General features: G+C 38.9%; 3 protein-coding genes and 1 long non-coding RNA gene across 6 annotated transcripts in view; 2 read left to right on the top strand and 2 right to left on the bottom strand.

Annotated features, from left to right (window-relative positions):
• Window positions 1-10,340, bottom strand: part of ipo9 (importin 9) — a 17,676-nt gene extending 7,336 nt beyond the window's left edge. The window contains exons 1-19 of the mRNA XM_030730240.1: window positions 10,051-10,340; window positions 8,261-8,322; window positions 8,008-8,094; window positions 6,897-7,098; window positions 6,364-6,452; window positions 6,170-6,256; window positions 5,856-5,975; window positions 5,435-5,535; window positions 4,933-4,991; window positions 4,674-4,825; window positions 4,415-4,513; window positions 3,638-3,744; window positions 3,398-3,537; window positions 2,945-3,107; window positions 2,161-2,387; window positions 1,836-1,984; window positions 1,350-1,478; window positions 904-1,179; window positions 614-780 (exon numbers count right to left, since the gene is read on the bottom strand). Coding sequence (XP_030586100.1) covers window positions 614-780; window positions 904-1,179; window positions 1,350-1,478; window positions 1,836-1,984; window positions 2,161-2,387; window positions 2,945-3,107; window positions 3,398-3,537; window positions 3,638-3,744; window positions 4,415-4,513; window positions 4,674-4,825; window positions 4,933-4,991; window positions 5,435-5,535; window positions 5,856-5,975; window positions 6,170-6,256; window positions 6,364-6,452; window positions 6,897-7,098; window positions 8,008-8,094; window positions 8,261-8,322; window positions 10,051-10,210 — 2,576 coding nt within the window. The 5' untranslated portion in view covers window positions 10,211-10,340. The remainder of the gene's footprint in view (window positions 1-613; window positions 781-903; window positions 1,180-1,349; window positions 1,479-1,835; window positions 1,985-2,160; window positions 2,388-2,944; window positions 3,108-3,397; window positions 3,538-3,637; window positions 3,745-4,414; window positions 4,514-4,673; window positions 4,826-4,932; window positions 4,992-5,434; window positions 5,536-5,855; window positions 5,976-6,169; window positions 6,257-6,363; window positions 6,453-6,896; window positions 7,099-8,007; window positions 8,095-8,260; window positions 8,323-10,050) is intronic.
• A 4,311-nt stretch (window positions 10,341-14,651) lies between these two features.
• On the bottom strand, window positions 14,652-56,146 carry LOC115780266 (guanine nucleotide-binding protein G(s) subunit alpha-like). Of its 3 annotated transcripts, XM_030729363.1 has the most exons (13): window positions 55,869-56,146; window positions 54,368-54,506; window positions 52,597-52,669; window positions 46,319-46,373; window positions 45,338-45,457; window positions 39,129-39,226; window positions 21,943-21,997; window positions 20,805-20,878; window positions 20,479-20,537; window positions 20,164-20,284; window positions 18,064-18,194; window positions 17,702-17,781; window positions 14,652-17,040 (listed from the first exon to the last, which is right to left on the bottom strand). In XM_030729363.1, the coding sequence occupies exons 2-13, from the start codon at window positions 54,504-54,506 to the stop codon at window positions 16,894-16,896; spliced, it is 1,152 nt and encodes a 383-aa protein (XP_030585223.1). In that variant the 5' UTR covers window positions 55,869-56,146; the 3' UTR covers window positions 14,652-16,893. The 3 variants fall into 3 exon arrangements, with proteins under 3 accessions (XP_030585223.1, XP_030585222.1, XP_030585224.1); XM_030729362.1 differs by having other exon boundaries at window positions 54,368-56,145; XM_030729364.1 differs by having other exon boundaries at window positions 17,714-17,781; window positions 54,368-56,142.
• LOC115780267 (uncharacterized) lies at window positions 55,924-57,882 on the top strand. The gene is made up of 3 exons (XR_004019968.1): window positions 55,924-55,958; window positions 57,522-57,575; window positions 57,822-57,882. It is a non-coding gene; the product is annotated as an uncharacterized LOC115780267 (long non-coding RNA).
• Window positions 57,883-63,725: 5,843 nt separating this feature from the next.
• tubb1 (tubulin, beta 1 class VI) lies at window positions 63,726-68,239 on the top strand. The gene is made up of 4 exons (XM_030729421.1): window positions 63,726-63,840; window positions 65,702-65,810; window positions 65,939-66,049; window positions 66,716-68,239. Exons 1-4 carry the CDS (start codon window positions 63,784-63,786, stop codon window positions 67,858-67,860), a joined length of 1,422 nt encoding a protein of 473 aa, XP_030585281.1. The 5' UTR covers window positions 63,726-63,783; the 3' UTR covers window positions 67,861-68,239.
• The last annotated feature ends 841 nt before the right edge of the window (window positions 68,240-69,080 follow it).

The raw sequence follows: 69,080 nt of genomic DNA, 5'->3' as shown, positions 1-69,080 counted from the left end.
GGCTGCTGGGTCAATGCCTTTAACCTGCACTCTTTATACTGGCCACTAGGTGGTGAGTCCTCTGGTTTGTTAAAGACATCTAATTGTATAGAAGAACAGCATAGCACGACTGAGCAGGTACCAACGCAAGGCTGTTTTGGATTCATAATTGGGGGGGGGCCATCGCTCTTGAGTTATGGTCAATGTCAAAGTTTTTGTGGAACAAACGCCTCCGACGCCTCCAGTGCCAAGGCTATGACAATACCTCTGCTCTTTATTCAAAACCAAGCTAAAAAAAAAAAGTTTCAAGTCTTATTTAATACAACACAGTGCTCATTTCTTAAGATATGGTCCTCACTGGACAAAGTTGGGGTTTTACCCTTGTGATGAGGTTCTTTGTCAGACCCGCCTTTCACTCATCACACTCTGACAACAGCAAGATGTTGACAGCCAGAACTCTGAGCTGAAGGTTTCAATATCCAGTGGATGACAACACAGTGCCCATGGCTGTCTTTTACATAGTGTGATGTACAAAGGGAAGTGTGCCATTATTAGCTATAAGTTACTGATGATGTTGTTCCTTTTAGACTTCCTTTCGCTGTAGGTCAAAGTAAAATTGTTGAAGTTTTCTTACCTGACTTTCCCCTCGTACTGCCCGTAGAAAAGATGCTGCCTGCTCATCCACTCGGTCATGACAAACTCCAGGGCAGGTTTCCCTGTCGGTCCAGGCAGACTGCACAAAAATTCCAGCAGAGGTTCCAGCTGAGAGTGAACCAGGTGGGCAAACACCATGATCAGAGACTAAAGAGGAAGATGCACGAGAAAACAGGAGGCGGTTGAGATAATGGCATCTACTGGAGTTCAATCATTATTAATTCAGCCTGTTTCCTATCTGCAAAGCCATCTACCATCTTTCCTTCCTACCTGCATGACACTCAGAGTCTCGGCTTGCTGCATCTTGCTCAGAATCGCTCGGAGGATCTGATCCAGCTGCTCACCAAGCTCAGTTCCAGCCCGAGAGATCAGAGTGGACACCAGCCTGCCCACGAAGGCAGCAGTGAACTCAGACGTCCGTGGATCCAGCAGCTGGTTGACCACCTGCATGACATACCAGAGGCCACTGTTCCCCTGCTCATCCCTCCACTGGGCAATCTGCTCAAGGGCCATGGAGACATACGCCCGCAGACACTCACCGCCATTCTGGAGAGAAAACCAAAGCAATCAAAATGTTACACACTACTTATTACATAGTTCAAGTGATCACTTCATATCAGTGTTTAATAATTACTTTGTGATGTGAGGTCAGCTTGCTCCTGTCAAGACAAAAAACAAATAAGCCCAGCTGAAATAAAAGGCTTTGTTGTGTTTACCTGCATTATCGCATTGTCATCAGTGCGTAAGGTGCACTGTGCCACCACAGGAAACGCCTGGCACACCAACATCTCCGACAGGGGGGGTTTGGTGTTTCTCACAACTGTGGTCAGGATGTCTATGGACGTCTGTGGACAGAACAGCAGACAGAGGAACAGAGTCAGAGCCTTTTCTGGATCTCTGGGAAAACGGATGATTTTAATACAGCTAAAGAATCAAAAGCTATGCTCAGAAATCGTCTCAGCCCAACACAATGTGAAGTATTATATTTCATGAGGGAAAAAGAAAAATGCATAAAAAAAAACAAACCCATACACAACTTCTTATATACTTTTTCTTGGCAAGTGTTATTGTTTAATAATTTAAAATAAGTGATTTTGGACTAACAAAAATAAACAATAATAATTTAAAAAAACAGTTTGACCGACACTTTATTGTGCTACCTAATTCTCCGGACAGCTTTCTTCATGGCACCTGGTACTTACAGCACATAGTCCAGTGGGGATCTTGTCATGGGGAGCCTGCATGATGCTGATAAGCGTGGGGATGAGACGCATCTGCATGGGGCCCTGGCAGCCCTCGATTTGTGCCAGTTCCTTAAAGATGTCTTGAGCTAGGGATGCCACCACAGGGTCTAAGGACATGTGGAGACAAATCTAATCATTGTGTCTGTATATCTTATCACAACATCTTCTTTTCCAAAATCGCTTGGAAAAAGTGCTACACCTTTTTTGGAGATTGCTAAGTTTAACATGTAAAAGGAACGTAGCACAAGCAGAGAATATGTGAATCAAGGAGCTGAATCGGTACCGTTGTTATATTTAAGGAAAATAGCGATGGTGAGGGGGCAGATTTTATTCTCGGCGCTGGTGGTGAAGGCCTGGTCAACTGTGCAAACGATGCACAGTGTCTCCATGACGAGCGTGAGCACCTCAGAGCTGAACTGGGCAGCCAGTTGAACTAGTCCTTCTAGGATGCTGGGGAGGAAAGGCTGAAGGACATGTGTGCTTTCTGACAGCTTCAGCTGATCACAGTACCTGGAGAAAGACACGAGCCATTGAACACGTAGCATTATCTGATATTCTTTTGGCTTGATTATCACGAAGTGATCTGATAAAACTACTGGAATTTAAAATGTGCATTTAGCAGTTCAGTTAAGAACAAATGTTTGATCTCATTTGCTTTTGTGTAAATGCTTTAAAAGACACTTTTCATTTCTTTTACTAATTTATTTGTGGCCGGGTAACTTCTGTTGTCCATAAGGTGGCAAAGGAGAGGAAGATGGCTGGAAGTAGACCTTTAGAGGTGCTAAAGAAAGAAATCTTTTGTTGCATTCAGGCAGGACCAGGATAGTGGTTTCCCTTCTGTTTCCAGTTTTTGCACAAATATGAGATACTTGCCTTCTTTTTTCTAAATGTATAACTGAGAATATCTAGTTCCCTTATGTAACAGACTACAGCCTAAACTATGGACCAAGACAAAATTGTTTGATGACAACATTAAATTTAAAAAAAAAGAAAAAAAAAAAAAAAAAAAAAAAGATGATTTTGTTTTGGTGGTAACTCAGTTACAATTAAAAATATATCAAGCTCACCCCCAGATGGCCCTGACTGCGGAGATGCGGACGGAGGGTGGCTGGCTGTCATGGAGGCCGCTGACGGTGGCCTGGAGAAACTGCTGGATGAGCTCAGGAGACATGGCCGCTGTGAAGCGACTGGCTGCCCACAGAGCACGGCCGAGGAGGAACGGAGATGCCGCTGGGAAAGGGAAAAAACACAAGCAAGACAAAGTGAGGAACAGAAACAGTGAAGTAAATCATTTTCATGTATTGTAATTTTACAGGGTTTTTTTGCTTAAAAAACACAAACAAAAAAAAAAAAAACACGTTAAAACACCTCAAATACTATAATTCTATGAAAGTCATTTTACACTTTGTGGGGGAATTGTTAGATCACTTGAGATGAAAGATACAACATAGGACATTCCACACCTTTGGTGACAAAAAAAATTTTTTTTTTTGTCCCAATTTTCTGCTGACTTGACCCACCTGCCAGGTTGAGATCAGCCAGGATAACACCAGCCAAAAAACCGTGCATGTCAAACTGGATGCGGCCATTTTTCACGTTCTCTGTGATGATGGTCTTGACTGAACCGAGGGCCAACATACAGGCCTCATGGATCTTCCACCTGATTTATAGAAAAGCAACATAAGACAGTGTGAGGGACAAAAAGTAAAAGAATGAAAGACAGAATACAAATGAGTGTGGCTGTGGCAGTATCTCCTCACCAGTGCTCATTGCCACTGTTTTTAGCCTGCTCTGCCTCCTGGAGGTGTCTGGTTGCAGCTGCTGCCAGCGCTGCTGCGCTCTCATTCTGAAACTCTGCAGCAACAGCCTGCAAACAGAGGTCAAAGGTTACGGTAATTATACACCTGCTCAGAGTGAACCCCAAGCTGAAAAGCGAGATCATGAGTGAGTGCTACTTTTACACCACAACAAATTTCAGCAAGTTGGCTATTTTTTGACTCCATCTGCCTGCACAGAACTGGCCTTCTATATCATAACACTGCATGGAAACGCACACAGTGTATAGTAAAACAGTTTCCAGTTCTTTCAGAGGACTAAGGAAGCAGCTTTAAAATCTTCCTCCGGTGTCTGTGGAGGTTGCATGTGCAGGGTGTAGGAGAAGAAAAAACAGAGCCAAGGGGATTTGTTTCTCTCAGTCTAAATACAGCTGCCTGGCAGACACGAACATCCTCCTGTCCTCTGCTTGACAAACTTAAATAAGTTCAGCTTCTTGTACTAAATTAGTCACCAGGAACATGCACTGAATAAATGGTTGGCAGCATAAGAAGAGAACGTCGGATCCAGCTCTGACCAACCGAGTGACAATGAGAACAGGTGGAGCAGTAGGAGAAACTAACTTCCCAAGGGCTCTGTTGTTGGCAATTAAGGCATTCAGTGTATGCTGCAGCCTCTTAGTACTTGGGCAGCTAAATCCTTTGGACCTAATCATCATTTTATCTACGCAGTGACAGTGAACAGCTACAAATTTTTTATCTCACCAGCAGCAGGTCCTGAGCAGAGATTCTGACAGAGTAGGAGAACGTGTCGTCGTCTTCGTCCTCTACAAACTGCTGAGGGTTAGCTGTCCACACTTTGATCTAATGAAACAACACAGCAAACAATAAGGCCTAAAAGCACCAAACAGCTACAAATATACAACCAGGACTTAGACTTTTATTTGTACAGCTCACTGTACTTCCAACTATGCATGCACCTTTCCAACAGTTAGATCTACCAGATTTTGCAGTTATTTCTCACCTGGTCCTCAGTGATCTGCATGTACAAGATGATGTAATAAATGAGTTCAGGCAGCGCCTTCTTCACTGTGCTCTTAAACTTGTTGTTTTCCAGCAGCGTGTGGACAAACTCGAAGATGCTGAACACCAAATTCTCAAAGCCCAAAACCTCACCTGCAAAAAAATTAAAATAAAATAACATTTAAAAATCAACAAATTGAGAGACAAAAATTAATGACAGATTAATAACAGTGTAACAAAATAAGACTAATTCTGCTCACCATCTGAGTCTACTGGGTCATCTACTTCCTCTGTGTAGTTGACTTCTGTTCTCACATAAGTGAGCATCTGGTTAAGGAGTAATTCACTCAACAACTAAAAAAAAGTCTCCTACAGCATGTTTCTGTCATCAGTGGATGTAAATAATATTATCTATTAGATGAAAATAAACAGCTTATTTGTGAAGTCCTTCGCCTTTTCACAACCCACTGCTTTGCAATCCTTCTCTAAACATGTTTAAGTGTTTTGATCCTGCTGAGTAAGCAGGTGATTTCCATACATCAGAAACTGTGGCGATGATGTGGATAAGTGGTTTAGAGAAACTGTTAAGCAAACAAAAAGAGCAGAAGCCACAGTAAATGTCATTTGGCTGTCTGCAAAATGCTCAAAAGGAAGTCAAACCTCTAAGTAAGAAGTGTTCTTTCACCCCCAAAATGAATACGTTTGTAATACACACTGGCAGCAGGGAAAGGGTTAACACACAGATGGCATTGTAAAGGATATAAAGCTGCGCTTTCAGTCAGTGTATTCCATACAATGGGTAAAATCTGCTGCATGGAGGACACCATAGGTTTAGGGAAGTTCTTTACCAATGCTGTCACTGCCTGCGAGAGGAAGAAGAGAAAACATGGATTTAAAACCACAAAGTAGCTGAAAACAAAGGAAAACTACAAGCATTTCTCTTGCTGAATAAATTTGAGTGCCAACTCTTGCAGGTCATAATCAAGACCTTTTTTGGACCAATAAATAAACAAACAAACAAACAAATAAAAACAACAACAATAAGAAAAACAATCTGTGGACAAAGCTTTTCCCAAACTTTGTTTAGATCGGTCCTCCACAGCTTAACAAAGAGACATTCATAATTCCAGAGGGCCATGCTAAGCAACTACTTGTTGAGCCTTTGTATCACAGAGCCTCTTACCTTGAGGACTTCCATCTTGAGGCCACTATCAGACGTCGGCCCATCAGGCATCTGAAGGGCTTGAACAAACGCTTCTGTGAACTGCTGCACCACGGGGAATATCAACGCCTTGGCTGCTCCCTAAACACAAATCAACAGTTATTAAAAAACAACAGTGACCCAAAGCTATACTGTCACTTTTATGAAGACAAAAAGGTGATGCATGAGCAGAAATCCTTTTTGAAATCAACAACCCAAAACTGAATCCTTCTCCAAAACAAAAGTTGAACACGCTCCATTGTTTGATTAGAAAATCATCTCTGACTGCGCCTCACCTTCTCAAGCTCTTCAATAGCACAGATCAGGTTGGCACAGGTAGTGAATATCTCCACTGCTCTGGAGCGGGTACGAATACTGTAAACCTGCAACAGTTAAAAACAGTTAAGTGGGTCTTTAAAGTTCTATATCATTCAAATGAAATGCACAATCATTAAATCATTATTGTCAGTAACAGAAGAATTAGGAGTACCTCTGCCATGGTAAAGATCTTGTACATCTCAGGTAAGATGACTGGAGCCACCAGCGGCATCTGTGTGTCTGTCACCTCTCGAGTAAACTCTGCATACAAAAAGGTTGTTACGTAAACAAAAGACTTTCAAAATTAAAAAAAAAAAGTGTTTTCTAAAGTTAATCTTCAAGAGGATTAGTTCAACCTTAATTTATTTTGGTGTCAGAATAAAATAATGGTGCAACAAGTAAAAAGGAGGAAAGGGATTGCACTTATATTTAGTCGTGCATGTGCATAAATTATGGATCTTTACTATTTGTCATTGCTGATCCATCCAATGCGTGGAAGTGAATTTAAAGGTCACTTAACTGTAGTCCAAGTTAAAAAATAAACAAACTAGCAAGCATACTGAAATTCCTTCTAGCTGTTCCTAAGATCACACTCACAGTGACCTTAACCTTTGACCTCCAAAACAGATTTAATTCTTTTGCCAAATCTGAAGAAATTCCCTGCAGGAATTCAAGACATTGTTTTATTTATAGCTTACTGCATACCCGTGAGCACCCTCATGGCCCCGTGCACGGCATTGACGTCTCCACTGACCAGCATCTCCATCAGGAGGGTGAAGAGCTGTGGCCACGCCTCAGGCCAGTCCCAGTGGGCGATGGCTGACACGGCGTACGCAACACTGGACCGGACTTTGCTGATGGACTCCCGCAAGCCGCTCGGCAGCAGCTCCCTAATGGCAGCTTTCGCCTGGAGGGGAACAACAGGAATCCGACTATATTTGGCTTCAATCCTTCAAAAGGTCAAATAGAAATTCTGTCCAATAAGACACCGGAAAGATGAAACTTCCTCCACAAAGCATCCAGATCCCTCAACTTTTTGCACATCATTTTAATTTAAATTAATAAAACTGTAATGTTACCCATTAATCTCAACTCAAAACATGACAAAGTAAAAACTGAAATCTCTGATTTCAGCATTTTTTTATTTTTATTTTTATTTTTTTAAATCAGCCTTTGCAAACCATGGAAAGTTTTTCTCATTCTTCCAAGCAGATCTCCACAGGTTTCATCAAATTTGAACTATATGCAGTGAACTGCTATATTCAGATGTGTTTTGGCTCTTTTCAGACACGGATTACACAACACTAATCAATCCTTTAAAGTGTTGGGCATCATTAGAGTTGGAGAATCTGCTTCACTGTCCAACTGTTTTCCTCTGAGATTGGGTGCCTATCCATCATTACACAGAGTTCAGACTTGTAGCCTGTTTTAAGCGATACATTAATCTAAGGATGGATACCAAAACCTGTTATTAAACAGGGCAAATTAATTGCAGAAAAACACACCCTAGCATGCTCCTAATGCCCTTTAAATGTAACTTGGCAAACACCAAGCACACTGTTATGTGTCTTTAACTGAGACTGGCTTCCATCAAGCTGCTCTGAAGTATTACTGAGATTATTTTAGTCAGACCTGCTTTGGCTTTTAATAAAGTTGCAAATAGGTCTAAAACATGTTTTCACTGTCATTATAGAGTGAGACTAGAGTGATGGAAAAAATTACAATTCTATCAATTCAATTCTAAATCGGCAACATAATTAAATGCGTAGAAGATGCGTAGAACAATTTTCCTCATTAAGGATAAAGAAGAGTTTACCTGATCTGTTGTTTCAGGAGGCCTGAACTTCTCTGACTGGGAACACCAGTGAGTCTCCACATACTGCTTCAGGATGACCGATGCCAACTGCAAACACAGCCAACCAAACAGTCAGCAGCCTGATATTTGTTACAACGTACATGATTAACATAAAAACCAGAAAAAGAAATTGGATGATGATGAGGAACAACATAAAAAGTGGTGTTTGCTGCGAACATCTGCATTTTTTCCCTTCAGTTTCTTTTTTGCTCACCTGACGAATGGCAAGTGCTCCTTGAGGATCAACTGTGAGTTCTGCCAGGTGGACACCAAACTCTAAAATGTGAACAAATCAACAAGGAGGACAGAATATAAAATAAATATATTAGCTACAGTATGCAATATTTTATATATATATATATATATATATATATATATATATATATATATATATATATATATATATACATACACAAACATTGTTAGTTTTTACTATGGTATTATAGTCTTTTAAAATATGAAAACATGCAGACAGCAGCTGCCAGGTGTCACTGTGTACCATTAAGTGAGACACACCACACAAGCAGAGGTTAAAAAAAAAAAATTACAAAAAAAATAAAAATTAAATCTTTTCAGCTGGATTTAAATATGACAAATGCCCAAGTATTTTTATGTGAATAATAAAACAAGTGACAACACTGATAAAATTTGGTTAAAAGCTAGAAACAGTGCACACAACTACAGAGCAAACATTAGTCTGAACCTGGCATGCAGAGTGCCAAAGATATCAGACATGGGGGGGTGACATCAGGCGCCAGAAGACAATGTTAGTGCTGACAATCCTATAGAGCGGCTGCCTTAGAGCGGGGCCAGCGGAAAGGATCGGCCTTGCTGTGATGCTGCAGTATAGCCAACATCAATGTGCACAATTAGCCTTTTGCCAGCAGCACCAGGATTGAAGGTCAAACAATAGAAAGTCTAGTAGTGTGTGCCACACCCACTGGCTACAGTATCCATTTGTCATATTTTTATTAAAATTGAAAGAGTGTTCTGTTAGAGAAGTAGAAGATATTTTCTCCCAAAAAAAGGGAGAAATATTCAGCTCTTTATTTGCCTACCAGACAGTCTTTCACTGTTTAAAACTGTTCCGACAAATGAAGCATGAAGTAACACCAAGACCATTTTCAGGTTCTTAATCAGGCTGTCTAACATTTTTAAGGATTGTAAACATTACATTTCCCCCCTTTCTCTATTATCTTCCTACATTTAAGCCTTGGAAAACAGCACGGATTGTAGTCATATGTGTTTCCCCTATTCAATTCCTGCTGGTGCTGATGGTGCAGGAAGTTGGAAGTCTTGGAGAAGGAGAGAAGCCCCTGCCCCCAGGGAGACGTCTTCGCGGGAAAAAAAAAAATCTGTCAGTAGGGCGTTCAATGGTTGCCATAGAGACTGCACAATTAATGAGTCAATTAATGTTGCTCATACAGCGACACTGAGGCTGTACAGGCGATCGAACAGCGGTTGGTTCGGGCGTGAATGTTACTGCTTCAAAAAACGTCGCAATAGCACGCTATTCTTGTCTAGTTTTTTTTTTTTTTTTTTTTTAAACTGAGGCATAAGTCTAAACCAGAGTCGGTCCCGCTGCCGTGCTGCTGAGGCCGGGGTCCATATACTTCCCATGTGCTTAATGAAACTTAGTAGCTAGGCTGGAGCTAATGATTACTCTTACACATCTGGCTGCCGCCAGCCCAAAGCGATCAGTCTGAACAAAGCAACCGAACAACCTTAAGCCCCGAGAACGGATTTTTTTTATTTATTTTTTTAATCGCCACTCACGTCTGGCAATGTGGCCTAACGTTAGCTCTAGGGAGCCAGGACAGTCACCCGGCTAACGTTTTGACTGCTAGCTTACTCACAAAGTTAGCTACAATAAAAGCTGCCGTCAGCTGTTCGCGTGCTGGGTGCGAAGAAGAGGCCCCTGCGCTGTCAGTAAGTGACAATACTTGGTGGCTATAGGAATCGTTAACTTCTCAAAGTGGCGTTCGGAGCCTGGCTACCACTCACCCTCTGTCACTTCCAACACTTTTATCTGCTCCTCCGCGGCGGCGCGCACTTCTTGGACCGGTGACAGGATAGCCGTCAGCGTCTCGATCAGAGCCTCTTTGAGTCCCTGCTGAACGGACCCGGCAGCCGAACCGGGCCGAGCATTACCCGCCGCACTCATGCCTGCTGTGTTTTCACTTGCAGCCCGCTACGGTCAGTGCACCAGCAGCAGTACCACCACCACTCGGGGAGGAGCGAGGAGCCACGGCCACAGAGACGAAGCGCGCCAATGCATGGAAACGCGGAGGCGGGGTTTTTGCGACGGGAAGTATGTTTTGTCTATGTTAAGCCCACGTGTTTTTTTTTTCTCCCTTTGTTTTTGTTTTTAAATTTCAGCGCCCTCTGGTGGAGCGGAGGGAATTTATGACTACGGTTACTTAAATTGTTTTAAATTGACTGTCAGAAATTTAAGAGACCACACATTTCCCTGTTATAAAGGCACTGGTGGATAAATAAATTATTCAATTGTTAGAGCTCAGTAGACCTCTCATAGTAAAGGCTATACTAGATATTTTGTGTTATTTGCAGGCATGGTTCACAGAAGCTTTACCAGATGGTAGTGAGACCCACTATACTAGAAGACAAGAGGCCGAGTTGGAGGTGGCAGAGTTGAAGATGCTAAGATTATCATTTAGAGTGATCTGGAGGGATGGGATTAGAAATCAATATATCAGGTTGAGCAGTTTAAAGACAAAGTTAGAGAGGCTAAGCTGAGATGGTATGGGCATGTGCAGAGGAGGGATTGTGCATATATTGGACAAACGATGTTGAATATGGAAGACCACAGAGAAGATTCATGGATGTAGTGAAGAAGGACATGCAGAGGGTTGGTGTGACAGAGGAGGATGCAAGGGATAGGGTGAGATGAAGGCAGATAATCTGCTGTGGCGACCTCTTCGGGGAGCAGCTGAAAGTAGAAGCAGCAGTAGCAGCAGGCATGGTTCAGTTAGACATGTAGAAGAGTTGCTTTGACATCACTTTTTAGAGTTTAGCGATAAGCAAAGTGTGCATAATATGGCCAGATATTTTGACATTTCTGTCCATAGCCTGTTAGGGTACTTTTCTTGTAGGGTAGGGTAGGGTAGGGTTATGATACCTTTCAGATCAAGTCTCTTTCATACATTTGGCTTACTGTTATAAGATTTATAATGGGGAGGGGGGGGGGGGGGGGGGGGGGTGCAGTGGTTGGCACAAGCAAGAAGGTTCTGGGTCTGAATTTAGCCTAGGACCTGTGTGGAGTTTGCATGTTCTCCCTGTATCTGTGTGGGTTCTCTCCAGTTTCCTCTCACATTCCAAAGACATTCATGGGGTTAGGAACTGATCACATGTGTGAATTTGAGTGTGAATGGTTGTCTGTCTATATTAGCCCTGCAACAGTTTGGAAACCTGTCCAGGATGGATGGATTTATATTTGGGCATGCCATATATACCTTTATATAAAGAGGTAAAACTAATCATAATCTAAACAGATCACTGGCAACCTAAACAATGTAAAGAGGTTGTGGTTTAGTGTGAACAAATTTGAGTAGACAATTTCCAAAATTTTGCAGGAATCCATTACAGGGACACAGAGGTTGAGACAGCAGCATTTTAATGGCTGTTTTTGGAATGAGATGTCCAGCCATGCTCAGGTATCCACACACCTTTAACCAGGTGTTGCAGCTAGAAGTTTAAATGAACAGAAAGCTGTGCTATGACTGTTTTCTGCCCTTGAGTCACCCTTGAAAACACAGTGACTCCTACACCACCAGTGTGTATTCTCAAGCTAGTTTTAGAAGTACCAGTACCTTCACTACTGTAATGATAAAAGAGTAACATCAAACCAATGTTAAGCAGTATTAGGTGTGACTGCCAGACTGCACAGTGTATCCCAGGAAGTGACAGCGGGTTGAGATACTGAATTATGAACTACCAGCTTCACATTGTAATGCCCAAAAAAAGGTGGGCTATTTGCAAGATTGTTACATTCTTCCATCATCTGAACCAGTGGTGGCGCCAGGGGGCCGCTAGGGGGTGCTATAGTGTCCCCGTAGAACCCCCAAGAAAATAGCTTGTGTCTGTGTGTGTAGAGAACTGAAAGAACAAATGATCCTTCATAGCACCCTCAGTAAAATGCTTAGCCCCCCCTTAGCACCTGCAGAAAAATATTTCTGGAGCTGCCACGGATCTGCTCCAGTCTTTCTAGATATTTCTCCTTCATCCAGATGGCTGTTAATCATAACGTTTGCATGTCTGAAAGTAAAAACAACATGCTATCACTCACTGTTCTAAGATGTTTGTTTCCTCAGTACCTGTGTAACTATCTAAGCTGGCACGCTGCTGCCGGTTTATTAGGTACACCTTGGTAAAACTGCTAGTGTCCAATTCATCTGTCTTGTAATGAATCCTACAGGTATGATAATAACGCTCAGTTCTGGGAGATGATTCAACTTTACTGCTATTTGCATTGTCAATGAAAATGTTTTACTGAAACGACTGATTACCTTCTTTAGTTTGGGTCATTTGTTTCTATGCCTGTTTCTATTATATATTCATGTAAAATCCATTAAATGTGGTACTCCTCAAGGTTCCACTTTAGGTTCTCTTTTATTTTTTCTCTATGTGTCACCCCTTAGCTACATCTTTCAGAAAGACAGTATTTATTATTGCCAATATGTGGGCCTGCCACACTTGAACATAACTATATTCCAATATCAAAATTTTGACACACATGAAAAAATGGGTGCAACCAAACTTGTGACTGGTCCTGTACAAAGAATATCTTTGATTTTTCTTTTTGATGATCTCAAATCCCATATGGCAATAAATAAAAATAATCCTTTCACTAATTATTATATTTGGCTACCCTGCCTTGCTAATATTCTAACAAAGACACAGCACTTGATTTTATCCACACGTTTGACCTGTTGTTTATATGGACTCTTCCTTAGCTTTTAACAATCAGATCAGTGGAGGTGAAGGGCAGTTCCTCCTGTTTTGGTATTAGTGCACTGGCCATCTGTGAAATATAAACTTTATTGAATTTTTTAAAAATTTGTTTTTAAAGGCCTCCATGGATCAGCAAGCACCACAATGTATTATGGATGTGCTAACTCCAATATTATATCGCCAGCTAAGTCAGGTCATCCATCCAACAATTTCTTTCAGGCCCCAGCTCTGACCTAAAAAACAAAGGCGAGAAGACTTTCTCCATTATCGCCCCCAGGGTGCATGCAACAATTATAAATCAGTTCTTGAGACTCACCTGGTTTCACTTTCAGTCAAGTCTGAGGTGCCTCATGGTTTCTGTCAAATCCACTGAACATACAGCACTTTTAGTCTTTTTTTCCCCCTATTTGTAGAATTGATATCCTTTTCATGATTTTACTATGATGTTTTTATTTTATTAACATTACTGTAATTTTTCTTGCTTTTCATTTGAATGTTTTGGTTTATGTTTTGTATTTATATTTTTGGAGACTTAATACATTAATACTTTTGCCTCTGCTAGAGGCAACTCAGTATCTACCTACACTTACCGTCCACTTTGTTAGGTACATCTGTTCAACTGCTCGTTAATGCAAATATCTAACCAGCCAATCACATGGCAACATCAATGCATTGAGGTATATAGACATGGTCTCTAGGTTAAAATGCCTTGTTGATGCAAGAGGTTAGAGAAGAATGGCCAGACTTCTTCAAACTTATAGGAAGGCAAGGAAGGAAACTCAAATAACCACTTGTTACAACAAAGGTATGCAGAAGAACATCTCTGAAGGCACACCACATTGAACCTTGAAGCAGGTGGGCTGCAGCAGCAGAAGACCACACTGGGTGCCAACTCCTGTCAGCCAAGAACAGGAAACTGAGGCTAAGGATTGTAAATTCTGATCGCTGGTACGATCAGAATTTAGTGTGAACATCATAAAAGATGGATCCATCCTGCTTGTATGAACAGTTCAGGCTGGTGGTGGTGGTATAATGGTGTGGGGAATATTTTCTTGGCAAGCCTTGCCCCCCCCCCCCCCCCTTTTTTTTAAACAATAGAGCATTGTTTAAAAAGTCTGAGTATTGTTGCTGACCATGTCCATCCCTTTATGACCTCAGTGTACCCATCTTCTGATGATAATGCACAATGTCATAAAGTTCAAATCATGTTAAACTGATTCATTTCATGAATTGATTGTCCTGATGCTGAGTTCACTGTACTCAAATGGCCTCCAGAGTCACCAGATCTCAATTCAAGAGAGCACCTCTGAGATGTGCTGGAACGGGAGATTCACGCCATGGATGTGCAGCAGACAAATCTGTGTGATGCTATCACGTCAATATGGACCAAAATCTCTGAGGAATGTTTGCAGATCTTTGCTGAATCAATGCCATGAAGAATTTCTGAAGTTCTGAAAGCAAAAGGGGGTCCAACCTAATAAAGTGGCCAGTGAGTGTATATGTACCTTTGTGTATATATATTTTTTTAATTTGTGAAGCACTTTCTATATCCTAAATATTAGTCCATTACCATTGATTAAAAATAATAATAAAGGTGGACAAAATATGAAAAACACCTAATCATTACAGACTGGATTCATTGCGTGGCTGACGTGCTAGACTGAAAAATTCAGGTTTACCCAATAAAGTGACAGCTTCAGTTTGTGCAATGCTGATCTAATATACTGATTCTAGGAATAAACCAAACACTAATACAACTGTTTGCTCTTGTTTAAGCAAAAAGAATTTGGTTTATGTAGAAACAAGCAATGTTTTGCAACTGGATATTTCCCTCATCTTCAAAAAAGTTAAAGCTTGGAAGAAAAGAAAAAAAAAATTAGAAGAAATGAACACCCACCCCATTGCACCCAAAACTGCCACCTTCTGAAAGTGTTTGCAGATTACTGACAGAAAGTAAAGGAACCAGGCGACAACTCTCAAGGGAGACAGAGATAAGTGTAGAGTACATATAGAAAATATAAAACCTGGAAAAAAAAAAATTTGTGTTAGGGTTCAGTATTTTTCACTACACAGCATTAAAGTGGTGTGTCTGATTATCTTTCTCCATTTTTCTTTTCCCAATCCTATCATATGAAGCAGAGGAGAAAAACAAAACGAATAAATGAACAAACAAATAAATGCGGGAATAAAATGGAAACTAAGCAACAGACGAAAGGCTTCCTCCATGATCCGACGCCCGTCCGCCCCCCCCCTCACCTCACAACCAGCCCCCCGGAGCGGTGAGCTAGCCCGGACGAGGTGGGACAGACCCATCCAGCTGTACAGCGCAGTGAAACATAACTTACATATTAGCTCATTTTTACACGTACAGTCGTGATCAAGGCACAGGGATCTTCTACAAGTTATTTTTTTTCTTCAATAAAGTTGTACAAAATAATACATTTTACAGTCTGTACAAGAATAATAGTCCAGCAGTAAAATAAAGACAGACGTACTTAAAGCTGGGAGGGGACGAGGTGGGAATGGGAGAGGTGAGAGAACAAGACGAAAGGTAAAGGGTGGGGAAGGTGGGTCATTGTGTGGACAGGGGAGGGGGAGTGATGAGGGGTGTGTGTGCGCATGTTAGTGTGTTTGCGTGTCCTCCCAGATAATCATGTCACATCCAGCCTCGAAAAGTCATTTCTTTAGCTTCATGCTTTCCTTTTGTGTTGTCATGGTTTCATTGTTAAACAAAATGTCTCCTTTATTTTTCCACCTATTGAATAGTTGTCAAATAGCAGCAAGAGCAAAGGGGCGAGGATGTATATATTTTGTGTGTGTGTGTGTGTGTGTGTATGTGTGTTTAAGTCAGGAGGTTTAAATGGTGCACAAAGGCAGATCTCACACACACACACAATGTATACCAACACAAAACATGAGTTAAAAACTAACAAAAACTTAAAAGTTGAATTGTGTTATTACAGGAATATATAATATTTATATTTATATATCTATATATATATATACATATTTATATACACACATATATAAATATCTATATATATAGCTTGGATTTTTTTTGCACTGCATGAAGTTCACTGGTATGCATGAATTTATGCATTATATGATATTTATCTTGTTTTTTTTTTCATTAATTTTTTTTTGTTGTTTTCTTCATCCCTCCTCGATTGGTTTCTTGAAGAGCCGTGTGGTCTTATGTTCGAGTCATGCTCACATCCAAAGGCAGCCATTAGTCAATTAGTCCATCTGTCCATCCCCGGGCACAAAACAGCCCTCCTCTGTATCTTTTTGCCACCCTCAGTGTCCGTTGCTCTCTTCTCTTCCTTCCTTCCTCTTCAGCACAAGGTGAATAAACTGGTCTCTCTCAGAATGCATTATTTATTTGAGCCTCTGCCAACTTTGGAAAGCAGTAGGACTTGACTTTTAAAAGGATATTTGAGTGTATGTGTGTTTCACTGCTAATGTCTTATTTTGTCGTGTGTGTGTGTGTGTGTACCTGTGAGTGTGCGTTCTCATTTATCCTAGAGAGAGCTGAAAGGAAAGTTCGCCTACACTCAGGGATTCCAGTCCTGACCCTCTTTCCTGGGTCAAAGAGTAGCTGAGTACAGCAGTCAGTCCAGGCTGATAGTTGCTGATGTTGGTGTATCCGTAACGGTGTTTCCTTTGTTTTGAAAAGAGTCTTTCCGCTGTTCAGTTTTTCTGCAGTTGCATTTACCGGGAGAAGCTGTAGCGGAGTGGAGGGGAGGGCAGGCATCAGTCCCTTGCTCGGATGTTAGGTGAAGTCGGTGGAAGTGGATGAGTGATTGGTTAACTGGTCATTGGGGGGTAGACAGGTAGGTTGGTAGGTAGTTAAGTAGGATCGGACATCGCTGCCAATCACAAGAGCTCGTACTGCCGTAGGTGCATTCTCTGTATGATGTCGCGACAGTCATTGAAGACGCGGCGGATGTTTTCTGTGTCGACCGCACAGGTGAAGTGGGGGTAACAGTAATGCCGGCCGTCCCCGCTGGCTGTGCTGATCCTCTGAGAAAAGAAAACGAAATCACAGACATAAAGACTAGTTAGTGATGATGACAGTCCTCTCTTAGTAACGCTGATCTAAACTTGTCTACCACTTTTTATTATATAGAAGGGAATAGTCTATATAATAACTATTCAACTGTCATAATTCTTAATATCTAAAGTTTGCATTCACTAATTATGGACATGAATGTCAAGGCAAAAATCAGGTTTTCAAAACTTTTTTATTAGATGAACTTTTTAAATATTTCTTCTATTATATCTCATAGTTCTTTTATATTTATTATTCTAACAACTACACTGAAAAAAATGGAAAAAAAACCTTCTCCAATGCCAGACATTAATGCTTGCCTGCAGGTACATGGACACAGACAGTTGATGTACTGTAGTGTCTGGACCGAGTTAAATTGAGGACATGGAGCCTCGTTCTGATGACAAAATTTACATCACTGGGACCCAAGAGGTCCCTCAAATGCTCACAAAAACAGAAACTATGACACTGATGGTGTCAAAGAGAGGAGAGATGCTGACTGGAGTGAAAGCCAATTTGGAAACTGCATCCCATGTAAATCGACCTCAAAAGGAACTCATACCTCATATAGTCTTATATATCATAAAGAAAAGAGCAGGGAAACTGAATTTGAACAGGTAAAACAGGCTTTACATGTCTGCCCACCAGAAACTCATCCCGTATGAAGTACTTTGCCCTGGTAACACGGGGATCTTCTCCTGGCTCGGGTATTGCTGTTTGGAAGAAGAAATCTGGTCACATTCACCTGGGCATTAAACAGTCAGACAGTACAGCAATGTTTCTACAAAATAAACCACATCAGAGTTAAACTGGTAAAGACAACCAAAAGTTTACTACCGTGCTTAAGAGAAAATAAACCTTAACATGTAAGCCCAGTGCACTGACATGTTACTGCATTTCGTCAGGGAGAAATGATTGGAAAAGGAAAAAAATGAGAAGAAAAAGAATCCCTAATGATTGACAGCAAGTTGAATTCTCAAGAGAGCCAGCCTTACCATCATCAGGTGTAGTGTAGCGTGCAAACTCTGGGAAATACTCCTCAATTTTAGATTTTCCTGCCAAAACCTTCTCAGCGAGCAGGTCCTGTTTGTTCAGGAAGAGGATTACAGAAATGGTCCGTAGCCACCTGTGGAGGGAAATGGGCAAGTTCAGTGCTGGGTTAGTTTCAGACCCAAAACACGTCGCAGGCCTGTTGTTGGACAGTCGCTGTTTTTCCAAGTTGAAATGATATTTTAACAGGCCTTGGCTGAAGAACACAGGAATAATTTACTCTCTGGAGTTCTGGGTTGAAAAGGTCTTTGAGCTTCTGCTATAAACAGTTCACGCTCCCACATGGGATGAAGAGTCAAAGGAGGACAAAGTATCCAGCCAGAGCTTCATCCCTCTACATATACACCCTGAAGCAGAAACTTTATATTTTTGGATTTCCAGGGATTTGCTCCCCCAAACATATACAGCACTTTAAAGTGTCACCATATTTTGTATTTAGGGATAAAAAGACAAAAATGTCACAGACTAATATTTTGTTTGCCTACCTTTAGCTTTGATGATATATGCAGAGTCACAACATGCAGTTTTGTCAGGAATTGCATTAATTTAGCACTTTTGTATTGATGGTGGAAGAGTTGGACCGCTGCGGAAAAAGTCTTCTCCTGCGCATCTCAACTATTCTTAGTTGGGTTAAGGTTAGGACTCTGTGGTGGTCATTGATGTCTCATGCTCCCTGAACCAATCTTTAACAATTTGAGTGCAATCAATCCTGGCATTGTTATCATGGAACATGGTTTGTGCCATCAGGGAAGGAAAAAAAAAAAAATCAAGTGATGGAAAAACTTGGTCATTCAGTACATTCAGGTAGTCAGCTGACCAACAGGCACTTGGCATGATGGGTGCATCACTTCATCCGCCTCTCTTCTTACTCTCATGCACCCATCACTCTAGAACAGGGTAAATGTGGACTCATCAGACCACATGATTTTTTTCCATTGTCCCATACTCTAATCTTTATGCTCCCTAGCAAACTAAAACCTTTTCCCCTCCCAGTTAGCCTCACTGATAAGTGCTTTTGTTAAGGCTACACAGGCATTTAGTCTCAATCCCTTAAAATCACGGTGCATTGTGTGTGTGGAAATGCTCTTGCTTTCACTATTAAACATAGCCATGAGTTCCACTGTTGATTTTATTTACAATTTGATTTCACCAAAAAAAATGTAACTAACCTCTGATCACAATCATTCAAGATAATGGTTCACCACTATCCTTCCAGGTTTTAGTAATACGTTGGACAGTTCTTAATCCAGTTTTAGCAGTTTCAACAGTATTCTTGGTTGTTTTCTTTGCTTGATGAAGGCCAACTACTACCTCCAATGCTTACTGCACCTATGAGGAAGTTCCTTGAGTCCAAAAGTACCATCACAAAAATCCTGTTTTCTTCTTTTCCCTACATAAACCATACTCCTTAAACTTTGTTTCACACAATTTCCCCAAAGGCCCAACCAGCTGAGTTAAAACAACTCCCTTAAATTTTAATTGAACCAAATACAAAATTAAATCGGGTTGAAAATAGAACATTATTAAAAAGATGGTATAAAAAGCCACAACATGGCCCAAAACACCAGGAGAAGAAACAATCCAGAAGAAGTTGTGGTACCCTAAACAGTATTTTATAGGAGAGTGATATTAATCATAATAAGGCAGTGCATCAGCCCACGCTGAAAGCTTAGTGTGCCGGTTTGCACAATATGTTAGAGGTGACACTCAACTGGAGGTTGTACACGATGGGTTTTACACAATCCTTGTTATTTTGGACAGGAAAAAAAAAACACATTTAAGATTTTTATTTATTTTTTAATCTTATCTGGCTCCAGGACAGTGATGCATTCCCACTCGTTAGGTTTTTGAATGTATAGAAATTTTTAAGGAACATTTGTTTGCTTTTATAGCCCTCTTTTTGTCTCCTCAACTTCAAATAAACACACACACACACACACACACACACACACACACACACACACACACACACACACACACACACACACACACACACACACAAAACCTGAAACATATCCTGAAAAGAAAAATCGAGGATCTCTGACCTGTTGTTCCAAATGTTCTTGAAAAGATTGAGGGCTTCCTGTAGTCTGTTAGTCTGATTGTCTTCTCTGATCACCATGTTGTAGCTGCTACTTGCCACCACAAAAATGATAGCTGTCACATCTACGGCACACACGGTGTAGAGCAGGATTAGGAAACCAAATATGAACTACAAAAAGATAGATAGATATATAGCTAGCTAGCTAGCTAGCTAGCTAGATCGAGCTTGGAATTTAAATGAATGGACATGCTTCAAACCAGTTAAATTTTTCAAGTTCATCACAATAACAATGTGATCCAAGTGTCAAACATCCTACCATTAAAACACTGGATCCATTTTCGGCGTTCATCCCTCTGACCTCCAACGTCGAACATACTGTGAGACAAAGGAAGTTAAAAAATTTTATACTTATGCTTTTTAAAAAAAAAAAAAAAAAAAAGTAAAGACATGAAAATAAAAGGAGGATGGGATGAATCAAGCTCTACTGAGTCAGATAAAAAGGCTAAACATTTTGGGGGGGGGGGGGGGGCACATAAATCCTTTTGTTCTTTTTCCATATTCTGGAAAGTCAAAGGATTTTTGTTTTGACTTTCACTTTATCAAACAATAAATAAATGCTAAATAAATTTTGTGGGTACTCACTGGAAATTGACTTTGTCTATTTGAAATTTTGTCTCAAAGATCCCAGATGTCAGTACTCTGCATCTCAGCAGGTCCTAAGAAGAAAAAAATAAATAAATAAAAGGAGGATTAGGAAGAACAACTGGAAAATGGAGCATAAAATGGCAGAGAATGAGCAAGAACTTGTCTTCTGGGAACTAAATAAAAAATAAATAAAGATTACAGACTTGTGTGTTCTGAAAGTCAATCTAGACACAGGCATTGCAAATAAATGTAAATGCTGTGGTATGTGGCACAGTTCATGTTACCCACTTTTTCCTATTCAAATAGGCCATGAATAAAATAACTCAAAAAGAAGCTGCGCATATACAGACAAGGTATAACAGCATTTCCAAGTCACTTTTTTATTTAGGCACAGCCAATAATAACAGCTTTTAATAAATATTGCTTGCTGATTAGTTGATATATTTATTATTTATTGTCAAACAATAAAATTCACAGTTTTATCTGACTAACAAAATAAAATCAAAAGAGCAAAGCCACATGCATTTTATTTTTAATCTTTCCAAATTCCCATTTCCTGCTGCACTAATTTTACTGGATTTAATGCCAGTTATGGAAGTGTGTATATAAACACCTAGCATGTTATTGCATTGTTATTTGAGTTCCCTGAAAATAAAAATGCAAATGTCTGGCAGGTTTTGTATTGTTGGTTCTAAAACTAAAAACTAAAGCTACTATTTGCAACATTAAGAGGCCTGAGGAGACTTTTGTGCATATTTAACTGTGACTGGGATGTCTACATGACATGAGCTAACTCCCTTTCAAAATTGCATTTTAATACCTATTTTGAACTATTGAACTCCATTTGCGCATCACATACTAATACTGAAACTACATCAAACTAAAAAATAACCATTTAAAAAAAATAAGCAAAAGCTGTCTCTAAAAAAATAAAATAAAATAAACCAATAATTAAAAAAAAAAAAAAATCAGTCAAAATAAACAAGAAGAGTTCAGAAAAAATGAAAAGCAACAAAGGATATTGGGAACTTATAAAACTAAAGCAAAAACTGTAAGCAAGAAACTGGAAAGTTAAAACTACATAAAAACAATAAAAGCTATTATAACTATGGTGTTTGAGTGTTGACCATCTCACCTGATCGGTGGGTGTGTAATCATTCTGCCTGACCACATCAATCCGGTCTAAGAAGCTGCAAAGGCAACAGAAAAAAATGATTAAATCTCAGCTGGTATCCTACAAGAACATCATAATATTACAATAAAAGTTTGGCCCCAAAAACACAAAGTAATGCTCCCCTGCACAGTAGTGAGCGCTTCAGAAAGATGGAGGACGGCAGTCTATGAACAGCCACAAGGGGGCGTACATTTTAATTCATAGTGAGATCAGAGGTAGCCAGTCTGAGTCACCAGCAGCCCTTGGCTCTGTCAGACTAAAGAAGCCTCGTCAATGGAGCCGCTGTAGTAGTACTTGCACACAGGAGAAGAGTGTGTGTGTGAGTGTGCACACACGCGCATGTGGCAGTGTATATGTGCGTGGGTGGGTATGCAGGCCTTCACATTTTGAAGAGCGCCTACCCAAATGTATGTTAATAGTCTGTCTGAACTGGTGCCTGCTTTCAAGGTGCGTGAGGCGCCCTGATGTTTTCCTGATGACTATCAGGGTTGGCTGCTGCTACACAACGTCAGGACCAAGGACACTTCTATATGAGTACCAGTCATGTACATGTACACCAGGATAAAGACATTTGTCTACATTTAACAGGAGGGGGGGTGGAGAAACTTCCTTATCATCTGTCTTCGAGCCACTACACGTGTATGTAAATAAAATAAAATGAAGGGGCAAATTAAAGATCCAAGCTGTCCTGACAGCACTTTCAGATGTAAAGAGGAAACATTATTAAAGGAGAGTTGCTCAGCTGTGGCATGGAAAGAGAAGTGGGCTGAACTGAGGCCAGTTCTGCTACACTGAAAGGAATTTGGTGATTATCTTTAAGCAGCAGTGGCAACTATACTAAGTGTCACACTCGCCTGCACTGATCGAGCAAAAGTGCTGCAGACTTTCCTACAACAATTCATCTTAAAAAGGTGAAGAAACGGCACATCTACAGAGCCAGAAAACTTACGATGACTTCTATCAATCACAGTATTAATATCATAGAAATGTTTCAATCACCGATTGGCTCCCAAACTTAAAAATTTACATAGAAAACTTTTGCCCTGTGTCGTGTGTTACCACATTATTTTAAACAGTAAGATTTCAAGTAAATATTGAATTGAACCAAAATTCAGCACACATAATTACAGGGGTCCCCAGCATTTGTTATAGGAAGGTCTACAGAAATAGCTTGAAATCCAATGTGAGGTTTTTTTGGAGAGAGACAGAAAGACAATAGTCAGGTTTGTGGTTGGTGGCAGGACAGACTGAATGCAAAACAGTCTGGACTGCATTTATTTACTTGCCTAAACTATTTTTTTTTTTAAACAACTTGCAAATTACCCCCATAGCCATCTGTAAATTGTTAAAATAAAACAAGAAATAGCTTAAATGTACTTGTTTGAATTGGTGCATTATTCTGATGCATTTCCACTTTACCTGAATGATCTTTAAATATTACCATTTTCCCCTGACGAGCATGCTTTAACTAGGCATTAACCACTTTAAAAGAGTGGTTAATGCCTAGTTGAAGCATGCTCGTCAGGGGAAAATGGTAATAGGCATTAACCACTTTAAAAGAGTTCTAGTACAGTAGTATTAGGGTGTAACATTCTCACCCCCCAAAAAAAAGAGTTCATGCCAATTAATGAACTCTTGTGTCTATGCAGTGCCTGCAACTTCCTCTAACCAATTAAAAAAAAAAAAATTCTCCAAAGCTTCACCAACCAAAAATGCTTAAAGCAATCCCTGATTGCTTGTTACAGAGTGGCTGCTAACATACTATGTTCCCACTCTGTTCCTCGGCCTGCCCGGCTGTCTGCTATGACTAATTGTCTGCACTCTATTCTTACAACTAGCAAGGCAAGATGTTGGCTTGCAGCTGCCTCTCAGAGAACAGGTATGTAGCCCCCTCTGAGAGAACTAGGAATGTTGCAAGCAGGGGTGAAATGTGACAGAAGGGCTGCAGGTAACACACTGAGAGGAACAGGGGGGCTGGGTCTGCAGAAGCTACAGTGCTGGACAGATGGACAAAAAGCCCACTGAGCCAGGAAGAAGAGGGAGGAGAAATGGTTGGTAGAACAAAGAGTCGCCCGTGTGCATTTCTCTGCACAAATGCACACTGACACAGATTTTCATGTAAAACACACAAAGCCGCTATTAAAGCAGCCAACTGGTCCGGTACAACCAGCTCTCTGCAGGGGCCAAGTGGCTCAGGTGCTTCCACAGATCAGCACCTCTGAGGCAAACTTTAACCTCCCATATCATTAGACCTAGTGACCACCCCTTAAGGAAAAAAATTTTAAATTCTGGATGTGAGTGATTCTGAAGGCTACAGCTCTAACAGTGACAGAGTTAACATGTCTGCCACCGACATCTGCCAAACTCTTGTGTATCTACAGCTCTGGTCAACGGCATCAACACACCCAGGACAAACACACTGCTCAATTTTTAGCCCTTCACCCTATTTATAGGAGAAGTGACAATAATAACCATGCCTACTAAGCTGAACTAAATAATAGTGGCTGCCCCAGTAACAGAGAGGTCTACGGTGTTATGTATAACCTGTCAGGGTTATTCTGGGGTAGCAGACAGGCTGACTTAACCTCTAGAAATATACACAGAGCACTTGTCTGGTGACTGAAAATAGCCCAGTATTTACAAGAAAAGATAATATTCCATCTACTTTTTGCTTTGTATTATTTTTTGCAAGCGCAATAAATGTAGGTCACGATTATGGAAAAACCAAAAAAATGATTACTATTTACATATTTTAAAATGTTGTATTTGAAATCTTTATTTGGATTTGTTGTTTGACTGCTACACAAACAACTCTGAGGAATATTTAAATATGCTTGTTAAATTAAAAAAAAAAAAAAATCACTTAATGCTTAACTTCACTCAAAATGTTGGTTTAAAAATTTTTAAAAATTGTTGATTTTATTGTTACAATAATGAAAGCTATGAAAAGATCTTTTAACTGGAACCCCTTTGCATGTGTAACGTTGAACCTGATGCAGTTCAAAATGGTTTAAATTATTGTTTTTTTTGTTTTATTTTAATTCTCACAATAATCACAGATCTTCATATATGCTGTAAAACCTTAACAGCAGCAGTGCACCGTCCCAAAAGCTGATAACACTTCCATAAATTATTTATCTTGTAAAAGTGGCAGTATTAGGACAAAGGATTACTCAGATTATGAGCTTTCATACATCCTCATCTCTACTCAGGATTAGTCTGAGCCGCACAACTATGTTGACTCGTCGGGCCTGCACACACGGAGCTGGTCAGGAAAACATTCTGAATTATCAGCTCCATTTAATAAAATAAAAACATGCCAAACTCAAGACTTTGAGCTGGTTTTTATAAGTTTTTAGAGTTAAATTTTCAGATCATGATGCTTTAATTTAAAATGACCTTTGTATGAGAAACAGTTATGAAATGTCATGTGTTTAAAAATAAAAAAAAAAAGCCAAGTGTGATAACTAATAAAATTTATTATTCAAGTATTTTAACTCACATCAGGGTTTATAGTACAACATGATACAAACACGACATCTGAAAAACTTTGTCCCATTGCCTCTGAGCAACTCTGCTGATCGGCTGTGTGACACACACACACACAAAGTCAGCGAGCAGGATTGCGTCCCTAAAAAGTGCCTCTTTCCACATCTGCTCAAATCTATTTATGTCTAAGCAAGTTTTCAAAAGTTCAGCCACCATTTCTTTATCAATAAATAAAGACTGTCAAAAACTTTAATGAAGCAAAAGCACATTTTCGTGACAATACAAAGCCAGTTAAACTGATTAAAAAGCTCAAAATAAAATGGGTAAACTGTTTATGCTGTGTAAATAAAATTAGAATTTAGTTAATAGCTATATTATATATATATATATATATATGTGTGTGTGTGTGTGTGTGTGTGTGTGTAAGATTAATTTACCGTTTTAAAATGAATTTAATACATAAACAGATTTCAAAATTGTTCAGTGTCAATTGACAATGTTATGAGGCAATACTTATAATGTATTCAATTTCAGCAAAAAACTAAACAAAACAAATAAACATTTTAGTTTAGTATTTCTTTATAACTGACAGGGCTTAAAATGTATCTTTAACTGTTGCTGCAAAATTCAGCGTAAACACTGATGTGGCACTTCAGACGGCTTAAATCAGTCTCAGCAGCGCAAGAGAAAAACTGAATCTTTACGAGCCTCCGAAGCGCCGAGTCCAGTCAAAAAATGGTCTTGGTGCTTCTTCAAGGTGGTGGTGGGGCGGTGGGTGGGTGGATGGGGGTACGACTGAGCGAGATTTGAGGGGCTTACTGATTCTTTGTACGTTAACGCTTCACACCGTGAGCCGACCAAACCAAAGGCTTCGCCGGCCGATCCTTAATCAAACACACACCACATCCAGGGGAGAGAGGGAGAGGAGGAAAGAAAGAGAGAAAAGGCTATGTCTGACATTACAGAGCTGCTCCAAAAATAGCTCCCTGGCGCCCTGGCCTCCAGCTTGGTTGTCATGGTGACAGAACCACAGGGGCTATAAATAGACAATCGGCTCCAAATCTTGTGCTGCTGGAGAGAGGCCAGAAAGAGGGAGAGACAGACAGAGAGAGGGGAGGAAAAGAAAGGAAGAAAGACAGAAGAAGGAGGGAGAGAGACAGAGAGGAATGGAGTGAGCAACAAAGAGACAGAGAGAGAGAAATGCAGGGAATGGAGTGGGTTAGAGAAAGCAGAGGGAAAAGTACAAGAGAAGAAAAGAACTAGGAAAGAAGGAAGACAATTAAAGAACTAACACACGAGGAAAACAGGCAGAAAAATGAACAGATTATGAGCGTAGGAAAGGTAGGAGGAGATGAGAACAGAGTGAAACAAAGATAAAAAGAGAGCGAAAGAAGAACCAAAGAGTACGGCTGCAAAACAAAACAAAAAATCTAAAACAGAATAGGAAAATGAAACATTAATAAATGAATGGAAAGTTTAGAGAAAAAATAAAGAGAGAGAGACAAAAGTAAAGGAAGCGCAATTACAAATCTGTAACAAAACCTGAGACAATAAAGAAAATTAAGGGATGAACAAAGGATCAGAAAGAAAGAAAAAGGAAGAGCATAAAACAAAAAAGAAGTCAAGAAAATAGTCATGAAGAAACATTAAATGAGGCAAAAAAAAAAGAAAAAGAAACCCAAAGAACTAGACAATAAAGTGAAAGAAAAAACAGAAACAAAATTACAAGGCCTGTACAGTAAAGCCAGAAAGAAAAAAAAACTGAATGAAAGAAAGACAAAGAATAAAAAAGGAAAAACAGAGTAAACAGGACTGAGCACACAGGCCGTTTAAACAGTATTCAGAAAATCACAAGACAGTGAGATTACAGCAACAGCAGCAAAGTTTCCCACAGCCTGTCTGTCTGTCTGTCTCCGAACACATCTACACATTTAGCATCTGCAGCTTGCACGTACCTGGATATTTCACCTAAACATATTCAGGATAACACACAGTGACACCATCACCCCCATCAAAACACAAAAAAATCAGTTTGTCTTTGCCCCCATCCCTCATTCCCCCTCCCTCCTTCCTCAGGATGAGTCAGAGACCAGATCCCAGCCATTTTCTGTCCCTGCAGAAACACCACTTCACATCACGAAGAGACAGAGAGGAGAGGAAGGACAGGGGAGGGGAGGGGTGAAGAGAGGGGAGAGGAGGAGGATGCCGGAGAAGTAATCTAGGGGTCTCTGGCACATTATCGCTGGGGCAAGATTTCAAAGAATCGACAGTTAATAGACATGCTGGTAACTCAGCTGTTGTCACAGCCAGGCAACGCAAACTCACACAAACATCTCTTAATGACACACTCATGTTTGAGAAGAAACCAATGAATTACTGACATTTCTGCTTGATAATTAATTGAAATGTTGAAATATATTAATTGAAATATATATATATATATATATATATATATATAAATATAAAAAGAAAAGATTAAACACCTAACATCCAGTACATCTTGGGTTGCAAATCTATGGCATCACCTACTCTGTGCCAGCTTATTCATTATTATTATTTATTTTACAATGTAGATGACACAATTAATTTTTTAGAAAAATACTTTTTTCCCCCCCTAAATTCCCCTCTATCTACATAATAACTATTAAAATAATATATTTATACATTACATTATTACCTTATCCCTTTTTAAGATGACATGAACAAGGCAACATCAGCATTTCATTTGGGCTTGTGTTTCAGATTCTAATCACTCTCCATTTAGCTCAGGTTTTTGGGGTTTTTTTGGCTATATTTTGTATTTTATATTGCATAAAGCACAACTGTACTTCATAAAACTTAGTTTTGGAAGAGTCCTTCAAAATAAAAGTCTGTAAAAACTCCTGACACGTCATATATTAACACTTGGTGAGGAACCCCTTCTAATCTTATTTTGTTGTTTTTGCTCTGTTATAAAATGATGCATCATTTTATAACAGAACAACAACAAAAAAAACAAAAAAATAAATGTCCACATTAGGAGGCAGGCAGGGTGTTGAATTTTCTTTTGCTTCCTTTTTTTTGGCTTCGATTAAGCACTAAAACTACATGCTGAGGTTTAGACAACAAATCTACTTGGTCATCTTGTTTCTAGCAAAAAATGTACTCTTTCAGAAAAATGTTACAAGGCAAACATCTCCCATGTGCAACAAGCTCCTCCAACATTTTTACATTACGAGTTGTGTGACACAGTTGTGAGATTTATATAAATGGGAAAACCCTGCATTTTGAAAAACATTAAAGAGGTACCCAGGGCCTTAGAAAGTGATGCCTACCGGTCCTGAGCAGACGTTACTGTGTTACAAAGGCCACATCTGCCATAAAAATGGAGACACACTACACCAGTACATGGATAAGATATTGGTCTGGTCCTGATTCAGAAGGCTGGATCGGACCTTGTTGGCAATGTGTCAACATGACTGAGAAGCTCCGATGCAAAAGTGCAGAGATTGATTTAAAAAAAAAAAAAAAAAAAAAACTGCACTTACAGTGTTTCTCAAACTTTTTTCTGGAGTGCCTGCAGAAATGTTTATGCTCCATACCCAATACTTTTTTTTAAAATCAATCAAACAAAAAAGAATGCCAGTTGAATTTTGGCTCAGCACACTCTTGTTTTCTTTCCCTATAAAAATTATATTCTTACAAATGAGTTTCACATCATATTTTTCATAGTTTAAGAACCAAAGCAGTAAGGCAACATCAACTCAATTAATATTATTTCACTTGTCTGTTTCTTATCAGCTCCACTCCCCACAGAAGGTGTGTGAGGAGGTGAGACAGTAAGACTGAGGGAAGGTAAACAGTGTAAATGACAGCAGGGTTTGATATAGACAAAAAGAGACCCCCACAAATAAATTAAATTAATAGTTTTTTTTTTTTTTTAATTCTTGTACTAATAAATACCAGTTCTGTTCATTTATATTCTTGGATGTATAATTGGTTACATTTTTTTCAAAGTTAGGAAAGCAATTGTTTAAGTCAAGCCCGATGTTGCTTTGCAGCTAAAAGAATGATTTCCAGTCTCTTCCTCACAGTGAGGACTACAGCTTACAGGAAAAAGCAACAACAATCATCATAAACAAATACAAAATGATTCATTACATTTTCAAAAAAATCCACTAAAGTTAAGATTTGTGTAAAGCTCGCAAAGGACACGTTCTAACAGTATGAACAGACTCCTTCTGTACAGCTTTGTTCACTGTTTCCAAATATGTAATCGTCTGCAACTGGTCAGAAACATCTCGTGATTGGCTTGGTTTTCCATAATTTCCTTTAGGCCACATGTTTGCATTTATTTTCTTTCTTTAGGCCACATGTACAAGCAACTTTCTGCTTCTCATTTAAAGGAACATCTCAGAATTTGTTTTTTAGGGATGGAGTGATGCCACTGCATAGCAGACAAAAAGCAAGCTGCCACTTGGCTCAGAAGCATATCTGGCTCTGTCCGAAGATAAAATCTGCTTAACACCCACATTTCAAATTCTTACAAAACCTAAAAAAGGTGTAACCTTTAGATGTTTTACTGTGATGACAAGAAGCTACAACTAAGAACGTGACTTTAATAATCCATAAAAAAAAAAAAAGAAATAAAAGAAAATAAAAGATGTGTATTTCAGAGATGTATTAGAAATCAGTCTTTGTAAAAAAAAAATATATCCACAGGATTTAACTTGATTTACAATCAAGGTATGTTTAAGGATTAAATTAATAAGGCAAATTATTGCAGAAAAAAATTTGATTTACAGAGATTTAAGTCATAAATTCTAATGAAAAAATTTGAAATTGATTACTGAAAAAGTATTGGAATATTTTTTTTGAGCAATGGGGCAATATTTTGTCATGCTTCACTTTTTTTCTACGCCTAGATCTTCACAAGTTTATTCTGCTGTCAAGAATATACAAAATATATCTGCATGTCATCATAAAATAATTTTTTAAATAAATAAAACAAAACCACATAACCAAGATAAAACATTTAATTCTAACTCTAGATTATCTGAGATAACAAATAAATAATACTGAAATAAATATTAAATCTTTAGCACAGGCATATATATATATATATATATATATATATATATATATATATATATATATATATATAGTCCCCCCCCTTCTTGAATATCCTGTAACCACAGTGCCTCCTCAACACCATCATGCTACCTGTCCAGATAGCTAGCTTTACCCAGCATGCTTTTAGGCCATATAATTTTATAAATGTACAATTACTAGCGTGACAAATTGTTTCACAATCTGTTGAGTGCCATGGTAATTGGCCTGTTAAAGACAGTCAGTTGTGGGTTTTTAATTGTGTTATAAAGTTACAACTGTGTGTAGAAAACGTAGTGAAGAGAAGTCCGTCTCACTGCAGTCTACACACCGTTTACGCCACACACGGTACCATGTGTTTGTTAAAATATAAGAAAGAAAGTAAATGTTTTAACCCTGCATTGGTATGACATATTATTTGGGAAATTAAGACCATCAGAAAAAAAACAAGTATCCCCTCCCCCAGCCAAAAAAGTCTTAAATCCAGATCTTAGACTCCCAACAGTTTTTAACTCCATGAAAGGCTGAATAGCTGTCATATACATGTCAAATCCATCTTTAGAAGAGGGTCATACAAGTCTTTTTTTTAAACAATAATATAATAAATATTTATAGTTTAGTACCCACCATACTGAAAATTTATGATAATAGCTTATGATAAAATAAATTCTTATTACTAAATCTAACTGCAAATTAGGCTATATTTAAATAGGTCATCCTCTACATGAATAATGCTGGGTTCCATTTGAAGTGGAAAGTCAGAAATCCCAAAATACCGGGTGGAATTTTCAACTTGAACGCCCCCTCAAGTTGGACTTCCCACTCGGAAATTCAGAGAAGACACACCAACCCCAACTTCGCAATCCAAGATAGTAGGAACAGTAAAATTGTAGGAAGTGCTGTCTGTACTACCACTGCTATGTATTTGTGACTTGCTGAATAAGCCGTACGCAGAGAAACAACCAGGCTCTATATGTTTTTAAGAGCAAAACAAAACAAACAAAAAAAACCAAACAGGTACTAAATTGTCCTCCAAGTAATGCTAGTGATGGCTGGATGACTCTACCTTGGCAAAACAAAATGAGTTTTTGGACTGCTAGTATTGGAACGTGGTCAACTTGTGACATCAATCCTAAAGTGAAAAATCCCTGGTTCAAGACCAGGATGAGACACACACACAAAACAAACAAAAAAAAAAAAGGTAAAAGTCTGACAAATTGAGTATACAGAGTCATCTGCCTTGGTGACCCCCGTTTTAATGAGGGAACGGCCATAAGAAGTTTGGTTTTGGCACATTACGCCTTTGAAAGAGTTAGGTCAGTGAAGTGACGACTGAAGCAAAACATACCCCCCCACAACCCTGAAAAGGATAAGCAGAAGAAAATGAATGGATAATTATTTATTTTTTTACTTGTGAATTTGTTACTTTAATCTTAAACTCCTGTTTTTTGGGGGTTTTTTTGCCTTGGAATTTAATAACCTGACAAACTCACAGAGCAACCTTGATATCCAACAGTTAGAGCAACCTCACTGACACCAACTGAGACAACACATCCTCAGTGCATCAGGAAAGACAACAACAATAAAACCACATCGGAGCGGAGCATGATGAAGCAAAAAGAGAGCCAGAGAAGCTTTAGTGACTTCCCTCTAATTACAGAAAGAGAAAGCATCACTGCCATGTCAACCACTTCTTCCCTTTTTTCTTTCGATTTTTTGTTAATCATGACACAAGGCAGGTGATCTTTACAAAGAGAGGCAGGAGATGTATGTGGTGGGTCTCACTTTTCCTGTGCTGATCCAGGGTTGACATTTTCATTTAATGCTAACAACCTTCATCAATAATGCTGAAGTTGTCTGTCTCTTCTAACACAGTCGCTCATTCTTTCTCCTTCTGCAGCCTGCCTGGGTTAAAAATAGCTCTCCCCTCTCTCTTTCTCTGCTTCTCCGTTTACATAAGCACACAGAGGGGGGAGGGGAGCACTTCCGGTCTGGCCACCCAGCCCAGCATCTGATCCATCATAACACTGGGGCTGCTGGGTGTGGAGGAGAGGAGAGAAGAGGGTTCCTGCAATGGAGGAAAACCCTCATTCAGTTTCAATCTCTCTTTTCAATCTTTTCTGGTTTCCAATCGCTGTGTCTCTTCAGATGCGCGCAACTCGGCATGTCTTCAATCACACTTCTTACTTTTTCATGATCATCTTACTGACAGCCTGTACCGACAGCCCACCCGCCTCCCACAAAACATAAGAGTACCACACAGTGACTGTGACAAACAACTGTGACTACATTTGCAACAGGACAATGACACACATACACTTGTAAATTCAGTTGTGTAAAGTGACTGAGTGCACTCATCAAAATATTGATACACTCAAAAATAACTAATTCATGCTACTTAATGTGTCTTTGCATTTCAGTGGAAATATATATTATTCATTCATTTAATTGAATGTTAGTTATTATATTATTATTTTATGTAAGACATGCTATATATTGCTTAAGACTGACACAGTGGCATCCAGTCTTTTTGTCTTGTGGCCCCTGCAGAAAAACAGCAACTACTAGGAGACAAAGTGATTTATTTACTGTTTCAACAAATATTAATTCCTCCTCCAAACTTCTCAGTTGATTTCACTTTAGTAACTATTGATCAAAAGACATAAAACACTTGATATTTTACCAAAAGAAAAGACAAAGTCTTTGAACATAAATTTGTGCAGTACAGCTTGTTTTCAAATTTCACTCCTTCTTTTGATCCTGAGAAGTGTCCAAACCCAAAGGTTAGGAGCTAGAGAACTAACATACCGAAATCTATCTGAAACAGTTAAAAATGGCTCCACCTTAAGCAGCTACTACAGTAAAGTATGCCGTTTGAATTCATGCATCAGTGTTACATCTATTAATCTATCAGAGGCTATTTTTTAGCAATTTGAGCACTTTAATATTTGGCACGTTAGGTACACATACTTTAAACACACAAGAACAAATGAAACAATCAGCACACGTCCCATACTCTGACTCATGTGATTGTTGCATGCCTTATATTGAAGCCGGACTGGAAAAAGACCAAAGGAAAGGATGACATGCTTGGAACAGCAGAGGGAGAGTCGGGCAGCACAAGTTGGGGAAGCTGAAGCTAATATGCCTCAGAATTTGTGCCAAATTTCAATGCAGAAAACAAAAACAAAACAGCAAAAAAAAACCAAAAAACAAAAAAGGCTGTTCCACAAAGGTGAACTCATTCCCCATCAGTAAACACACACACAGAAACCAGCCACAAGGTTTGCAGTTTGTTTGTTTAGCAAAGAGTAACCAGAAAGCTACCTGATAGAAAAGCCCATTTGCCAGCACACAGAAGTGAAACCTTCAACTGACAGCAGGAACTTCACCAAGCACCATGAAAACCCGTGACAATAAATCAGTGTTTTTCAACCAGTGTGCCGCGGCACACTAGTGTGCCATGGGAGATCATCAGGTGTGCCGTGGGAATTTATCCAGTTTCACCTAATATGCCACGAGTGTCTGTGCTGTAGTAGTGACTGGGAGCATAATCATGTAATACTCTTTCATAACACTAGACTAGATAGCAGCAGGTAGCGAATTGCATTGTACACAGAGACAAGAGAATTAAGCCGCGTTTCCATATGGAACGACTCGCCGCGATTTGACGGCATCTCCATTAGAATCAGGTACACTTTGCCGGTCCTTTTTCCGTACTCACTCACCCGAGGTTCTAAGCAATCCGAGGCGATACAAAAATGTGACGCCGAGTACAGCATGCCACTGATTGGCCAGGGAGTGTGGTCACTAGCAGAGGCATGAGAGCGACTCCTTCACCAGAATCATTATTAAAACCCCACAGCAAGAAACTGGAGGCACGAAAAGCATCGGTTGAATGCACAGACCGACAGTTTACAGCAGTAGTTTTGCAACATGAAAGCAATCTGAAACGCTCACACAGCATACTTATTATAACCCTATACTGCCGGGCGATCACCGCTGCTAGCCGAACAGCTGGTTAGCACAGAGCCTGAGGCGGCTGATCAAAGGAACTTTGAATTACCGTAATAACGCGACCGATCGGAAAAATTCAAACAGTTTCTGAAAGCTGAGAAACTGCACTTCACAACCAACATGGGGTATTACTGTGGTGTTATTACGGTAATTGTTGCCGTAAGTCCGCGTACAGCGGCACTTTTGAAGTACACTGAGCCAATTATGACATGTTCGGTGATATAGGGTTATAGTTAACAATGATAACCTTCATCCATTAAAACATTGTACGGGGGACTTATACATGATGATGATATTAAACTGGCATTAGCTGTGAGCTTGCCTCTATTTCCATGTATTGTTGTGTTGTGTTATTCCTGGTAATAGAATGCTTTTGGACAGAATTAGAGTTTGCAAAACACTGACGCTTTCTACTATAAGACCACATTGTTGTGGCATTTGTTATGTTCAAGCTGTGTTCTTGAAGAGGACATGTTACGTGCACTTTTTATTTGAAAGAAGATATATATTTTTTGTGTTTATTTGATTCCCATTTAAGACACTTTGATAAGAATGACTATATTGTTAATATAGGCTACAGAGTATCATTTTTAACATTTTTGGCTGGTGGTGTGCCTCGTGATTTTTTTCAATGGAACTTGGCTCAAAAAAGGTTGAAAAACACTGCAATAAATAAAGTGATAATAAATTTAAGTCAGACTGTCAACATTTTATTTGGAATGACCAAAATAAAATTAAATAATGCGACCAACACCCCATCTATGAGGCTTCGTATAGCTAAATCTTAATAGCCATGCTAGCAGCTCTTTGAGGCTGTACGAGACACGTAGACGTGGCACTGAACAGGTGGGCCCGTTGCTGTGATATGTCAACTCGTCCACCATATAGGATGTGGCAGATCTGGGCTGTAAACTTATACAAGTAACTGTACTGAACTTCATGAAGTGCCTTTCTACAAAGTTGCGTCTCATTCACACATTCAAATATGCAATATATATTGGGAACCTGACAGTCACCAAAAATAACATAACTTTCTCTGATAATTATAAATGTTATATACTCCACGTATGTTTGGGGTACAGGCATCAAACCAGCGTATGTATTTCTAATGTTTTTATAAGTGTTTACAGCTACCGATGTTTGTAACGCTGTTATTGTGATGATAAATGTCTACAATAGCCAGATCCTGACATGTAGATATAACATCTGCAGGTTTCTTAATTAAAAAAAAAAATAATTATAAATCACTTATGGCATTCATGGCACCGGGACACCCTAGGTCGCAGGTCGATGATCAATTTTGTAATCGTATCACCAGATCTGGATCTTCAACTCCCACCTCTGGCAGAACTTCAGCAGGATTCTGAAAGAGGCTAAGGACATTGAGTCTGAATGGATCATGTTCCGCATCTCCACTGTTGAGGCTGCTGCTCAGAGCTAGGTAGTAGTTGGAGCCTGTCGTGGTGGTAATCCCCAAACCAGATGGTGGTCACTGGAGGTGAAGGGAGCCATCAAGCTGAAGGAAGAGTCCTATCGGGATTGGTTAGCCTGTGGGACTCCAGAGGAAGCTGACGGGTACTGGTAGGCCAAGCAGAATGCGGCTCGGGCGGTGGCCGAAGCAAAAACTCGGGTGTGGGAGGAGCGAGGTTATTAATGTTAATGAAAATGAACGAAATAAAGAAACTGAAAAATCATTTTCGTTAACTGAAATAAATAAAAACGATAATTAAAAGGAAAAATGATAACTAACTAAAACTATATTGTGGGTTTACAAAACTAGCTAAAAGAAACTGAAATTATAGCTAAAATAACCTTTGTTTTCATTATTTTATTTAAAAGCCTTGCGGATTGATATAAAATAATTTTTTCCACTCCAGCAGTTTAAGCTGGGAGTGCCGCAACTGTACACGTCCCCAGTAAGGTCTATGCAAGGGTGCTGGAAAGGAGGGTCCATCCATTAGTCGAACCTTCGATCCAAGAAGAACAATGCGGTTTTCATCCTGGTTGTGGAACGCTGAACCAGCTCTTTATCTTCTTGAGGATATTTGAATGTGCGTGGGAGTTTGCCCATCCAGTTTACATCTGTTTTGTGGACATTTAACCGCGTCCCTCGGGGTGTCCTGGGGGAGTATGGGGTGTCTGGCCCGTTGTTGTGGGCAATTCAGTCCCTGTGCAACTGCAGCAAGAGCCTGGTCTATATAGCCAGCAATAAGTCGGACTCATTTCCTGTGGGTGTTGGACTTTGCCAGGGGTGCCCTTTGTCACTGATTCTGTTCATAATTTTTATGGACAGAATTTCTAGGCGTAGCCATGTGGCGGAAGGTTTATGCCTTGGTGGCCTCAGAAGCTCATCTCTGCTATTTGCAGATGATGCGATCCTGTTGACTTCATCAGGTGGTGGCCTCCAGCTTGCAGTGGAATGGTTTGCAGCCGAGAGTGAAGCAGCTATCATGGGAATCAGCACCTCTAAGTCTGAGGCCATGGTCCTCAGCTGGAAAAGGGTAGAGTGTCCACTCCGGCTCAGGGACAAGTTGCTGTTCCAGGTGGAGGAGTTTAAGTATCTCGGGGTCTTATTCACGAGTGATGGGAGAAGGGAACGGGAGATTGACAGACGGATCGGGGCTGCGTCTGCAGTGATGAAGACGCTGCACTGGTCTGTCATGGTGAAGAGGGACCTGAGCGTAAAAGAGAAGCTGTCGATTTACTGGTTGATCTACGTCCCTACCGTCATCTATGGTCATGAGCTTTGGGCATGGACAGAAAGTGTCATGGTCCTGGGCCGTCTGCCCAGCATTTTGTGTTTAGCTTTACTTTCCCTGAGTTTTCTTATTTTCAGGTTATTTTGAGACTCTTGTTCCCTTTGTCCCTGCTTCCTTGGTCTTGTCTGTTTTGTCATTTTGTCTAGACCCTGACCTTCTGTGTTTTCATGTTGAGTCTATTCCTAGTGTTGTGATTAGTCTGCGTCTCTGCCCCGTGTCTGTGTGCCAGTCCCCCGTATGCAGTCTGCGTGCACCTTGGTTAGTCACTTCCTGTATTAGTCTTGTGTTCCCTGTGCTTTGTATTTAGTTTTGCTTCCCTTATGTTATTAGTTTCATTTGCTTCACCTGTTTTGCCCTGCTGTTTCCTCTTGCCCTGATTACCTGCTGTGTATTTAAGCCCTCAGTTTTCCTCTGTTCTTTGTCGTTTTGTCGTCTTTGCCTCCGTCGTGCGTGTGATCCGTCTCCTGTAGTTTAGTTCTGGCTTCAGCCCAACCCAGTTTTTGTTATTACCTTCTTTTCAATAAAATCACTAATTTCATCACCTCTGAGTCCTGCATTTTGGGGTCTCCCTGCTTCTGCCACACGGCCCGACATGACAGAAAGAATATGATTGCAAAGGGATTTTGGTAAACGTAACTTTTTTTTAATGTATTTTGGCCTTTTGCGCACATAAACAGTGTTTTAGGCCACTGAAAAATGAGCTTTTAAAAACTTTAAATGGGTTGAAGATTTTCACAAACTCTGTTTACATGTGGTCAAAAAAACGAAGATTTTGTTTTGCAATGTCAACGGCGTGTGCCTTTATCTTTGTTTTTGACATCAGACGGTGCGCCATGCTATTGTCTACAGGCTTCCGAATAGCCAACATTTTTGTACTGTTTTCTAAGGTTATATTGCTACTTGTTGCTTTGGTGTGTGTGTGTGTGTGTGTGTGTGTGTGTGTGTGTGTGTGTGTTTGGGGGGGGGGTCAAAACAGTCTGGAAGCAAAGTGATTGCTGAGTTCTTGTCAAAAGTTTTCTGAAGAGCATATCTTTTCCAACTTTTGCAGCAATCTCACAGCAGACATCAGGTTACAAAAATTAGGAGGTGCATGGTAAGCCAAAACATCACAAAGACACTGCACGCCATCAGTGATGACACCATTTTTGGCAGACACAAGCCACAACAGCAAGTATGGACTATCTGTAACAATTCATCCTGAAAGGGGCTTCAACATATCACAGAAAGGTTAATCCAACAATTGAATCATTTTAGTTCAAACCTTAAAGGGAACCTCCTGGTGTCCCCAAAGGGGAAATACCTCTGGAGACCATGAACATCAGGCTCAAGTGTCGCATCAACCCATTTAATGATAGGTGAAAGATTTCATTCAATACCAAAGTGATGGACCAACAAACAGATCAAGATAACCATTTAAGTACCAACACCTTAATGTAATCCACTGTTGTTTTTGGTATCTTGATGAATATCACCTAGATGTACCATTTTAAAAGAGACAATGCATCATTTTTTCTAGCCAAGAGAACTCATCTACAAACTACTAAAATAAACTAGCCAGAATAAATATACTTGCAAAGTGTATTTGCATTCATTATCAATATTAATCTTCACATCTCATACTCACAAACCACACGGGAAAGAACCCAAACCCCCCCACAATATGCACACTGAACAGTTTACATGTCTCTCCTTGAGGCATCAAAACCCAAAAACATAAGTCCTTAGAAATGCGTGTATGTTTAATTGCAAGTGTAAGTACAGAGGTGAAAAAAGGAAAAAGTGAAAAAGACTCACTACTGTGCGCAGTCGATGAGTTGATATTCGTTGGACCTTTCCCAGCATGCCCGCACACCCTCATCTTGCCAAAGGATCTTTGCATGGTCATAAAACTCCTGAAAAGACAAAAGCTGGTCTAGATCAGCAACATACCACAACTAGAAACAAATGCAAGTCATGCTCTTATGTTAGCCCTGAAAAGCATATGCGTCAACAAATAAAAAGTTTGGATACTAAGAGCAGGTTTGGCATGAAACTTGAGATCATAATCATTTTCATTCATTATTATTTATTTTCAAGAAGAAAATTTAAGCTACTTTACTCATAAACATCAACAAATAGAACATTAATCAGATTGCATAATTAGCAAATCAGTCATTGTCAAATGAAAGAAGTCAAATAACGGCAGGTTCAAGCTTCTCAAATGGAAGGATTTGTGGCTTTCTGCAATTGGAATCAGAGTAACTGATTACAAAAACAAGAATTACCACACTGCGGTTGTAAACCTTCACCAACCACAAGTTGTAGTTAACATTTTGTCTGTCCAAACTCGAACTCATAATATCAAACAGCAACCTCCAGAGCTGGAAAAGGAAGACTTTCAGGGAATATAACAGGTGGGCACAAGATTTGTGCCAGTGAACAATGTCGGGGACTGACAATAGTCAAAGTGATGGCAACCACTAGCCAGTCAAGGCAATTTTTATCTTGTTTTATTAAGAGATTCATAATAAATCAAATCTCCCTCTATAGTTTCATGTTGCATCTCCACACATAAGCAAATAGATGTTTCTGGCCGTGCACTAACACGGGCAGAGAAGTTCACGCCTGGCACCTCTGCAGATGTGTGGAACAGCTACACTGAGCCATCATTATCATCAAATGAGAGAAAATATTTCTGTTTGACTGGTTTTAAAATAAATGTGACTGCATTTACAAAGATACTTAATTATCTCATCCCTTGAATTTTTACCCCCACTGGGCATTTCTGTTGTTGAAAAACTCCACTCCTTATGGTGAGGGGACAGTGAAGTGCACAGGAGAGACAGGACAGAACTAAAAAATAAATAAATAAAGACTAAGCAAATGTTAGGACCTAATATTTTAGCAATTCAGCAAACATCTGTCCACTTATGTTAACTAATCACGGGCAACTAAATCAATTGGTGTTGTACATCAGATGTTTCTTCATGCTGGAATTGAGAAATAAACTCCTGGTGTGCATGTTTTCTCTCACAATTGTACACTTTTTTGGGGTTTGGGCCACAGATTGTGCATTATGGAGGGTGGATATCATTACCTTAAAGTCAGTTTCACATAGGAAGCAGTATGTACTGCACTGCCCACTACGTTGAGAGAACAGCCCAAAATTTGTGTTGAGCTGCCTGCTGCACTCACCTTTACTATGTAATTTTTTTGGAACCACATATACTATATGCACCCACTCCCTATCACTCTGCATTTCTGTTGGTCACACAAATGTATGTTGCACTGTTCTTCTGTCGGCATGAGTGCTCCCCGGTTGGTGCATTTCGAACAAACTGCCCAACCAACCGAATTATTAGTTGCCTGATAATATCAGCCGATATTAGCCATCTTATCAGTATAGGCATTTTTAACAGCTGATAAAAATTTAAAGAGGAGACAGGAGAAACACCCTTCAACCATGTTATGAGTGTTAACATTGCATAGTTTGTCCACCAGAGGGCAGTCTGCAGCTTCTCGGTTGGCTACAAACAATCAGCTGATCCGAGCAGAGTTGGGCAGAGCATAAATAATTACACATAAAAAAACGTTAGGGAAATCTATTATTTAGTGTATCTGGGGGATAAAAATATATACGCATATATAAAGGCTGGGTTATTGGAATATTGGATTTTTAAATCATCAAATTTCATTGTCAAATATATGGGTCTTAAAAATCCTATATTAGCCAGTCTCTTGTGGGAACTACAGATTAGCATCATCAGTTCAGAAGCATTTTATCATTAGACATTTGTGTGAAATGTCATAATTAGTGAAGGAATTTGTGAGTTATAGCCAAAAACATGCTTTCTGGAGTCACAGTGACCTTGATCACTAAAATCTAATCAATTCATCCTTGTTAGATTTGATGAAAGTGTTCTAAAAAATATGGCATTTACGAGAAGGGACACAGACAAACGGAAAGAACATAAACTAATGCTCTACTATACATATTAGCAACTTTTTATATTTGAAAAAGCTGTATCTGATTAGTATCTTTGGACAAACCTGTGTCCCTTTCTTACAGCTGTATTTCTCATCTGGTTCTCAATGCCTGAAACTGTTTAAGGTTACACTGGGGCTTTTGGGGGGGGGGGGGGGGGTGGGGGGGGTGTAGCGATACTCCCTAGCTTAGTTTGGAGTTTAAGGCCGGCTCAGTGAGAAGCAGCAGATGAGCAAACTGATAGAAGCAGGAAACAGACCAGTTCACTGAGTTCATGTAGAAATGGAGAGCTTTGTACTGACACAAGGCTTGACTGTCACTACGCAGGGGCCTATCTTCACTATGATCGAGAGTTAGTCACATACAATACAGTCAGGCACAAGTAAGCCATTATGAGCCATAGAGTTAAACTGTATACTGTATAGAAGAAGAAAAGAAAATTGGCGAGGATTCAACAGGATATTGCAAGGAGTATAAGTCATGCATTACCAGCCGAGCCCTTCACTTTAGAGGAGTGGTCTTCTGGGTAATTTGTGTGTGATGTAGGTGAGAGACAGTCTAGTGTGAGCGTGGGAGAAGTGACATAGTCAAAGTTACTGTTACACGCATGCTTAGAGTGGTTACTAGGTTACTGAAATTAAGTGTTGTTAGTTTCATTGTAAAGGTTAACAAAACATTGGGCACTCTGTTCGCTACCTATTACAGCAGAGTTAGTCCAAAAAGTAGAGACTAGTTACCAGCTATAAGCCAAGCTAGGATCAAGGTACCTAAAAATATAGGTTTCCCTACCACATCTGAGGATCTCAGGGGTGTACTACCAACTAAGTTCAACACAGCTAGGCTTTATCTGCATTAGCTAGCTTGACAATACCTAAACAAGAACAGTCAGTGGGGGTGGGAGGGCTATCAGCTTTCTTTGTTAACCCAATCTTTTTCTTCAGGCTCTGTGCGTGCTCAGGGGTCCTTTGACGTATCACTTAACTATTCTTTCCCACAAACTGAAGCGACTGAATGCCAACTACTACAGCGGCATTATCAGGGGGATGGGTGATAAAGATACATTTGAAATATGAATTTCTTTTTTTGGATCAGATAAAACAAATGGCAATTTGTAACTGTATCCTGGATTTAAGAGATTTGCATTTATAGTTTTGGACAGCTAAAAGCTGTGTCGGCTCTGATAAACTCCTCCTACACTGAACTGGACAAACAGAAAAATAGAAACAAAGTAACTTTTTTTTTTTTTTTTAGAATAAATGAGCAATCAAAACCTGTCTGCAACAATTTTTTTTTTTGCTGCTGTTTATTTCAAAAAGAAAAAAAAGTTGCATGTAAAAACAAATTTAAATATTACTCAATATTTTTTTTAACCTTAACAAGCAAAAAGGTATAACTTTTCCTCATAAGCTGCTCAACCAAAAAAAAGAAAGGAAAAAAAGAAAACAAATAATAGAACAACATCTAACCATAAAAAAAAAAGAATCTAGGGATGCCACTAACAAATACTGTCTCATCTTCATTTATAAATTAAACTTAGCTAAACTGTTGTGAAAAAGTAAGATAGTCCATTTTTGGTGAAATCTTCGTCTAATGGTTGTTTTGCCAAACTAGCTGGGACGTCTGTCCATCACCTAATCAATTAATCAGCTACAAATGTCAGCTTTAAGAAGAAATAAGTGTCTCAGTTAGGGGTATCCATCAACTCACTTATTCTGTTTTTTAATTTCATTTATTTTTGTTAAATTGATAATACAGTGGATTTTCAGCAGTAATACGTAACTGCTTAAAGGACTTTCTCCTTCCTTTGAGTATGTAGAGACAATTATTGTTTCCTTAATTTATAGACAACTGGATGCAAAATTAGAGCTGTGTAAAAAGCTGCTTTATGATGCCTGTTATTACTATAGTTCTACGCAGTTTTCATTTTAAGAACTGGAAAGGCTGTGACCTGCTTAGAGACCTAATTTGAAATGTTGTGTTGCAGTGATGATTTCATTATAATTAAAAAGAGCTTTTCCAGAATTAGAACTAAAGTATTATTTACACATTTTTTTTTTTGTAGTTTATTAAAACTGGGATGTCTACATGACTTTGCGTTTTCTTTTTTTAAATTGCAAAACAGTACACATAGACAAGGACAACTGAGGAGAACAGAAAATACAATCCAAATAAATCTTTATGTCCTGTGTGGGATGTTGTCTTCTAATTATTTCCCCATCTAATTATTTCATATCTTTTGAGATATAGCTCAGCCTTATTTACTCTTTCAGTCACTTTCATTTAAAGACATCCTGCTTATTTGCAACAGTGAAATGAAAGAGGAGTTGGTAAGTGTACGTACACACACACACACACACACACACACAACCTGTCTGTCCTGAAGAAGGGATCCCTCCTTTGCTGCTCTCCCTGAACGCGCCTTCTCTTTTACTATCAAAAGGTTACAAAAGGATACAGTGTGCTGTATGTTGTAAGGGGCTGAGCACAGAGGAGCAACAATTGGTCTAAAAAGACTAAAAAGGCTTGAGTAAAAACCCTCAGTAACAAAATTCAGTGGTGTATAAAGATACAATCCATTTTTAGAAAGAAAATTACTTATAATGAATAATAATTATGAGGATTATTGATTAGACATAAAGCTCAAAGGGAAATCATGAGAAGGCCATGGATGTTCAACACAAGCCCTATGCTTATTGTCTTTCTTCATTCCTGGCAAAAGGCAGTGTCAACCAGTCAAACTGGTTTCCAGTAGGCCCTTAGGCCAGGCAAGGCAAGGAGGGAGTGGGAAGAGGAGTTGGCAGTTGAGGAGAATGAGCTGGGCCCATCATTTCTTGTTCTTTAACACACATTCTGACAAATTGTTCATGACTGAGTTTGACTCTTCTTTAAACACTGCTTTAAGTAACCAGCTATCACTGTGCATTTTTAAAAAAAATACCAGCAGTATTTCACCAGCAGCCTTATCTTCAGATTGGTATCTACTGTAATCTTCAACACCCTAAATTAAATTAATTAATTAAACAAAACAAAACAAAACACATGAATGCTGTTTTTTCCCTCCTGCAGTGGAAGTGTAGTGACGGACGGACAGCAGGAAGGATGGGTCAGCTTGAGATAGGCCCACATAATAAATTTGCCATGACGTAACAAAGACAATATCAGGAGACTTCCTTTTGCTTACACACAAATACACGCAGTCTACACTGGAAACTCAGCTGTAAATGACAAATGTACACGAAAGGAACAACCAGTTTAAACACCATGCTGGAAAAACGCTGTTGTTTCTCTATGTTTTGCATAAAAAAAAAAATTTTGAAGCATACTTTTTTTTGTATTTTTTTTTTTGCATATTGAAGGTAGTACAAAACTGAAATATTGGAGATTCTTCAGTAGTGAATCACAAATTTAAAGAATCACATAAACTGATTCTGTAGCTGTAGATTTCAACCCCACAGCCATGCAATGTAAAGTAGGATGAACATTATTTTATAAAATGTGTTTGATCAACTAGTCTGGAAAAATCAGTGTTAAATACCATAAATGATCCAGAAAACATGAACAATAAATCAAAATCAATCAATTAATCAATCAATCAATATCTGGATCGGTGGTGGGACCTCCATTGATTTCCTCACAGGTCACTGGGAGCAGACTGACTCAGGGGGAATCCCTCAGAGTCTACATGTTTCTGGAAGACGTGTCCCTCTGGACGCATTTAGGTTTAGCCAATTAGAGTTAATAGGCGGTGTGGATCTCTCAGGTGAGAGGCTGATTCAATTGAAAGCCTCCCAAGTGGAAACACACCTGCTAATTGCTGAATCACCACGCAAACACACCAGCCAGACTCATACAGGCTGCCGTGTGAGACAACTTACTCACCTATAGTACAACTAGCCAGGGCACCTGCAAGATTCAGCAGGTTAGATATGACATGTAACACATTTATACTCGTTAGACCAAGATAGGAGTTCCAACTGAAAGATGGAAACAAACTGCAATTTAAAGTCAGAGATCTGAAAGGAAGTAAAGTTGAACTTACTGAAGGAAAATCAAAATCTTTCTGGTTTACTAGGTTCAGGACATAATCGATCCGGAACTGGTTCTTGGGACAGGCTAAGCGGCAAGGAGGTGTGAGCGTATTCATGGCCGCCACAATCGTCTATATGGAAAGAAAACACAGAGAAAAGCCTCATTTATTAGAAAAACATGCAACTTGCTGTACAACTTGTTTATTAATGAATATGTTTGAACTGCCTCAAAACTGCTTTACATAAAAATTTTCATCATCTCATGCCTCAGTCACACAGGCCTAGAGGCCAGTCGGCAATCCCTGTATCTATACTCCCCAACTGGTTGGAGAGTGGTTGCTGTACTGTAGGTTACTGGCAGTCACTAGGTAAAACTGGTTGCAAAAGGATATATGATGCTGCACTGACAATTTCCTTGTGATTGTTTTGGTTGCTAGCAGATTTCAGTTTGCAGCACATTTTTTCAGATTTCACTACTACCCGGCAAGTAGCTGGCAAGTGTTTGTAGATGAGTTGACGCAAACTGTGGCAACTTGCTAGTGACCAAAGCACTCACAAGGTTTTTGGTGCAGCACTCTTTCACAATCATTCCCCAAGAGGCTGGGGAACATGCATTTTTCTTTAGCAATAGCTGGCTGCCAGATGGGTCACCATTGGGGTCGCTGACCAGTCTGTAGGCCTGTGTGACCAAGACCTTACTCAATACTTGCTTAGGATAAAGCATTAAGAAAGCAGCTGTTAAATTATTATAGGCTTTGCTAAAAAAAAAAAAAAAAAAAACTATCACAAGTTGGACTTTTATGCCCAGTTTTTATTAATTCTATCAGGACAGTAACAAACACACACACACACACACACACACACACACACACACACACACACACACACACACACACACACACACACACACACACACCAAATCTAAATATCAGAACACTACAAACAAACATCACGTATCTTTCAAAGTGTGAGAAAAGAGGATAATGTCTTACCTCTATAGCTTCTTTAATGTTGTTTTTAATATCATGAATTTTCTGTTTTTTCTCCCTGTAAAGACAAGAAATCAGATTTGCTTTATTTTACTTTATTTTAATTTTTTTAAACAGAAAAGGCATAAACTGCAACAAGTTTTATCGACCTAAACTGCAAAGATTAACAGTGAATTATAACATTCCTGGGCAACTATAAATCCAAATATGGCATCACAGTACTACAGGAACAAGAAACAACATTTTTAAATAAATAAAACACTAATTATTTCAGACAACTATAAAGAAATGTTCTGTTTCTTCAGTGTCAGTCTCAGTGGATTTCAATGAAAATGTGCTGTGTAATGTTAACTTTTCCAGGATGTATTTGTCAGCCTAGAGCTAAATTATATCTGACATCAGAATTACGACTGCCCCAGATGCACAGATACTTTACTTTTTGCTGACTGAGTGCAACTCCTGAATATTGTACACTTGCTGATACCAAACAAGAACAGCAGAACTTGTCTTAATTTTGACACTGACATTTATTAAGCACTAAACCACACAGTGTGTTGACTGTTAAAATACATGTTTAGGAGTTTAAGAAGTCATGAGCGCCAAGGAACCCAAAGTACTGGTAAGTTAAATAATACACTCCACATTTTATCCTTTCATTGTTGTGAAGACAAAGTGAATTTCAGCATCGCCACACAGCGTGGCAGTTCATGCAATCTGTGGACTTCACTGATATCGTGGAGGACTGACGTCACACAGATCTTTCAGAAACTTAAGTGCTGGATTCCTTCAAATGTGTCCTGACACAACACAAAAGTCTGATTGTTGAAATTCAGATTTGATACTGAATTCCAAAAATATCTCAACAACAGGCTTCTTAGCCTTACAGCGAGAATATAAACCCTAAAATCGAGCCTGTACAACTTGTGCTGAAGGTAAACATTTCAAATAAAAGCATGGACAGATATCTTTCCATAATGTGTCCTGTGGCAAGCAGAAACTGCAAAACTTCCTTGAATAAGGATGCTGTAGCCACTTTAAATGTTGCTAATACAAAATGGCTTTTACATTTCCTATCTGAACACATCTCTCAGCTTTTGTGAGCATTTTTAATCAGCTATTATTAATGTCTGATATTGACAAAGTGAAATATGTCAATATTTTAACCAAAGATAATATTTCTGGGATAAAAGCTAAGAATTTCTAATTGATATATGGATTCTAAAGCCAGATAATTACACCAGAACCAGCAACATAAAAACAACTATGTCACTCATGTTGAGCAGATTAAGTTCAATCTAATTATTAATTTCACTGAGGTAGGTATATTATATATATATATATATATATATATATATATATATATATATATATATATATATATATATATATATATATAGAGAGAGAGAGAGAGAGAGAGAGAGAGAGAGAGAGAGAGAGAGAGAGAGAGAGAGAGAGAGTATATATATAAAGTAGAGACTGACACAGCTGTACAAATTTCTTATGTCTGCATATGTATTTAACAAATGCACCTAATTTCTCCTAATGATTCCTATTTAAAATTATGTCAGCATGATATATTCCACTAGCTACTGACTGATTGGGGAAAAACAAGTCAAAAGAGCACAGGAGACATGAGCACGCATTAAAACTGACCTAATAACATGGAAACACAATCAGGCTGTTAGGCTAAAAAGACAAATCCTATGATCAGTTCCTCTCCTTTCTGATCATTGCTCAAACCAGTGGCTGACTCTGCATGACAAAATTATTTAAAACACATGCAGTAAGCAGCGTCAGATACTTTAACTGCTATGACAATAACAAGCATTACAGGCAAGTGGTCTCTAAGTAAATAGATGACAGCCCAAATCAAACTTGACTATTGTGATCTCTCTACAGTCTAAAAAGAAGCTTTGCTCAGGTAACACTTGAGTACAACTATGAGTGGACTACCAAGTCCAACAGAGTCAGTCCTTTTCACATTCTAGGAGTTACTTTCTCAGTTAAACTTTCATTAATATTAAAACTAGAAGGGCATTCAATAGAGCACAAACCTTGCCCACCTCAAATTTTCTGTGCCAATACTATGCTGCAATAGATACTACCCAATGTTGCCACACTCAATCATAAATAAGTTTCAGCATTAAGGATCATTTGATCCAGAATCCTCCTTGTATCATGAATAAACTTTGCTATATGACAGAACTTATGGTCATGTTGCACCCTAGTTCTTTTTAAAGGACTCTGACTTATCCTGGATTGTGATCCAGATCACCACCAAAATGTAATCAATTGTTCCTTGTACCACCCCCAACAGTTCCTGCTAACAAACAGACAGACTGACCAATACAAATTTTTTATAAGCTTAACTGAAACAGATCAATTATTTAATGGAAAACAGAGTGCTTGATTTATAAGACTAGAGCTTTTATTCCAAATATTTCTTTAATCCACACTTAGAAGACTCAGACTGTAAATATGAACAAAAAAAATTAATGGAACACTGCAATAACTAACATCTTTCTACTTTTACCAAGAAATATGGGAAAGGGTAATGGTTGAACTAATAATAATGCCCAGTGTTTTGGAATTAGCCATTATACATTTTAAAGATTTCATGACAACAAAGAGAAGAGTTCCAACCATTTTTTCCCAAAATTCATAAGATGAATAAGAAACTAATCAACAACTTAATCAATGATTGAGTTGATTAAGTAAACATTAGTAGCAGCCATATTTTTACCTATATGTTTCTCATTACTTTTGCAAGTGCAACAGTTTGTGTAGTAACATTGTCAAGAGCATGCCAAAGCCACATGTGGCTGTATAAGCCTAACTATGTAGAAATATTAGTCAATCAAAAGCCTACAAACATTAAAATGGCATGCAGTCTGACATCTAAAAAGGAGATAAAAGACACACTTTTGATGTTGCAAGACAAAAATCTCCATTTTCCTTGTCAACATGTAAATATATAAATTGTTGGTTTTGTGTGGACCAAAGTCCAAAATGCTTAGAAAAAGCTGCATTCACCAAAATCACTGTGTACTCACACTCACCATCATTATCCTCTATCCAGCACTTTGCACTGAATGGCAAAGTTGCACACCCGGAAGGGGAAATCCAGAGAGTGAAATAAATCCTAACAGTAGGCTGTGGAGTCACAGCCGACTGTGGATTCATCATTGCACCGTAGCGCCTGGGTCTGTGAGAAGTATCTGTTTCATGACCCAAAAATAAGAACATGATGATGCTCCTACCCCAAAAACCCTTTCTAGGAAACCAATGATTAAGAATAGAAAAAATTGACTTTTGTTTCCATTGCATCAAGTCGGGACTGAGTTTTAGGAAATTCACAAGACAGGGTGGATGAAAGCACCCAAAGCTGTTTCCATGAAAACCTGACTAGGATAAAGATTTCTTTCTCTGTCACACAACTTTCCAGTATTTATTCCACAATGTTACCAAAAATAAAAAAAAATAAAAAAAAAAAACATTTTTTTTAAATTTTACTTCCTGAACCAAATGAGCCAGTATGCCAAGACAATGACAGCTCATCCCTCCATGAAGGCATTAACAAGAAAAATAAATATCTATAAACTAGCTAGGCCACTAGTTTGAAGCAATGAAGAACCTCTCGCCACTTGTGCAATCACTAAACTCGCTAAACTTTATTCACTGTGCGGTTGCCTTTCACAGCCTCTGGACTGAGTTCTACATAATGGATGCAGGATGGATTTTCCACAAAGGGATTTCGATTATGAGCAGTAATATTGTAAATATTCAAAGTAAACATAATACAATTATATATGATTCTGTAAAAAAAAGTATTTAATTCACAATGTTGCAGCAAAGAACTATTTTGCCCATAATCCTAAACTGAAACGGCAATCTGGAAATGTTTAAACCCATGAACTTAAGATCGCTTAGCGCAAAACTTCATAAACTGAAACAAATGTAGTCAAAATTATTATTGAAACACTATTATTAACCATATATAAACACTACTATAATAAAAAGGATTAAATTTGAGAAGGCAGCTGTGGAGCCTGAGATTTGCAGTGGGTTATGGGATGAGTGGTTTAAAGTTAAAAGTAATTAAGTGCACAGTCCTGTACCTTTACCTTTGTTTTAATTGTTTAAATCAGAATTATATCTTTTCATGGTCATGATTCACCTTGAACTTAGTTGGCTGGCTTGGTTCAAGGCTTAAAACTCTATATTGGGATTTTCTGAAAACACCAATGGAGATAATGAATAGAAAATTCACCTTCCTAACTGGAACCCCTAACAAAGTGGGCCAACACTGTTGAGCTCTACAGTACTAGTGACAAAATTGGCAAGGAAACAAGCCGGCTGGTTACAAGGATGCCCAGCTGGCTGCTACATTGGGCATCAAGTAATCTGTCCATGTTGGCAGTTAGCCTAACATTAGCCAGAAGAAAGACAGTTTTATTTAACGTAGCCAAATTGGCCAAATGGCACTGGGTTAGTGTCAGTGAAAACCTAAAGTCAACATCAGCAGGGTGTTACATCCATCTAGGGAAATTTATTTGGATTTAGAAATCAAAGCTGTCTTTTTTTTTTTGGCTAAAATTAGTTAAAGCTAGCTTGCCTGCTAATAAAAACAAATTATGCTGTCTTAGATATGAAAATACAGCCTTGAGTGGACAATGGTTTGCTAATTCACCAAAACTCCTATAGCTAATCTGGCTGGTAAATGAGCTGTTTTAGCTAGCAGTTATTTATCTGACATTCATGATTTCTTTATGTCTGAGACAACTTTGTTGCGATTATTGTGATACTCAGGTGTACAGGCACAGCCGCCTCTCAGTCATTGTACAACATGCATGACATACAGTACAGTACATATAAGAGCAACACAACACATCAGGACAGACCTGAGTATGTCTCATTGCTGTTTTAGTTGAAGCTAATCACACATGGAGCATGAATTTATGCTCTACGTAAACACCAGCAACACAATGTTGACTTGAGTCCACTTAATGGCCGCAGGTGTCATTACTAACAATGGTTTTCTGGAAGTTACCCTGAGCTCCAAGAACACTGACCTCCATTTTTTTTGTATCAAGCGTTACACCCTTCTACAACTCCTACTCGCCTTGCAGTTGCACTGCAGGAGTCTCTGGGTGTTGCTGAGGCTTAATTGCAATTGCCACACACCTGAGGAGGTATGGATGAAGGTATGCCTGAGGTTGGCTTTGGGGGAGGTGCCATTTCATCCCTTCATTCTCTCTGTCGTTTTTAGGTCTTAGACGGACTTGGAAACCTTTTTCAATTCTTAAAAAACAATGTGCAGTAGAAAGTGATGCATCCCTATTGATCTTAGAAAAGGTAAAAATGGAAGATTCTGCTGTACACAAATGTATAACAAAGTAAGGAACTGCTGCTGCTGCTGCTATTGTTAGAGTAGTTCTGTTACCTAAAAATTACTTATACTTTTTGCACTTTTTTTTTTTTTTTTTTTGGGGGGGGGGGGGGGGGGGGGGGGGGTTGCTTTAAAAGGCCAATACTTATCTGGTTAATCCACTAAGACAAAATTCTTTTTTTGTATATAGAATTTTTTGTAATGTTATACTGTTTATGATCACATTTTAGAAATATGTGTGTAATATAATTTTCTTTACAAGCATCATAAGAGGTTTTCATTATGGATTAATCTACTGATTATTTTCACAATAAATACATTAATATTTAGTTCAAAACTTCTCTGATCAACAATCAGATGGGTTTTTTTTTGTTTTTTTGTCTGACCAACAGCCCTAAACCTACAGTATTTTTATTTTTTTTTGTATAATTTAAACTGAATAAATAGTAATACCATAAAAAAATTAAAAGATAAAAAAAAAAAAAATTCCAAACCAAAAAAAGGAAAAAAGAACAGCAACATGTTCATCACTACTTATTATATGGCTAAAGAAGTTATTTTATGTCTGAACAGTTGCATCCAATGCCTCTTTACTTCTGTATTAAAAGCTTTTTACAAGTCACAACTAATTTAATTTCCTGCTGTACATGAATTTGAATACTCATGAGAAAGGTATTCTGTATCAGTTGCATCTTCTTAAAGCCCTATTACTCCTCTCCAAAACATTGTTACATAATTTAGGTATTTGGTTAACAAATATGTCAGTATCTGAGCAGAGATCCATCTAAATGTACATCTTTACTCTAAAGAGAAATCCACCAAAACTGTTTGAGTGTTTAGTGAATTAAACATGTTTAAAGGTGACAAACTGAGGAGAACCAACAAAACTTACTCTGCGTTGAAGCCATTAACATGCAATATTCGCATCTGTTTGACTATCGTACTTTTCCCGGATTCACCAGCCCCTAAAAACAGAGAAACAACAAGACGGGAATCAGTTTAGTGAAGTTGTACAAACAACAAAAATATCCAGAATGGAGCAGAGAAAGGAGGCGTTTTGGTATTCCATGGAAAGATGAGACCTTGACACACTAAACAGTGACACCTAAAATTTTAACATTAAATGATTTGAACTTCAAGGGGGCTGTATCTTAGTAGATAAGTCCTGTCCATTGCTGCAGAGACACTGTCCTGGCACAAGCCTCCCCCACTTATTTTTAAACAGTGCTGTATGTTACACAAAAGTCAAAAGGCGAGACCTCAATGCTCCCAATCTAAGAGCCGAGTGATATCATTGACTGGTCTTATCTTCGGTATGAAGAAACTTGTGTTTTACTTGAGTATTCCCATTTTAGGGATGCATTTTTCTACTTCACCACATTTAAGAATTAAGCACTGTATTCCTTTTTACATGACTTACTTGACAGATACACTCATTAGTTGCTTTGCAAATTTAGATTTTACATAGAAAAAGGTCAGCTTATTATACACAATGCACTGTTAAAGATTAAACCGGTAGTTACTGCTACTTCTGGTTTTTGACCATTTACAAAGGCAGTTCCTCCAAAGAGAGATTTCCCCTTTAAACTTCTCATTTAAAGGACAATTTAAGACCCATTATGTCACAAAGGAACACACACACACACACACACACACACACACGAAAACATCTCATGACCTCTCAGATTTATCCTGTGACCCACTCCAGATGGCCTGACCCTTTTTCTTGGGAACCACAGGTAACTTTATGAATTGCTCTACCTCACCTTGGCAGAACACTGTGAACACTGGGCTGGTACTTTTACTTTGCATACTGCATTTTAAATACAGGACACATGGAATTTTACTAAAGCCCATCCCTGCTTCCAGATGTGACAAGGACCAAGGAAAAAAATAGCTCCAACATGCAGACAAATATTCTCTCTTCCAGCATGTCAGTCAGGACAAAAACTGCTAGACACACTCTGTACTCCAGCACAAGGGCTGGTCTTAAGGTTCATACTGCATGTCATGTCATGAAGCTTCTCATGATGAGGCAAAAATAGCTTTATCAAATAAAAGCCGCAGAGCTTTTAATGGCTAATTTGAAAATATTAATTTCCAGAGTGGTTGTGTGGATAAGATTATGCAAGAAAAAAAAACAAAAAAAAACATGAAGGTGAGTGTGAAGTCTGAAAACTATGCTCAAACAAGTCGAGGTGGAGGCTTCCAGGATGCATGCTGCGACCACAAACACACCAGATCACAAGTTTGAGGTTTTTACATGTGTGGAGACGAGAAAGACCCATGCAAAAATGCCTTTGAGCGGCTTCCCGGCCTCTGCATGGTGCCTGTGTGTGTGCTTCCCTCACACAGATGGTGGTGTCTGTCTGTCCCCCCCACTCCACCTCTCTCTCACATGTTCTGTAATCATGCTCCATAATATCCCATGAATGCAAAAAGGCCTGGTTTTTTAACCGTCCTGTGCCCAGACACTTTAAGTGAACTAGTAGGGACTTCATGTCATTGCATCATTTGTTGATGCTTTGCTGTAACAGCCTGAAGAAGTGGCCCTAAAACACTTTTCATGGGTACAATCTGACACAGTGACAACAACAGGTAAAAACAGGTGAAAATGCTGCTTTGTGGGAACAAACAGTAATGATGAATTTCACAAAACCTACCCAACAGCAGTAGTCGGTGAGTTGCCCGGTATATCTGTTTGTCTTTTTGGAGCTGCTTCTCTATCTTTTTGTTGGCTTCCCTCTGTGCCTTCTCCTCATTTCGTTGGTCTTCAGTCTTACTATTACCAAGGCAGCCCATCTTCCCAAAAACCCAGTTGCAGGTTCAGGGATTGGAGGCAGGGTGGTTGATTTGGTTGGGGCGGGTGGGTGAAAAGGGTTATGATCCAAAAAGAGAGAAAAAAAATTTAAATCAATCCTAAATTCCTAGATTGGCCCAAAAAAGGAATACCTGGCTCAAAATGGGTGACATTTATGTTGCCAGATGCAGATGAAACAGACGCCAGGTAGTAGACGAACGATGGGCTTCACCAGGCTTTGGCACAATGTGTATGTATGGAGAGAGGGGAAGGGGGGTGGGGGTGGATATTTACTGGCAATTTATCAGCAACAGATCAGTCAGAAAGGTGCAGAGCTACAATGCCGCCCTTCTCAGACACTTGATTCCTGTATTTTTGACTGTAAATCTGCAATGAAGTCATCAACATTGATATGAGAGTGGATGTAAAATTTCCAGCTTCTCGCTGCACATGAATGAGCGTCGAGGGGTGGAGGTGGTGGGGTCCAGCTTCCTTAAGGGTTTTTTTTTCCCTCCTTTGTTTTAAAATATACATATATAGATATGTATATATTATGTATATATATATATATAAATCTTCTCAAGCTTTGATATTAAATCTTCCTCAGCAAATGTCTCCTCCGGAGCCCATCTCTGGCAGATACCTCATTCCTCTGCCATTCAATTCATTTCCACTCATAACCAAAGCCCTATTTGTTTTTTTTTTTCTTTTTCATCGACTCCTCCTTTGAATATATTTCAGGTTATTATTTGCAATCCTATCTCAGCTGGCCAAAAAAAAAAAAGAAAAGAAAAAAAAAGACATATTAGAGGGCGGGTGGGGGGAAATTAAAAAATAAATATTTCTTCTTAAAATGACGGCATGTGAATCATCAGGCTACAACCGGGGCTTCTTTCTCTACAATAACAATCACATTATACAGCAACCTTATCAATAATATCCTGCTTTCAGCCGATGTCCAAATTATTTCCTCTCCTCGTCAATAGATGCTGGTGCTTGCCTTTATTTTTTTTATTTTTTGGAGGGTTTGACGAGACCCCCACCCCCCTAAATAAAAAGAAATATATATATATGAAGAAAGAAAGAAAGAAAAGAGGCCCCTTCGCCGTCCCTTTTCTGTCCGTAACGTTAATTTGTATTTCTCCTCACATCGGAAAGCTTCTTCGGGGCCGAGCTAAGGCGGTGTTTGGCAGCTGGATGTCCTTGAATGTAACGCGATATCCAGGTGATATTCGTAGAAAAATCCCCCGTTTTTTTTCCCGTTTGGCGCAGGTACAAGCCGCTGTCAAGTCTCTCGGCTTTCTGTACTCCCTCTGAATCCGTATGGTAGATTATGGTTACATGTGCACGATACATGAACATACCACGGTGTTTTCAATCACTGATCCAACGGCGACGCTGTCATTTTTAACCGCCGACAGGCCACGGCAGCTCCGATGAAACCGGTCAGGGAGGTGAGACTCGTTTCTTTGCAGTGTTACCCTGAATTATTTTTGCCCACCTTTTTTTTTTCTCTGAGAATTGAACATTGAGATAGATAGCGTTGTAGAGGTGGGGTGGGGCAAACGGCTCTCACGGAACCCTGGGAACGAAGAACCGTAGTCAAGTTTCCCGGGACGGAGAAACCCAATTTCCGCTGGAAACTTTCACGAGAAAGGCCAAAGACACAGACGTAGACGCCGCATTGAGCGGGCTGGCCCGTTGCTGTGATACGTCAGTGCGTCCACCATACACGATGTGGCAGATCTGCCCCGAAAACTAATACAAGTAAATGGACTGAACTTCATAAAGCGCATTTCTACAAAGTTCTTTAAGTTAATGCCGCTCGTTTACGCATTCACACATGCACTAGGGAAACTGTTAGACACGAAAAAATAACGTATGTAACTTTCTCTGATAATTATGTGAAATACTCCACGTATGTTTGGGGTACAGGCACCAAACCAGCGCATGTATTTTCTGATGTTTGTAACGCTGTTACTGTGATGACAAATGTCTATAACAACATGTAGATATAACATCTGTAGGTTTTCTAAATAAAAAAAGTTTTTATATTCAGTGATTTATATCAATTTAAGTACTAATAACACTGATGTACATTTTCTTTTAGCAGTGAAACTGTATACTAAAATTGTAGATCCATGTTTTATTGCATGCAATAACAAAAAAAAAAGAACTATTTCCAACTTTTGTAAATTAAATGTATTATAATTATTACACAAAAACAAGGAGGAGAAGAAGAACAAATGATCAAATGATGCAGGTACAGCATCAGTCACCAAACTACCAGGGAACACATGGCTTTTTAAAAACCTAGTAAACAACAGACCCTGAGATGTAAACAAGAGTGTTCTCCACAAGGCTACCAAAGCGGGTTGGTGGGTAGCTATGATCACACAACTGCAGAAATGTCAGCAAAAAGAGATGGAGGCTCTTCAGTTTCTTCTGCAGCTGGAGAATGGGATGCCTCAAAAGCAGACAGGGGCACGGTCTCATCCTCTGCTGCCACATTACCTGATGTTCTTGAAACACACCGCAACTCACCATTAAACAGCAGAAGATGGTCTTGAACTGTCGTGAAGGGTTGTAATTCCAGACCCCTGAAAAACACAACAAACAGGTACTAGAAATGTTTTATTGAGCTTCGTGCTGTGAAAGGAGGTCACTTCAGCTATTGAAAGTATAGGGTCATCTCCATTTACCTAACACAAATAGGAACAACTGAAGAAGATGAACAACATTCATTTATTTATTGTTTCTCATTATTTATACTTTGTACTCATGGCTCTGTTTTGAACAGAGGAAAATATAAAAATTAAATTATTTCAGGCTAATTAGTGAGTTCTCTTGTAATAATGAAGTCTTAACAAAGATGGGAAAGTTCATATTTTCATTTTACCCCAGTATAAATCGGGCCTCTCTTTAGCTCTTCATTTATCAGCTGCTTCCCCCTGAGATCCTCCAGAAGAGCGCACACATCATTCTTTGCCCTTCTTATTCCTCTTTTCTCGTTCCAGACTGTCCACCCTCTCCAGCTATGGCTTCACTGAGTCTGGCTCTCAGATTATCAGGTGACGAAGGCAGAGCATTGCAGCGGTCCTAGTAGAAACAAGGATGAAAATATTATAGTCACAGTCGATCACAGGGTTAGAGTCCACATACTGACGTGTTTCAGTATCTGTGCATGTGTGTACATTAGTATGTCTGAAAGTGTGACAGAGAGTGGGAGGTGGTTGAAGGGGTGACATGAGGTTTGAATATAACCAGGGGCATGATGCTGAGTGTGGCACTGACTTATCTAATCCTTGTAAACCTAGTGATACACCTGCCCTTTGAAGATAAGCTGGGAAACAGAAGACTGAAGCAACAGCTCCATCACTGATCCTGACTGATCTGTTCTGTCAAAGTCCTCAGTTTTGAAATGCTGTCTGCAGAGCATGAACGACTGCTAGCAGAAACTGCTTTCCTTCTGAGAGCTACATCTCACTGCTTTCACAGCCCTTTGGAAACCTACATAGCATCAATAAAGTTGGTTAAGTATGGAAGCAAACTTGTGTCATCAGGGTGCTTACATAGTTAAGTACCTAACAACAACCAGAGTAGTTAGTTCGGGGCAATTTAGTTAAGTAAGATTAAAGGATAAGCACATTACCAACTACTATGCATAGATGTATTGTTTGGAGGCTGGTTTCACTGCGGGACTTATCCGCACAACGTCAGAAAATTCTGCTTTGAAAATGTTACAATGGCCAAATACGATTTAAAAAAAAAAAAAAAACAACTGTTCACTCTTACCTGTTAAATGTAATCCCATGTGATTCGGTTTCTTCTGTAAAACGGTCGGAACAACTCCACGGAGCACCAGAGTGAGGCGTTTCTGTGTTTAAGTTTGCCACATCCAATATGGCGGCGACTCAGCGCTCAGTGCGGCGTTGTATGTATGTCTATGATAAAGGCTGAGTGGTGCATGAGCAAAACCCATAAAATAATCTCAGGAGCGGTTTTTTTTTTATTGTTGTTCAGATATTTGTGTACAAAAAAACAAATTTATATATATATATATATATATATATATATATATATATATATATATATATATATATATATATATATATATATATATATATATATATATATATATATATATATATATATCGTGTTTTTAGCAGCAGCAAACTCTGGATTGTATATTTAATAATCTTTATTCATTTTATTTTCACCTTAAATCTTTCAACTTATGTGCACCACACATGCAGTGACTCTACACCTGATAGTTTGAGAACCACTGCCTTAGATGAAAGTGTCACTAATAGAAAGTTGGTCTAAATGATGAATTTTATCCTATGGTTAAACATTTCTCTCAGTGGGAGTGATCTACAGAATCCCTATTCATAGGGAGCGATGGGTTAGTGAATGATTTGAGTATGAAAATCTTTATGTTTTGGGGAAGAGCAAAAATGACTCTGTTTTTTTTTTGGTAAAAATGCAAGTAGTTTGTGACTTGTTTTGGGGGTTAGGGTTAGGGTTAAGTCATCATGAATGACACATCACAGGGATGTACCATAGATGGCTCTTAGCCCTGTCAAACGCTGAAATTTTGGACTACCATGTCAGATAACATGTTTCCCCACTGTTACACCAAACGAGGGAATATCTTTTGAACACTGTGGTTGTCAGAGATTTTCTGGTGGTTCATGATGGTCCAAGACCTTACTAAGACGCTTTATGTTTTCGTTAATTTGTCACCACTGAATATACAGGGTGCAAGGTCTTTGTAAGTCTATTTTCTAAAATGTGCATTTAATAAAAGGGAACATCAAAAGGCTTAGATTTGAGCTTCAGCTAATAATGATCATCATTTTGATAGTTAACTGGTTTATTTATTATTTGTTTGCTCTAAAAATCATCAGAAACTTGTAAGCAAAGCTGATGATAGCTGCTATAATTTGTCAACTGGTCCCAAAGAAACAAAATTTACTCCTAATAAGTGTTAAAAAAAAAAAAAGGAAATATTTCTTTTTTTTGGAGGCATTTTGAGCCAGTCATTGGTTAGTCAATTAAATGATTAATTCACTAATTCTTGCAAATCTATGCTGAGCTCAGGGGCTTCCTGATGAACATGTCCCTGGAGCAGCAGCAAACCGCTGAAAAGGCTTAAAAATAAAAATCAGGCATCCAAGCGTGATTAAAGAGGACAAAACAAACAAAAAATCCCCAGCCCTCTATATTTTAATGTTTATGCTTTTCACATATTTTTGCAGCTTCTTGTAAAACTGCCTGTAACAACCTGTATCTGAACTTCACAAAACTTACAAACACACTAGAGAAATTGTGATTTTTACAGCACGTATTTTGTGAAAAATTTTGTTCGGATAATAAACTTGATACAAAGCCACAATTACAAGTAAGAAAAAATGATTTTAGTTTAAACTATCCCCTTAACTCCAGATGTAAGAAAAAAAAAATCGCGTCATTAACACTGAATAACCTGGAATAAAACTAACCCACCAACGAAATCTTCATGCCGGGAGCGGGTTCTTGGCTTTTATTTTGAAGATACGGTCAGAGCAGTTCTGGTTTCCGTCTTGAAGCCACTTGACACACCTGGACTGAAGCAGGGTCGGATCACATGACTACCCGGAGCGTCATGAAGCAGAGGTACAGAAGGGGAAAGGCGCCCTCTTTGAAGCAAAAATGATTATTATTCAACTCACTCAAAACGCCTTAATCAGTACCGCTGACAACCTTTACTTGAAGTTATTAAAATATCGGTTTCATGGGAGAAACGCTAATAGGTTGCTAATAACAGGAATCTTTCAATATTACTATCAATATTAATAAGTGAAGGGCAGTAATCATGCTTACCAAATTTCTTCAGGTGTCAGAAATAGGAAAAAAGCAAAATTATCACATGGTTTGGTACATATTACCAGACATGCTGTAATATCTGATAGAAAAGGTAAAGTAAACCCTGCTTTTATAAAATTATTTTAACACACAAATATGACTTCATTCCAAACCAAGCAGTGATTATGAAAATCAAGTCAGCACCAGTTAATTAAAAAAAAAAAAGAAAAGAAAGAAAGAAACCAGTGATGTCCTTTTGCAATCTCGTTTACAAACTGTGAAGACTTTCATTAGATTACAAAAGCAGGACAAAACCAGCCCAACACCTAAAGGAGCTTCTGAAGCAGCATTTAAGTGGCTGCTCATCCTCCAGGAGAACTCAGAAACTTGGAGCATCTTTGCCAAAGACCATAGAGAGTTTTCTGGAGACTTATAGTGGGATGGGACGTTGTTTTAGCAACAAATACTCTGTTGGTTTTTATTCTTTAATTTGGAATTGAGAGACTAGTAACAGGACAAATTTTTACAGTATGTCATGGCTGATGCTACAACTGGGATGTACCTATGAAGCTTAAATCTCCATGAAGAAAACCATAAAACTGTAGCAGTTTCCATTTTATAACAACAAATATTCTTTTTATAAAATGATATTTGAGTTTGAATTTGAACACCCAACTCCATATTTGTATTCTTGGACTCTATTATAGTAACTTCGCATGATTAAGAATTCAAAATATCCTTATTTATAATATATCATCACCCTCTTAAAATAAGGGCCTAAATCATTTTTTAATGGAAATGTTATTTTTGCCTAAATCACCATATTTTCAATATTTGGTTCAGTTTTTTGTGTTTTCTGAAAAACTATTTAAAAAAAATGACTTAGGCCATTATTTTATGAGGGTGACGATATGGAAGATTATTTCTGCCACTGAGGCAAAACAAACTTTTTTTCTGACATCCATAAACCAAAAGTTCAGGATTTTTTCTCAAAATTTCAACTTCAAAATCGAAATTTCAAGTTGTTTTGTTAACTTTGACTTCTTTTCCTCAGTAAGTCAAAAGTTTGAGATAATAACTTTACTGTGTGTGTGTTTATCAGTGAACTCCTCCTAGACCAACAAGAGTTGAATAACCAATCTTGGCACACAGGTACATTTTAGGCCCCTGAATGTTCTTATTTATATCAGCTACTGGGTGCTTGGTGAACTTATAAAAACTAGAATTTCACTCACAAAAACTGAAGTACAAACTGTGGATTGTCTGTACCACAAATCAAGACATTATTTGTCAGATGAGTTCCTCAGAAAAGCTCCAAATTGCACCAAAATCATAAACAGGTTCAGACTCAGATGGGGCAGCACAGTGGCGCAGTGGTTAGCACTGCTGCCTCACAGATAGAATACCATCTGGAAGGCCTGGGTTCGATTCCACCTTGGCCCAGGCCTCTCCCTCTCTCTGTGTGGAGTTTGCATGTTCTCCCCGTGCTTGCGTGGGTTTCCTCCAACATTCCAAAGACATGCACTTAATGGGGTTAATTTAATTGGCTACTCTAAATTGCCCATAGGTGTGAGTGTGAAAGGTTGTTTGTCTTTATGTGTTGGCCCTGTGACAGGCTGGCGACCTGTTCAGGGTGTACCCTGCCTCTCGCCCTATGACAGCTGGGATAGGCTCCAGCCCCCCGCGACCCTGAACAGGATAAGCAAATGGATGGATTTTTAATATAAGAGTCTGTGGGGATTGACCCACTTTTGGAGGCAACCTCAAGTGGCCACTAGAAGAACTGTAGTTTTCGGCACTTCAGTGTTAGCTCCTTTGTACCCTTACTTCTGGCACACATAGGTACTGGTATATTTTACTTACTTACTTATACACTTGGGTAGAACAGATCTATACACCTACCACCCTTTGTTACCTTTGTTAGGTACATCCAGTCAGTCCTGGGTGGGACCCACTTTTGCATTCAGATCTGCCTTAGCTCTTTGTGGCATTCATTCAACAAGGTGCTGGAAAATGTGTCTGATTTTGTACCCATGAAACTAAGTAACTGCTAATTCAAGCAGTTTGTTAGATGTTAGATTCAAATCATTGTCATTGTGCACACAAGGCACACAACAAAATGATTGTTCCAGATCACTCATCCAGAGACGAGCATCTGCGGTCACGCAGCCAGAAACCGGCGCTACCGTTAGGCAATGTGGTTTAAGTGTCTTGCCCAAGGACACAATGCAGAGGCAGGGGGCTCGAACTGGCAACCCTCCGGCTGCAAGGCAAGCGCCTACCCACTGTTCCACTGCTACTTGTAGGGGTGAAAACAAAACCATACTGGAAAAACCTTAAGCTGCCTTTTTGTATTTTGACCTAAAAAATATCCTGAGTTTCAATCAGTAACAACTAAAACATTACCAACATGGGGCTCTGTGCAAAAGAGACACTTGGGAGGATTTTGAAAGACTAGTTTTACTTCCCCTCCTATCTCATTGTCATTGAGTGTGTTTATGTGTGACCACCCTCGCCTGTGTCCCTCCTGTTTCCCCTTCCCTGATTACCTTGTGTATAAATAGTCCTTCCCCTTAGTTTTTGTTGCAGTATTATTTACTTCCCTGTGTTCTGTGGATGATGTTACTTTGCATTTAGTTCATGATTTTTTTATTTTTTTTTTTTATCCACATCTGCATTTGGGTCCTCACTTCACAAATATGACATATTGTAATGTTCAGTTATATCATGTTATGTCTGCATTAATCCTCTAGATGGTAGTATCCCTCGTACAAATGACGTACTGCAAACAAATGTGTCTGCAGTTTTAACATTAGGCTCATACACAATAAGAGAGCATGCTTATATGCATGTGTGAGTATAAACTGGTAATCATTGTTGTGGCTACTGAAATGGGTGTTATCTGACACTCACCAGAGAAAAAAAACAGCTTCCATTCATCTACGCTTTGCTTCCTTCCTGCTTTTGCCAAGCTGCACAGCTTAGATGTCCTTTACAAAGCCAATAAAATAATGTCTTCTTTTGCATTGGTTCATCAACCATTTTCCTTCAATAATTTATTATATTAACAGGCTCAAATATTATGAAGTTAGATGTGTTGGAGTTTCTTTCACAAGTTTTATACAAAAGGAAATACAATATGCTTTTTTGATTATTAGGAATTTATATTAACATATATACAGATATAAAAACAAATTTAACACAGACATGCCATGCCTACTTACTAATGGAAGCGTAGATGATGAATGGTAAAAGCTTCTATTATACTGCTCATAGTTTTTATTGTGTATCATGGGTTTCTCACATATTATCAGCTGGGGTGACTCCCTCACATTTCTGGTGACATCATTTCTTGTCCCACATAAAAACCGACGGGAGGACTGAAAGTTATCACAGACCCCCAGCTGTTCTGCGTACTGTAGCCCGACCATCATGCGTGAAATTGTACATCTGCAAATTGGACAATGTGGCAACCAGATCGGCTCAAAGGTAAAATAAACAAAATTGTAATATGCATTGTAAGTTTTAATATGCATTAGATTCGATCTTCATGACCTGCATTAAATCTCCTTTTGTAATTCTGAAAAATTATTTTTTAAGGACACATCTAGTAGACTATATGCCACTATTACTATAATGTATTACTGTAGCTGATATAAAATGCTAAAAATACTGGACTTTCTTATCTTTACTGGGTATATTATTTTACTTTTTTTACTTTACTTACTTTACTTTTCTGTTATGGTGTATATTTTGACATGCACTTTTCCTTTGCATGTTGTCACCAACAGTTTTGAGTGACACAGGGTGTTCCCCATCAGGCATTCATGCTAAAGATAAGACCAAAGCGAGAATTGCACTGTGAACACTGGGTGTGACATTTTTATCGTGGCTGACACAAAAAAGAGAGCGAAACTACAAGATGATAAAGCTAAAAACATAAAACCTTTTAACACTTTTAAAGTTGACCCAAGATGTTTAGTTCAAACAGCTTTCTCATTTACACAACTTAAGATATGAATCCAGGCTCAGTGAATCTGTTAATTCTGTGCTGTGGCAGCAAGGATTTAGGTTTGTACACGTCTTGGATGTATAACTAAAAAATGTTAAAAGAAAAGGTCGAGTCAACTATTTTGTCAACTTCACATTTGTCAGCCAAACTTGTGCTTAGTTGAAGGAATTCCAAATATATTGTATATGTGATAAGTTTAAAAAGTAAACTTTTGCAGTGTGGAGCTATTTAAATATAATTTTATGTCCATCAGCAATTAATATTTACAAAATAATATTTGTCCAAACTGTATTTAGAGGTTGTGTGAAATTATAGACTAGCAGGATCACTAGGACCAATACAGAATACAGAATCCTAATTCTTCATCACAACAATTTCACAACTTTATCCCTTTGATAAGTATGCAATTTAAACACACACACGTGTGTGTGTGTGTGTGTGTTTAAATTGCATACTTATCAAAGGGATAAAGTTGTGAAATTATTGTGATGAAGAATTAGGATTCTGTATTTCAATCTGAAAATGAAAAAAAAAGTTTACAAATCTGTTTAACAAGTATAAAACTGAGGGATGATTATCATTCTTTAATTTTAAGTCTGTTTTGGTGAGATTTTGTAATAAATGTGTTGTAATTTATAATGTTTTATATATATATATATACACACACACTCAGTAGAGTGCCTACCTTGCCCACCCCTAATTTTCTATATGCCAATACAATGCTACCAAAAGGTGATCAATTGTTCCTTGTACCACCCTCAACAAGTCAAGAAATTTTCATCGAAATCTGTTCAGAATTAGTTTCCTGCTAACAGACAGAAAGACAGATCCATGCGACCAAAACCATAACCTCCCTTTTTTTTACCTCGGTGGATGAGGTAAAAAAAAAGTCATCATCAATAAACGCACACTTAAATTGTAGTGGGGGGCACTCACCTTATTGAGCTTGTGACCCATATACTGAAGACTAGAGCCTTTGATGAAGGGGCCAGGGTTTGATTCCACCCTAGACTACCCGTGTCACCCCCCCCCCCCCCCCACCCCCCCACCCCACTCTCTCCCTGTTTTCCTGTCTTCTTGTCTCTGTGTTGTCCTGTCAAATAAAGGCTAATGCCAAAAATAAATCTCTAAAGTGATAGTGATATGATGGTAAAACATTAGTAATTCTGCTCATACGCATTAAAATCATCATAAATTTACATACTGAGAAGAAACCATATAAAAGTCGGAAAAGTGTTAAATAGAGAAGTATTAATGTTCTGCATTCGTAAACATGATTCTTCTGGCAAACAGTTTTAGTTCGGTCTATATTGCAGTCATGCTTTTATTTCTTTGCAGTTTTGGGAAGTGATAAGTGAAGAACATGGGATCAACACAATAGGCATTTACGAAGGAGACAGTAACCTCCAACTGGAGAGGGTCAATGTCTACTTCAATGAGGCCCATGGTAAGTTATAAACTTGTTGCTTTTCCAGACTTATTAAACTTCTAATTATTATTATTTTTATTTCAGCTGTCATTTACAAATAAACAATATTAAAACTAATTCTTTCTAAACTTCTATTGTGTTTGCAGGTGGTAAATATGTTCCCAGGGCCCTACTTGTGGACCTGGAGCCTGGCACCATGGACAGCGTAAAAGGAAGCCGCATCGGGGCCCTTTTTAGACCAGACAACTTCATTCATGGTGAGATATTAAATAGTATGTCTCACATTTCTGTGCTTATTTTTTTACTTATTTTTTTATGAAAGGAGGCTCTATACAATTTACTATACTATTTATTACATATTCTGCTTTGGATATAAATGCCTCTTAGAGTTGTGTCATGTAAATGTCATAATATGGTAATATTAACCTTGGAGTAAGGAAACAATATAGTTTCCAGCTTGACAGCAATTGTTTTGCAAACTTGATCAAATGGCACTGTAGATGTTTCATAAATCTGAGAACAGGGCAAATAATTTGAACTCATACATTTTTTTCTATGCTCCATTACCATAACACTTTAAGGCAATGGCCTCTGTCCCTGACACTGGTTTTGCTGGAGTTTTTCTCTTGTCAGTCAAGTTTTCTCTCTCTATTATCATGTGATAGTGCTCTAATATTTACAGTGCGCCTATGTGACTTGTGTTGCGATTTGACTTTATATAAAAAGCTGAATTTGACTTATTGAATTTAGGAGAGTAAAACAATATAAATGTTACGTAAAAATTGCTGTTTTAAGTATTTAACAGTGAGAAGTGGAAACATTTACTGGCCTTGAACTGAGAAGTGTCACAATTTCTTTTTTTTTAAATTATGATGCCTGTTATCAATTTCCTGGACCTATGCACATTTATTTTGGTGTTACAGGAAACTCAGGGGCTGGGAACAACTGGGCCAAAGGCCACTATACAGAAGGAGCAGAGCTGGTGGAGCAGGTGATCGACAGAGTGAGGCACGAGAGTGAAAGCTGCGATTGCCTGCAGGGATTCCAGATGGTTCACTCACTTGGGGGCGGCACTGGCTCTGGCATGGGAACCCTCATCATCAACAAAATCCGTGAGGAGTACCCCGACCGCATCATGAACAGCTTCAGTGTCATGCCGTCACCTAAAGTCTCTGACACGGTGGTGGAGCCCTACAATGCTACACTGTCAGTCCACCAGCTCCTGGAGAACACAGATGAGACCTACTGCATTGACAACGAGGCCCTCTACGACATCTGTTTCCGCACCTTAAAACTGACCACACCGACTTACGGGGACCTCAACCACTTGGTCTCCATGACCATGAGTGGGGTCACGACCTCTCTGAGATTCCCCGGACAGCTCAATGCCGACTTGAGGAAGCTCGCTGTCAACATGGTACCCTTCCCTCGCCTCCACTTCTTCATGCCAGGCTTTGCCCCTCTGACACCTCGTGGAAGCCAGCAGTACAGAGCTCTCACTGTGCCTGAGCTCACCCAGCAGATGTTTGATGCTCGCAATATGATGACGGCGTGTGACCCAAGACGAGGCCGCTACCTCACAGTCGCCGGTGTCTTCCGTGGTAAGATGTCCACCAAAGAGGTAGATGAACAAATGCTTGCCATCCAACAGAAAAACAGCAACTACTTTGTGGATTGGATCCCCCATAACGTGAAGGTCGCCGTGTGTGACATCCCACCTCGAGGCCTCAGAATGGCCTCCACATTCATTGGCAACAACACAGCCATTCAGGAAGTGTTTCGCAGAGTGGGTGAGCAATTTGCTATGATGTTCAGACGGAAAGCGTTTCTCCACTGGTATACAGGGGAAGGTATGGATGAATTGGAGTTCACTGAGGCGGAGAGCAACCTCAACGATCTGGTTTCAGAGTACCAACAGTACCAAGATGCCACTGCTGACCTAGATTGGGGACCAGAGGATGAAGAAGAGGAGGGACCCTCATCATCAGCAACAAGAAAGGTTCAGCCTCGGATGGAGGTTAAATTGGAAACAGTGACTGAAACCAGCAAAGAAACCATAGATGAATAGAAGACAAGGTAGAAAAAATATTGGATTATTGGTATTAAAAGGAACTCTTGTTCTGTAGTTTATCATTTCTGTTGTTGGCTTGGATAGTCTTTAAGCGATAAATGTGCTGCAACATATTTAAACAATAATGGTGATTGACTACTTTGTATTCTTCAAATGATTTGTGTGCTTGTATGTGTGTTTTTGAGAACTAGAATTTTTTTTTATTTCACAGTAAATTTGTTCAGTATTTTTGCATGTATATATGAAAAGTATTGTTTTGCTAGTACTATATATCCATCAGCTTTAAACATGAAATTGTCATGTTTACACTGCTTGACCAGTATCATCTGCATTTTGTATATTAGTTGTGGCCGCAATTAAAAACAGTAAAACAAGACTGTTTGTTTCTAACAGAGTATGTTCCAACAATTCAAAAAAACAAAACAATACTTTTGCTTCTCAAATTCAACTCAAAGTTATACAATTTGAAGTTAAATGGACCTAGGCTTAGCTCTTCTGATGGATGTTTCTCTGACAGCACAATGACACTGATACCAGCTAAAGCTGTCACACAGTTTCCTCCCATTTTTATGAGCCTGGGGCATAGAGATTACTCATGACTTGACCAAAGTTTCTGCACTCTGAGATAAGCACACATGCTGTGGAGATGTCCAAGTTCAACTGCAATAAAGCTACACTACACTGGGATGAAAAAGAAGCCTGTAAATCACACGGCAATATAGGTTATGGTGACAAATGCAGCAATGGCCCATAGAGGACAAATTCTACAATAATGCAACAAAGCCAAGTAGGGAAAATGGCACTCAATTTGACCAAAAAACAAGCAGGTTTAATATCACTAAATAAAAAAAAATTACTAAAACAAGTTACTACTATTTTTTTCCAATAGTGTGAGCATTCAGCAATGTCTTAAAGGCTGTTTAAATGTTTAAAAAAATAGCCTTATTTCACATAATCATGTCAGGCAGCATTAATGTTTAATATAATTTTATTTCAACTTTCTTTATTGAATTTTAACAGCTTGACGTATTAATTAGTAGAACACTGAAAAAGCAGTAGCCCCAAAGAGGAAAAACAAAAAGAAAATGCAAGGTGGTTTCTTCCTAACCCCCTCACTCCCACCCCTCACCCTGAACACACCCCAATCTAGGTCCAAGCACAAGACTGACATCTAGCAGAGATCCAGTCTCTGTAACTAGGAAACACTATATGAACTC

The sequence above is a fragment of the Archocentrus centrarchus genome, chromosome 5 (genome assembly GCF_007364275.1).
Source record: "Archocentrus centrarchus isolate MPI-CPG fArcCen1 chromosome 5, fArcCen1, whole genome shotgun sequence".
Lineage (NCBI taxonomy): Eukaryota > Metazoa > Chordata > Actinopteri > Cichliformes > Cichlidae > Archocentrus > Archocentrus centrarchus.
The sequence above is the reverse complement of the archived record's forward strand: the minus strand, read 5'-3'. Positions and strand labels throughout refer to the sequence as shown.

Coding starts and splice junctions, on each gene's coding strand:
- tubb1 (XM_030729421.1), top strand. CDS start 63,784: ATGCGTGAAATTGTACATCTGCAAATTGGACAATGTGGCAACCAGATC. Junction 65,811..65,938: donor CTACTTCAATGAGGCCCATG/GTAAGTTATAAA, acceptor TTGTGTTTGCAG/GTGGTAAATATGTTCCCAGG. Junction 66,050..66,715: donor ACCAGACAACTTCATTCATG/GTGAGATATTAA, acceptor TTGGTGTTACAG/GAAACTCAGGGGCTGGGAAC.
- LOC115780266 (XM_030729363.1), bottom strand. CDS start 54,506: ATGGGCTGCCTTGGTAATAGTAAGACTGAAGACCAACGAAATGAGGAG. Junction 18,195..20,163: donor AAGAACATTTGGAACAACAG/GTCAGAGATCCT, acceptor TTCCCTCCACAG/GTGGCTACGGACCATTTCTG. Junction 17,782..18,063: donor CTACACTACACCTGATGATG/GTAAGGCTGGCT, acceptor TCTTCCAAACAG/CAATACCCGAGCCAGGAGAA.